Consider the following 51,668-nt stretch of genomic DNA (forward strand, 5'->3'; position numbering starts at 1 on the left):
AAGTGTTTAGGCACATTAAGGCAGAGGTGTCACTCAGGGTGGTGACACCCAGTGCGGTACATACCAATCCTTCCCATGCGCTGAAGATTGCATCATCCATCACTGCTGCATCACTGTTCGGTGACACCAAAATAGCAGAGCAGCCCCTCGGATGGTGTCACCCAGTGCGGCCCACACCCCCCTAGTGATGTTACTAAGGGGGATATTTATAAAACTAATCTTGCAGGAAATCCCACAGAAATGTATCCCTCCCCGGTAATGGGCAATCGCGCATGCATGGTCTGCATAGCAGTCAGCTGCAACAAGTACAGTGATCGCATTGCTGTGCAGCAAACCAAAATACGGGATGATGTGGTGTACCGTTGGTGGTGTACCGTTGGTGGTGTTCCAACTTCTAACAATGTTGCAATAGCACTTTGCGGGTATTGCTGCAACTGAATCGACCCCTAAAGATGTCTCTGAGGTGGGATGAGAGGTTTGGCAAGAAATACTGAACTTAGGGCCTGATTCAGCAAGGATCGCAAGTGCGATTACAGCCGCAATCGGTCGATTGTTACGTTCTGTGTATGTGTATGCATCGCAGTGCGCGAAGCAGCCACTGTGATCGGGACTGCACAGACCCATTGCACAGTGATTGACAGGAATTGCCGTTTTTTAAGAGTTGACGTGGGGTGGTCGGCGAATCGCAATCGTGTGAGGCTGTGATGGTACTCCATGTTACTGATGGTCTCTCAGTCTTGTGTAATCACTGTGTGTGATGAGGTTAGTAATTCCTGAGTAAGGTCAGAGCCTGTGTAAGTGTGTGTGAGGCTGTGATGGTACTCCATGTTACTGAGGGTTTCTCAGTCTTGTGTAATCACTGTGTGTGATGAGGTTAGTAATTCCTGAGTAAGGTCAGAGCCTGTGTAAGTGTGTGTGAGGCTGTGATGGTACTCCATGTTACTGATGGTTTCTCAGTCTTGTGTAATCACTGTGTGTGATGAGGTTAGTAATTCCTGAGTAAGGTCAGAGCCTGTGTAAGTGTGTGAGGCTGCGATGGTATTCCATGTTACTGATGGTTTCTCAGTCTTGTGTAATCACTGCGTATGATGAGGTTAGTAATTCCTGAGTAAGGTCAGAGCCTGTGTAAGTGTGTGTGAGGATGTGATGGTACTCCATGTTACTGATGGTGTCTCAGTCTTGTGTAGTCACTGCGTGTGATGAGGTTAGTAATTCCTGAGTAAGGTCAGAGCCTGTGTAAGTGTGTGTGAGGATGTGATGGTACTCCATGTTACTGATGGTTTCTCAGTCTTGTGTAGTCACTGTGTGTGATGAGGTTAGTAATTCCTGAGTAAGGTCAGAGTCTGTGTAAGTGTGTGTGAGGCTGTGATGGTACTCCATGTTACTGATGGTCTCTCAGTCTTGTGTAGTCACTGTGTGTGATGAGGTTAGTAATTCCTGAGTAAGGTCAGAGTCTGTGTAAGTGTGTGTGAGGCTGTGATGGTACTCCATGTTACTGATGGTCTCTCAGTCTTGTGTAATCACTGTGTGTGATGAGGTTAGTAATCCCTGAGTAAGGTCAGAGCCTGTGTAAGTGTGTGTGAGGCTGTGATGGCACTCCATGTTACTGATGGTTTCTCAGTCTTGTGTAATCACTGTGTGTGATGAGGTTAGTAATTCCTGAGTAAGGTCAGAGCCTGTGTAAGTGTGTGTGAGGCTGTGATGGTACTCCATGTTACTGATGGTTTCTCAGTCTTGTGTAATCACTGTGTGTGATGAGGTTAGTAATTCCTGAGTAAGGTCAGAGCCTGTGTAAGTGTGTGTGAGGCTGTGATGGTACTCCATGTTACTGATGGTATCTCAGTCTTGTGTAGTCACTGCGTGTGATGAGGTTAGTATTTCCTGAGTAAGGTCAGAGCCTGTGTAAGTGTGTGTGAGGCTGTGATGGTACTCCATGTTACTGATGGTTTCTCAGTCTTGTGTAATCACTGTGTGTGATGAGGTTAGTAATTCCTGAGTAAGGTCAGAGCCTGTGTAAGTGTGTGTGAGGCTGTGATGGTACTCCATGTTACTGATGGTATCTCAGTCTTGTGTAGTCACTGCGTGTGATGAGGTTAGTAATTCCTGAGTAAGGTCAGAGCCTGTGTAAGTGTGTGTGAGGCTGTGATGGTACTCCATGTTACCGATGGTATCTCAGTCTTGTGTAGTCACTGCGTGTGATGAGGTTAGTAATTCCTGAGTAAGGTCAGAGCCTGTGTAAGTGTGTGTGAGGCTGTGATGGTACTCCATGTTACCGATGGTATCTCAGTCTTGTGTAGTCACTGCGTGTGATGAGGTTAGTAATTCCTGAGTAAGGTCAGAGCCTGTGTAAGTGTGTGTGAGGCTGTGATGGTACTCCATGTTACTGATGGTTTCTCAGTCTTGTGTAATCACTGCGTGTGATGAGGTTAGTAATTCCTGAGTAAGGTCAGAGCCTGTGTAAGTGTGTGTGAGGCTGTGATGGTACTCCATGTTACTGATGGTGTCTCAGTCTTGTGTAATCACTGCGTGTGATGAGGTTAGTAATTCCTGAGTAAGGTCAGAGCCTGTGTAAGTGTGTGTGAGGCTGTGATGGTACTCCATGTTACCGATGGTATCTCAGTCTTGTGTAGTCACTGCGTGTGATGAGGTTAGTAATTCCTGAGTAAGGTCAGAGCCTGTGTAAGTGTGTGTGAGGCTGTGATGGTACTCCATGTTACTGATGGTTTCTCAGTCTTGTGTAATCACTGTGTGTGATGAGGTTAGTAATTCCTGAGTAAGGTCAGAGCCTGTGTAAGTGTGTGTGAGGCTGTGATGGTACTCCATGTTACCGATGGTATCTCAGTCTTGTGTAGTCACTGCGTGTGATGAGGTTAGTAATTCCTGAGTAAGGTCAGAGCCTGTGTAAGTGTGTGTGAGGATGTGATGGTACTCCATGTTACTGATGGTTTCTCAGTCTTGTGTAGTCACTGTGTGTGATGAGGTTAGTAATTCCTGAGTAAGGTCAGAGCCTGTGTAAGTGTGTGTGAGGCTGTGATGGTACTCCATGTTACTGATAGTATCTCAGTCTTGTGTAATCACTGTGTGTGATGAGGTTAGTAATTCCTGAGTAAGGTCAGAGCCTGTGTAAGTGTGTGTGATGCTGTGATGGTACTCCATGTTACTGATAGTATCTCAGTCTTGTGTAATCACTGTGTGTGATGAGGTTAGTAATTCCTGAATAATGTCAGAGCCTGTGTAAGTGTGTGTGAGGCTGTGATGGTACTCCATGTTACTGATGGTTTCTCAGGCTTGTGTAATCACTGTGTGTGATGAGGATAGTAATTCCTGAGTAAGATCAGAGGCTGTGTAAGTGTGTGTGAGGCTGTGATGGTACTCCATGTTACTGATGGTTTCGTAGTCTTGCTATGGATGTGTGTAAGGTAAAGTGGGCAACCTTATGTTGTGCTGCGACGGCATAGTGACCACAATGGATTAGCATATCATCGCATTGATACTGCGTGCATAATCGGAGCCGCGATCGCAGTTGCGATCTGTAATGAATCAGGCCCTCTGTGCATTATATCATGTGAGGTGATGATGGCAGCTAGTTCTGAAGGGAGGATCAGAAAGCTATACTTTCTCTAGTATTATGTCAGACATAGCTGGGACTTGTAGTCCCACAACAGTTGGAGACTCGCAGGTAGACTACAGCTGAAGTAAACCATATGGCAGGACAGGCTGAAATGACCAACATGGAACTTTACATGAAGAGTACTAAGATATTGATGTGAATGGTAAGCGTCCTGCCTGTAGAGCAGCGCACACTGACTTTTGTTGGTTTAATAGGTTGAACATAACATACTGCAATGGGGTGGTCGGTGCAGTTACACAAAATAAGCAAACGCATAACTCCCAACATTTAATCCATTAAACTTAGGGTAAAATAGCACCAGAAATGGCCCCATTTGGGTGAAATGGCACAGTTGGCGCATTATGTATGTCAGCTGGCTATAGTTCCAGGTCTGCATCTGTGTAAGAACATATAGATTGCCCAGTTACATCTTTGCCGCTTGCGCAGCAAATCACGCCACGCATGGCGCAAGTCACGTGCCCATGAACGGTTACGCGCACAGGCCTGCCAAGAGCTGCGCCGGACCCGTGTAAAAGGGTGTGTGGCCTAAACGTGGCCGGCGTGGCCACGCCCCCTTCGAGGAAAAAAAAACATTTTGCAGCACCTCGAATCGGCGCTGGCGAGGGGGGTGCTCTGAGCCCCCTCAGCCTGGCACATAACCAGTGAGGGGCGCGATCAGCTTGATCGCTCCCCCACAGACATAGGAGACTGGTGTGGCTGCTTCTTACCAGCCATGAGCAGTCTCCCAGTGCAGCCCAGCTGCTGTGATGTAAGGGGGGGGGTGCCAGAGCCGGGCCCCTCCAGCAAGCCCGGGCCCGGGTAATTAGTACCCGCTCCGCCCCCTCTCGGCGCCCATGTACGCGCTCTGCGTTCGCACCTTCGACCCCATAGGATTGCATGGTGCAATAGCAGGGCATGCCATAACGCAGCTGCGGGTAATCGCATGGCGCGATGCGTGCGAGCCTTTGTAGTGCGATCAGCAACAATGTAACAGGACACATCTGTGGAAGTCCAAGAGATATATTTACTAAGAGTCGGGTTTTCAATGCCGCCAATTATTGGAGGCTTTGCTGGTGGGATTTAAAAAGGAAATAATATTAAGTGCAAAACCATGACGTTTTGCATTTAATACTATTCTATTGCCTTATTGACCCCTGCAGATAAAACCGCCAAAAATCAGTGCCTTAGAAATATGCCCGGATGTACCCTCTGAACGACCATTTCACATTTCTGAGGGTGAAACCCCCAAAAATTATAAACTATTCAGGAAATCCTTGGGTCAGATGCTCCACCCTACTCCTCATTGCCAACCAAGCCTGTCTGGGTTTAAAATCATTTATATTTACTGATAATGTACTATGCAGGTCTCACACTGTACTTGCAGTGAAGCAATGATCATTATGAATAACAGACCAATAGAGAAAGATGGCCCTTGATCCTATACTTGCTGGCCAGCCAAAAGATGGCGACAGACCGCCAACGTACAACATCTCGCCAGCCAGAAGATGGCGGCCACCACAGACTGTGTGTAGAGTGACAGTCCCGCCAGCCGCAAGATGGCGTCCACTGGGTGTGACGTTGCTTGAAAGCTGTGCGTGCCCTCTTCCCCTAGCCGTAGTTGCCAAGTCCGCTTATAACAAGCGGAATTGGGCTTTTTTTTTTTTGCAAGTCGCTTCTTTTTTTTGCTTGTTTTTGGGCTTGTTTTTTCTAAGGTCGCTTGTTTTTTTGTGTGCATTGCCGAGGCGCCCCTGGAGGTCAGTAAATGTGTCTGTGTGTGTTTTTTGCACTGGTAGTGACTGAGGGAGGGGGGGGGGAAGGTTATGTCTGGGGAGAGAGCAGTAGCCAGTGGACAGGGTGAAGTTGGAGGGGGCAGGCAAGAGGGAGAGGTAAATAGATGATGGAAATGAGGCAGGTACATGGGGGCGCTCTAAAATTACTGAGGCTGTTATAGAGAGGGGATAATGGAATTAGACAGGTGACAGGAATGAAGGAGGTAAGGAAGAGGGGTGAGAAGAATGGGGAGTCAGGTAAAGAAAAGGTGGGTACACATGAGACGATATGTCACCCGATACTGCTGATGGGCTGACATATCGTCCAGCATGTACCCACTATGCGTGACCCTGCACCCTCCTGCGGGTCGTCCATCGGGGTCGTTCTGTCGGCCTGCATGTAGGGCCGATGGAACGACCCAGGTGCCGACGCTGGCATAGTGGATGGAGCCGATGCCCGATATATCGGACGTTCGGACACCACATCGTGCAGTATGTATCGACCACCCGATATATATTGCGTGGTCGGGTGACGCGTCACTGGGTACACACATCGGCAAGTGTGTGCCCAGCTGAAGACTGGCAAGGGAATGAGGTATGAAAAGAGGGAGGAGGTAGAAATATGGAGGCTGGTGTAGAGGGAGAAAAGCAATATAGGCAGATAATAAGGCTGTGCATACACTAACATATTTAGGTTAGTGAAAGGGGGAATAAAGGAAGTTAGGCAGGTAGAGAGTGAGGACAAATAGACACCCCCATTAATTGGGCTTTTTTATTGGGCTTTTTAGGATTGTTTTGGGCTTGTTTTTTACTTATAGGTTGCTTATTTTCCATTTCAGAGTTGCAACACTTCCTCCAGCAGCAGCAGCAGCAGCAGCAGCCAGTCTGTGACTGTGACTGCTTCAGCTTCCTCCTCCTCCTCCTCCTCCTCCTCCTCCTCCTCCTCCTCCCTGTGTATGAGTGTGAGAGCGGCCTGTCATGGCGCCTCTCACTGCCATCACCAGCTGCCTCCTGCTCCTCTGCCTGCCCCGGGCGCTGCTAGCCAAGAGAGGCGACGTGATAGAGATCACTGACAGCACCTGGAGGGACATCCTGCAGGGGGAATGGATGATCAAATTGTAAGTGTGGCTCCTGCAACTGGGCATGCTGGGACTTGTAGTTCTTGCCAGCTGGAAAAATGCTAGCCTGCCCATGGGCATCATTATCCTCATACATAACTACACCCCCATATGGACTCTTGGCCCAATTAATTCCTAAACTCGCTGCCTTATGTGTTTGGTCACTATAGGTATACTGTATACTTCCTCCATGGGCTCAGAATATATATATATATATATATATATATATATATATATATATATATATACTATGTGTTTTAGTGAGTTGTGACGCTTACTATATATAATAAGCTGTTCTGTAAGCCTGGCTGTACTGATGGGACTGTCTCCGTCAGAGCAGGGACAGGAGTCTTTCTATAACAAATGTAAGGACCCTATTATATATTCCACCCGAGACTTACAATGTAGTATCGGGTTATGTACAGTATGTAAAATTAGAGAATGTTTCCTGCTATTCCAAATCGGAAGCTTGTGGCAGAGGGATCCCAATAATGACACGGCTAAGCTCCCATAGAACATCCTTATGTTTTACTTTTAATGACTGTGCATGATGCTGGCACCTTTGCAATTGATGTAGCTTGTCAGAAAGCGTGTGTGCGGCCAGTGGTTTCCATTATTATTTGTTTTGGAGGCCCAACATCAGACAGTTTCTCCTAACGTTTGTTGCTGCTTATATAATATAACACGTTTCTTATTCCTTCCCAAGTGTATGAGCGCTCAGTGGCACAGGGGCCTGACCCCCTTTATTCCTGCAGGAAAAATAGTTTTCGTAGCGTGACCACGGGAACTAACGTCAGACGGTGTTAGCCCATTCCTCGCTATTGGAAGACGATTATCATGGAGGGTGAAAATTTGAACTAGAAGTTGTGTTGCTCTATCTGCAATGAAATACATAATAATAATAATAATGGGTGAGATATAGAACACATGTGGAGTCATCTGGTGACCAGTGTGAAGGGATTCCTGGTGGGTACAGCTGTGCACCCCAATCTCTTGCCACATATCTGGTAGACTAACAATTGGGGGGTACAGCTGGACCGACAAGTTGGACACTAATTCTACTGTAATCTGTTGGGGGTCTGATCTGACTGCATAACCACCTAGAGAAGAGGGGGGCACCCAGAGAGAAAATGACGTATACGAGGTTCTAGAACATCTTGTTTATCATGTGAGTGGCATTGGTCGATGTGGCAATATGTAATATGTAAGAATAGTCACTCATCTTACAATCAGTGGTAGGAAAAGTGGCAGCATGCCACGCCACCGTATACTGGGCAGTTTACAGCTAATCGCTGAACTGTGAATTCTGTATATATGGTACTAGTAACCAGTACAACTAATACGGGCATATCGGGAAGTTATGGGCAACTATTTTTAACTACCCGGCTTGAAAAGATAACTTTTGAAAAAAAATGTGTTGTGCGATTTTTTTATTTTTATTTTTTTGTGGTACATCCCAAAACGACTAATGTAAAACGTGTGGGTAGCAGACGTTGTATTGGTTAGCGTTACTGACTCACAGCAATCATGGGTTCGATTCCCACTATGGCCCTAGCTGTGTGGAGTTTGTATATTCTCCCTGTGCTTGCATGGGTGTTCTCCGGGTGCTCCGGTTTCCTTCCACACTCCAAATATATACTGGTAGGTTAATTGGCTCCCAACAAAAATTAACCCTAATGTGTGTGAGCATGTGATAGGGAATATAGAGTGTAAGCTCCACTGGGGCAGGGACTGATGCGAATGGACAAATATTCTCTGTAAAGCGCTGTGGAATATGTGTGCGCTGTAGAAATAACTGGTAATAAATAAATGCTCTATACTGTACGTATGGCAGTGATTGACAGCTACATCTTGCTCTCTTTAATGGCCTTGATGGGCCATAATCTCATGTAAGGAGCACTTTTAATGCCTCTGCTCCCATTTTCATCCTTAATTAACCTCGTCAGAAGTGGTGATTGCTTCCTGCACGTATTTTGGACGTATGGGGAAAAGCCACTTTATAGTAAATATTCTCTTGCCCTTCATGGGGCTGTGTCTCTGAGGAGTGTATTTCCAGGCATCTGACCACTGTCGGTTTGATACTTACGAGATTAAAAAAAGTCAACTTGGGTGGACATTCCGACACCGAAACAGGGCGAGAGATTAGATTACAGCTCTAGTAGAACTGTCCCTCTATTCATACTTTATCTATTCTGGCACGAAAATATTCCTTGTTAACCGTGAGCTGTCAGTGCTTTGTGTTTTTATGTGTCCCAGTTATACACCAAGACAGCACCTTCTAACGAGAAACATCATTACCAGTAGTTTAGGATTGCATAATACGTATTTGCTTGTGTAACGTTCTGATTGGTCCACAAGCTGGAAAATGATCAATTGGCACATAACACACTAGAAGTGCTGCCTTTAGCTGTAATGGGGGAATTAATTTTACTGACACTTGTGAATTTCTGAGCACTTTGGGAGGAGGTGGTTGTTCATAATTAGGGGACGGACATGGTGGACGAGAGGTGCCTTGTCTCCCCCATTCTTAAAAAATCTACCCTTGATCCTAGCCTTTCTAACTACCGACCCATCTCTCTCCTCCCTTTTGCCTCCAAACTCATTGAGCGGATTGTCTACAACTGCCTCACCGCTTTTCTTTCCTCCCACTCCCTCCTTGACCCTTTTCAGTCTGGCTTCCGTTCTCTCCACTCCACTGAAACTGCCCTGACGAAAGTCAGCAACGACCTCCTTGCTGCCAAATCCAAAGGCCGCTACTCTCTTCTCATTCTCCTTGATCTCTCTGATGCTTTTGACACTGTGGACCACCCTCTCCTGCTGCATATCCTTCACTCCCTTGGTCTACGTGACACTGCCCTCTCCTGGCTGTCCTCCTACCTCTCTGACCGATCTTTCTCTGTTTCCTCTCACGATGACTCCTCCCCCCCACAGCCTCTTACAGTAGGTGTTCCCCAAGGTTCTGTTCTTGGACCTCTCCTATTCTCTCTCTATACTTCCTCTCTATGTGAACTCATTATCATTTCTATGCTGATGATACGCAAATCAACCTTTCCTCCCCTGATCTCTCCCCCTCTCTTCTGACTCATATCTCCAACTGTCTCTCTGTTATCTCGTCCTGGATGTCCCAGCGATTTCTCAAACTTAATATGTCTAAGACAGAGCTGATCGTCTTCCCACATCACATCACTTCCCACTTCTTTATCAATTGATGGAATAACTACCGTATATACTCGAGTATAAGCCGAGTTTTTCAGCACAAAAAATGTGCTGAAAAAGTACCCCCTCGGCTTATACTCGAGGCAAGTGTAGCGCTGACCGGACGGAGTTCGGTCAGCGCTACACACTGCCAAACACACAGCCGCCGGAGCCGGCAGCTGCGTGTTTGGTGTAATCAGCAGCCGCTGAGAGTCTGTCAGACTCTCAGGCGGCTGCTGCTGCTCCCACTGCGGGAGCCATCTTCCGGCTCCCGCAGTGGGTGATGGGAGAGACGTCGTCATGACGACGTCTCTCCCATGCAAAGCGGCCGGAGGAGCGGACAGCGGCGGGACCAGGAGCGGGAGTTTCAGGTAAGTGTTTATTTTTTTTAATTCTTTTCACGTCTCTCTCTACTAGGGGGGGGGGACTACAGGGGGCACTACCAGGGGGCAATTACTACAGGGGGCACTACCAAGGGGCATTATCAGGGGGCGATTACTACAGGGGGCACTAAAAGGGGGGATTACCACTGGGGGAACTACAAGGGGGGGATTACTACAGGGGGCACTACTAGGGGGGGGATTACTACAGGGGGCACTAAAAGGGGGGATTACCACTGGGGGAACTACCAGGGGAGGATTACTACAGGGGGCACTACCAGTGGGGGATTACTACAGGTGGGATTACTACTGGGGGTACTACCAAGGGGGGATTACCACTGGGGGCACTACCAGGAGGGATTACTGCTGGGGGCACAACCAGGGGGAATTACTACTGGGGGCACTACCAGCTGCTGCCATTTCCCACACTAGGCTTATACTCGAGTCAGTAAGTTTTCCCAGTTTTTTGGGGTAAAAGTAGGTACCTCGGCTTATATTCGAGTCGACTTATACTCGAGTATATACGGTATCTCATCTAGTCCCAAAGTGCGCTGTCTCGGAGTTATCCTGGACTCATCCATCTCCTTCAAACCACATATCCAGAACCTTTCATAGTCCTGTCGTTTCCATCTCAAAAATATTTCTAAGATCAGACCGTATCTCACCCAGGATGCTACTAAAACCCTCATACACTCACTGGTCATCTCCAGATTGGACTACTGTAACCTCCTCCTATCTGGCCTTCCCAAATCCCGTCTCTGTCCCTTCCAGTCTATCCTTAATGCTGCTGCACGGCTTATCTTCCAAATGCTCTACATCTGCCTTCCTCTCCTACAAGCCCTCCACTGGCTCCCCTTCCCTTTTAGAACCCAATGTAAGATTCTCACACTCGCTTACAAAGCCCTCACCCAATCTTCTCCCATATACATCTCTGTTCTCCTCTCCCTTCACTCTCCTCTCCGCTCTCTTCGTTCAACTAATGCACGCCGCCTTTCATCCCAGCTGAATACTTCCTCCCACTCCCGCCTCCAAGATTTTGCCCGCACTGCTCCCCACCTCTGGAACTCTCTCCCTCTCCCCATCAGACTCTCCACCTCTTTGCGATCCTTCAAACGGGCTCTCAAGACCCACTACTTCATCAAAGCCTTCCAGCTATCATTCTAACTCCCTGCTACATGCTCCTTCCTCCCCGTCTACCCCATCTGTGTCACACCTGTTTGTCTTCCCCCACCTTTTAGAATGTAAGTTCTTACGAGCAGGGCCCTCTGCCCTCTTGTGCTTCTCCCTACTTTAGTTTCATCTACTTCTTACTCACCACTAGGGCACCTAACACTTGGTTGCTTATGCTCTGTTTCTTATCTGGGTGATATGGTCGCTAATGTAGCAATATATATTATCCATGTCCTTGTCCTGTATTGTATTGTTCTGTAAGTCGCTTGTCTACAACTTGTTTATGTACTATGTAAGGCGCTGCGGAACACTTGTGGCACCATATAAATAAATGATAATAATAATAGAGGAGCCATACAGGTTGATGTGTCAAGCCGTGAAAAGGGTGAAGTTGCCCCATAGCAATCAGCTTCGAGGAAGCATTTATCAAGTACATTCTATAAAATGATAGGTACAAGCTGCACTGCTTGATGCATCAACACTGTAGAGTCTTTTTTCACACGGTGCGATTAAAATGCACAATATGAACGATAACTATATCGATCATATCATTCATACCGTGCATTTTTCGGTGCCTCCAAACGACCAACGACCTGCGATGCGCGGGCATGTATGGACGATAACGATATCGTCCATCGTCCGTGCATGCAGGTCAACCTGGTCGATATTGACCAGGTTACTATAGGGACCCGCGATCGTTGATTGCGGGTCGTTGCCCATCGTTAGTGGGTAGGTGGTGTGCTGGATGATCGATATCGATCATCCAGCACACCCGGGAGATCGTTCAATTATATCGTTATCGTTGAACGATCGTCCCGTGTGTATGCACCATTAGTTGACAGTTATGCATCAGTGTTTACCAAGTACCTCCCTAATCTCTAAATTATTGAAATTGACCCCCTTTATCTGAGTCCATTTATACCGTTCTATTTATTTTGCATTTGTTTTTAAAAGCCCTCTATCTGATTAGTTTTATATGTTTTATCACGTGCTGGTACCATTTTCCTGTTTTATAGTGAATATGAGGGGGTACACCAATCGCAGCCTAGGTTCTATAGCACCGTATATACTGTATATCTGCATGACCCAGAGGTGTGTGCGTGGTGGTGGGGTTCCTGACATGGCTTTTTACCACGTGTATATAGAGGAGTACATACTGCCAGTAATATTTCATTGCATCTATATATTGCTGCTAAATAGTTGTAACCTTTAGTCCTCTATTTATTGTTGCTGTTCTGCCTCTTGGGCAACGTATAGATCCTGATAATAACGGTGATAATATTCCCCAGCTACGCCCCGTGGTGCCCAGCCTGCCAGACGCTGCAGCCGGAATGGGAAGAGTTTGCAGAATGGGGAGAAGACCTTGATGTGAACATTGCGAAAGTAGATGTAACGGCTCAGCCAGGTAACGGTGGTAATTCTGTCTTCAAAATGCAGAAATGTTTTCTAGGTGTGGAATATCCTATCCAGAAAATAAACAGAAGACCATTTCCACCTCCAGTCACTAGGGGGAGCACTGCTAAACAACTTAATGCAGAGAAAAACACCACTAACTATATTAAGTAACAAGGAACTGTTGTGCTGTATCCACAAATCATCAGGGTCTTGTGATTAGCGAGGGGTCCCCCCTTATAGATCGCCACTAGCTTCTTATCGCTGCTGTCCGCTAATAAGAGTGTGATCCGAGATCTCGCGGAATTCTGATGGGAGTTAACCTTTAAACAGCAAGTGCAACTGTACAAGGTATATTTACAGTGTTCCCGCTAGCTTGTTCTAGCAAGGCGCCGCGCCCGATTTTAAAAAGGCAAAATGAGCACTGCTCTTTTAGCAGTGCCCCACTAAAACAGCATGCCCTCAGCCTTCAACCACACACGGGCCACAGTGTCCCACTGGTGGGATAAGTTGCTGTGACCGATCACCGCTGGGTGAATAGACTCCGTGGGTATGTGCACGGCATCAATTCACCATGAGGGGAAAGCTTGGGGGAAGCCTAGCACCTCTGTAAGTGACAAATTGGAGGCGTGTCTCAAAGACACCCAGCCCCCTGGTTGGCCATGCCCCTTTTTCGAGAGACTCCCAGCCTGCCCACCCAGCGCACTGCCGTTCCCGCAGCCTAGCGGAAAGACTATATTTATGTGCTACAAGCAGTGAGGGACTCACTTTTAAAAAATGAGCGGGTCCTGCAGGACTCGCTGTGTGTGCACTGCATCAGCCAATGGGCGCTGTAGCGTCTCCTCATCCAATTGCTGCCTGAGACCTCCGCCTCCCGGTCACATGATTCCGCCGGGCTCTCTCTCCTATGGATCACTTGAGCGTTCAGCTCCATATTGAAAGGCTGTGATGCCGGGAAATAGCTCCATTTCTACTTCAGGGTCCATAGGGTATCCACAGGATACCTTGGGGTATAGGCGATGGCGGCAGACATCCAGGCACCACAGAGTTAAATTTTCAGCCTCCCAGGATGCACTGGGGTCCCTCTCCTATACCCCGCCCCCGAGCCTCAGGCCACTCAGTTTTCGTAGGTGCCTGGCCGGACCAGTCGCACCGTACAGAGGGGATCTTTTTAAGGCCCCTGAATATTTCTTCGCAGCTGTGGCTGCACAACTAGAGTGCTCCAGCATAGGACAGTCAGTATTGACGTCCATGCTGTCACTCCTACACCCCGCCGGTACCAGAACGCCGGTACCGATCCGGGGATGCTGGTAGGTAGCTGGGGTCACAGCTAGCGGTGATCCCCGGCTACCTGGACTGTGGCCGGATGCACGGGGAACAAGGTAAGCGGCAGGGTCCCGCAGTGGGCACCCGCCGGTAACACAGTCCTGTTTGGTCCCCAGGCAGGGGGCTCCCTGGGGACCGGCTGCGCGTGGGGCCAGGTACTGATCCTGCGCCTTCCACTAGACCACCAGGGACAGCGGGCCGCAGCATGTGCGGTACAGCGCAGCGTCCCAGGGGTTGATAGCACGCCAGGGGAGAACGCCTTCCCTGTCTCACAGCCGGCGTCTCCCCCGTTGCACAGTGCCATTCCACAGCGGTCTGAGCGGGCTGTGTCAGCGCTCCTCCCCCGGGCCCTGCCTTCTCTCTGCTCCTCGGTGGCCATTTTCTCACTACATGTGCTGGGGATGGCAAACGCTGCTGGAAGCTGTTACAGGTGCCATTGCGGTCCGGGTCCCCGGCATACCTCTCCTTCAATTAAGGTCAGTGTATGCAGCACTGTTTCCTACCAGGCTCTGGTCTGTGTAGTTGATCGCAGTGCTTGTAATGCAGGATGTTATCTGTGCATTGAATGTGACTTAAATGCTAGCGCTGTTTGCCTGTACTTTCATTTCTGACTGTCAGCCTTTTCCTATCCCTGTTCTTCTGCTACAGCCCTTGCGGTGCGGTGTCGCAGGGTGTTTATTACCTCACAGTAAACGTGGTTTTTCTGTGTGGGAGGTCACATACGCTCCGTTCACACTCCTCATGTCGGAAAGTGAACGAGGATATCCTCTTCCAGCTATAATGTACTGATATGTGCAGTTAGCGGAGGGATATGTAGACGCTGAGGGTTTATGGAGGGCATGTTGTATTATATATCACGCCCCATTTCTGTCACTGTGCCTGCACAAAAAATGGGGACCGCCCTCGGCTGGCTAAGATGCTTACAGCCTTTGTGGGCAACGCCCCCTGCGTTTCCCCATAGGGGTTATCGCAGCCTGTGGTGGTCTCATCACATGCAGGGGTCCCTGGACAGTTGATGGTACCCCAGTGTATCCTGCTTTTCGCCCCCCCAGGTCTCGCAGGAGCCTGTGTGGGTGAATTTATTGTCCAAATGGTATAGCACCTGATGGACGTTTTACAGGGGGAGTCACCATTTCGGCCTTCTAAACGGCCTTTCGGGTCTTAGACGGGTAAAGACATGACGTCTGATGACTGTGACATTATTGACTTTTTCAGACACGAGCCCCTTAGTGCAAAGGAGGCGTAGTCTGGGTCTAAAGTCTATATACCTGGCCTTCTACGGGCAGTCCGTGCGGCTTTGGTTGTTACATATCCCCCGTGGCTAAATCCAAATATGCCTTCTTTAAGGATAAGGGTGTTGCCACTGTAATTCCTCTATCTGGTCAGGTGGATCATTTAGAGGAGGCGTGGAAATTCCGGGTAAGTGGTTCCAGCCTCAAAAACGGTTGACCTTTTGCATACCCTTTTTGCGGATAATTACATTTCCGAATGGGAGTTACCTTTACGGGTAGATTCTCATGTTACACGCCTAGTGAGGAGTGCTACGTTGCCCATGCCCTCCAGGTCCTCTTTGAAAGAGGTTCCAGATTGCAAGGTGCAAATATATCTAAAATCCAATATTCCCTTGCTGGAGGGGCTTCCAGGCCGGCTATGGCCGTGTGCTGGGGGGCCAGAGCCATGGAACAATGAGTAGGTAACTGGATCTCTGCACACTGACTCTCCAGCAGAGCAGGTGGATAGTGGCAAATTCTCAGAGACTTTACCACGTTCATAATGAGACGGTCTTACATATAGCCTACTCCTTTCCAGAATCTCCTCGGCAGCAGTAGCGGCTTGCCGCTCCCTGTGGTTGCGCTCTTGGAAAGCGGACGCAGATTCCATTTGGAATGCTTTGCCTCTCAGTTTGGCCCTCGTCTGGACGCAATTGTGGCCCTGCAGGCAGCAGCTACGTCTGCGTGTCTGCCATCGGCTACAGTCCCATCAGGGTCTGGGACTTTGTCTTTTCGGCCCTGTGAGGCCAGGGTAAGTCTAAAATACAGCTTTCCAAGACAGTCAGTAGCCAGGAAATCTGCTCAGCCATAAGAACAGGCTTAGAGTACAAGACGTCCTACTCCCAAGTTGGACTATAAGCCTTCAGCCTCACGGGACGGGCCTCCTCTCGGGAGCCCCCAGAGTTGGAGGCCGGCTTCTCCAGTTCGCCCAGTGCTGGTGTCTGACCACCACGGACACTGGGGTAAGAGAAGTATTTTCTTGAAGGTATGTCCTCTCTTCCCGGTAAAAGCCTCCCAGACGGTTTTTCGTTACAGGTCTTCTGTCAATTCAGGACAAGGCCCTGTAATTGTTGAGGGTGTTACACTCTATGCTCCAGGCAGGAGTTATAGTACCTATTCCGTTGCCCCAAAGGGGAATGGGGTATTACTCCATCCTCTTTCTGGTACAGACACACAATGGGGCTTACCAGGACATTCCCAACCTCGAATCCTTCAACAAATTCTTAAGGGTTCCTCGGTTCGGGAGAGGGACCCTGCATTCCATCATTCAATGGAGCCTGGGAATTTTGTGGTGTTGTTGGATATATTCAGGGTGACTACCTGAATATCCCTCTTATCTTAGCACACCAGTGTTTTCCTCAGGTTTGCAGTGGTCGATAAGCGTTTCCAGTTTCTGGCATTGCCCCTTGGTCTGGCCTCCGCGCCTCACGGTTTACCAGGGTCATGGTAGTTATGGCAGCCCACCTGCGGATGCAGGGGGTCCGCTTGTTACCCTATCCGAGTGACCTCCTGTTGTTACCACGGTCTCCAGAGATACTTCAGTGCCATATGCAACGGACAATATCTGTGTTGCTACGTTAGGGCTGACTGATAAACTGGAAATGGTCCTCTCTGATTCTTCACAGAGGATGCTCCATATCCCAACATCTGAGGATCTTTGTGATTGAGGAAAAGATCTCTGCAGGCAACTGCGTACCTTTGCCTGTAATGCAGAGTCGCCGAGTGTCTATTCACTTGGCAATGTGGTTCCTGAGTTCCAGGATGTCGCTGTTCGACATGCTTCACTCTAAAGAACTTGATCCTCTCCGGATGGGATGGGTTGCCCCATAAGATAAAGTCAATAGGCTTTCCCCGGAGGTTTGTCTCTCTCTGGCCTGGTGGCTGCAGAAAGCTCACCTAAACAAGGGGCACCCCCTTTGGGATTGCGGACAGGGTCCTTCTGACGACGGACGCCAGTATCCGTGGCTGGGAAGCAGTGACGGGTCCACACTTGTTCCAGGGCAGGTGGACACCAGTAGTTTTTGCGCTTCCCATAAACATCTGAGAACTCTGAGCAGTATTCAAGGTTCTCCAGCATGCAGGACAGGTCCTCCACGGAAATACCGTGCAGGTACAGTCTGACAACGCCATCATGATGGGCCTTGAACAAGTGGAGCCTTTCAGAGATGAGACTCTTCTGATAGACGTAGGTAGGTCCAGTGGACCTTCCAAGTTGTGTACCTCGTCCCTCCGTTATCCCTTCTTCCTCCAGTAAAAGCAAGAAGGAGGCACGCTCCTGCTGATAGCTCCAGCGTAGGCCAGATGGCACTATTACTCAGATCTTCGGAGCCTCTCAGTTAACACTCCGAAGCTGTTGCCTCTACGCCCGGACCTGTTGTCTCAGGATCCTGGCTGATACCCAGACCTGGGTTGTCTGTCCTTGGCGGTAGAGACTGCCCTCTTAAGGTCTAGGAGTTTTTCCAGCTCTATAGTTAACAGGGGCTCTGTCCATGCTAAGAGCTCGGAAGTTTTTATCTGCAAGAATTTACCATTAGGTATGGTATACTTTCTTTCAGGTGTCGCCCTAGAGGCTAGGCTCCTCGGGTATTCCGGATATCCACAGGTTGGCTTTCCTACAGGTTGGCTTAGATAACGGTCTTCGCCTTGCTTACCTGAAGGTGCAGGTTTCTGCCCTGTTAGTATGGTTTCAGTGTAGGATTGCTACTCTTCCTGATGTCCGCACCTTTGTGCAGGGTGTACGTTATATTCAGCATCCCTTTGTTCCACCTGTGGCTCCTTGGGATTTGGCTGTGGTCCTTAGGGCTCTCTGAGGATCGCCATTTGATCCACTGGGCTCAGTGGATTTCAAATGGCTTACGGCTAGGACTGTATTCCTTCTGGCTCTTAATTTGGCCAGTAGGATCTCAGAATGGGAGGCTCTGTCATGTAGACCTCCCTTTTTCTCATCTTTCCTAGGAACAGGGCAGTGCTTGCCTTTACTTCCCCAGTCCTGTCTGCTGGTGAGGCCTATTTGGCTGTGGTACGGGCGCTAAGAATTTAAGTTGACCGTACCAGTCCATTTAGGAAATCAGACTCTCGGTTTTGTCCTTTCTGATTTCCATAAAAAGGGTTGGCCTGCCACTACGCTAACTTTGGCAGGATGGATTCACAGGTCTTCCTGTTCCATCCTCTATTAAAGCTCTTCCACTAGGTCTGTGGGTCCTTCGTGGGCAGCTCGACGTGGCGCCTCAGCGGTGATTGGCAGCCACGTGGTCATCTGTCCATATTTTTGCAAGGTATTATGCTTTTGATACCTTCGCCTCTCAGGATGCTTCCTTTCGGCGGCGGATTCTCCTTACAGCACAGGAGCGTCCCCACCCTTAAAGGATACTGCTTTGGGACATCCCCAAGGTATCCTGTGGATACCCTATGGACCCTGAAGTAGAAAATATGAGATATGGTAAGAACTTACCCTTGTTATCTCTATTTCTACGAAGTCCATAGGGTTCCACAGGACTCCCGCCCTGTCGCACCTGTACTACAGATGGGCTTTGATCTGGTCACCGGTTTCTCCGTCTCCTTCTGGTGAGAATGTGATTCTTGTGTGTTCCAGACTGTCTTCTCTCTCTTTTTTGCTCCTGCTCCGGCCTATGGCTTGTTACGAAACTGAGTGGCCTGAGGCTCGGGGGCGGGGTATAGGAGAGGAACCCCAGTGCATCCTGGGAGGCTGAAAATTTAACTCTGTGGTGCCTGGATGTCTGCCGCCATCGCCTATACCCCAAGGTATCCTGTGGAACCCTGTGGACTTCGTAGAAATAGAGATAACAAGGGTAAGTTCTTACCATATCTCATATTATTGAGAGGCTGTGACCCTGTGCTGACAACTTTTGGACCATTAATAACCTGGCGTCCTGGCGTCTGTAGAGAGCCTGTAGAGCCATCTAAATGGACTGAATTAGCGCCATATCTCTTCCCCTCTGACACCCTGATGGCGAATGCTCTGCTGCAGTGCTAACCCCCTCGCTGCCAGAGCTCTGCCCAATGCGCGCGCACAAAATAAAACCGACAAGAAAGAACTGTGCTTTCTTCTGCACCTCAGAGTATTGCAGAGTACGATCGAGATATAGTAAATATATATATATATATATATATATAAAAAAAATTAAATTACACCCAATATATTATTGCCGCTGTCTAAAAAAAAATCAGAGGACACCTAAAGGTAGAAAACAACAAGGATAAAAATGAGACATCACAAACTATTGTGTGTGAGGAATTGAATATATAAAAATATATTGCACCAAGGTTAGATATGTAAAAAAAACCCATCAGATTTATTCGCATGCTAATATTCAACATAAATCTAACAATAAAAGTACAATTGTATAAATGTAAATATAAAATCAAACAAATAGACAAGTTTTGCGAACAGAAATCTCGGAGTTATATGAAAATGAAGTTGGATCCGGCATTAGATAAAACATTTTATATAGAATTATGCAGAAATCACAGGGAAAATGGACACTGCAGCCGTTTCCCCGGTGATTTGCGCAAGAGCAGTAGAGATGTCCTTGGACGGCAGCGCGGGGAGGTTGCCCAATCGGAGCCTGCACACAACTCCTCTCTTAACGCGCCTTTGCATTCATTCAAGTATGTGAACTGTTTCTATAGCACCTTTTATACAGCAAATGTACAAGGAATAATCTTTCTGTACACACTTCAGACACGGGACGATAAAACTGGGAGTCCCGACCCTCACGCAGAGTTTTCAAAAATTCCAGAAGGAACGGTTTACCGTAGTGGCATTTTGTCTGGTGTCTATTTTCTACCAACAAAGTATTTAAGACTTGGACACCAGATAAACAAAAATTGTGGTATAGAAACCGTTCACGTACTCGAATGCATGTAAATGTCCCGTGCGTCACGCAGAGAGTCGCTCTATTAAGAAAACTCTGTTCCTTCAGAAAATATTAGTTTTGTTACGACAGGTGATATGATTAATAAAAATCCTCTAACGTAAAATTTTGCCCCACCGAGTAATGCTTTGTGTCTCTGCGTCCCTCTTTGGAGAGCGATGGTTTTTGTCCCAAGGCTCTACCACTTCTCAGCCCAAAGATATTTGCATTTGCGCAAACGCCTACAAGCATGAAAATCGCTGTCACGCAAACCTGTGTTGGACTGAACGATTCCTTCCATGCTTTGTGTAGTGGTGTTAGAATACATTGTATCAGGAGCCGCTCCAGTGCATTTTCCGATTGAACAATAAAATAATAAACAAAAATTCTCGCACATCACAATCGTAAAACATATCCATCACAAATACAAAACACAGAGCATAGCAGAGAAAAAGAAAACAAATACAGCATATATAAACATATTATATTAGTATACAGAAAAGAAAAGCGAATAATACTCGGGGGCCTGATTCATTAAAGATCGCGATTGCAACAGCGCTCGCAGTTGGCAGATTGTTGCGTACTGCACATGCATCGCAGTGCGTGAAGGGACCACTGCGATCGCTCTGCGATCAAGTGTGCTTGACAGGCAGTGAGTGTTTCGGGGGGGGGAGGGGGGGTGACGTGGTGATTTGGGAAACGCAGCCGTATCTGTCCGTTTGAACGCTGTTGCGTGTCTGTGCATAGATTAGCCATTGCGATTGCATACGCAGCTTGAGTACTCACTGCGTGGGACGAGATTAGCAATTTCTAAGTAAAGTCAGGGCTGCTGTAATTCTGCGTGATTGATGGGGCGATGTTACTCAATGTTACCGATGCTTTTGTAGCAAAAACCCTCAAAATCATCTAGTACAGAATATACAATATATTTTACGCTCGAGCATTTACACTTAAATGTTAGGGCACATAATGTAGAAACCTCCAGTACCAATATACATTAGATAATCATATATAAACAGCAACCATAGTCTGACTCCTAATCACTAAACATAATCTAAAATTTAGAGTCTAGGTAAAGTATATCTGCTCCTAATTATTAATGATTGTCCTTCATGTCCGGGTTATGGTAGCCTCTAATCACCACTACCCACCTCTGACACATAAGTCATCCTTTTCTCCCAACGCATTGTCTTCCTGCCAACCTGGCTGGTAGTATAGTCAGCGACTGAGTCCGACCAGCTCAATTTATACGGGATCTCAAGTTTGATCGATTGTCATTGCTTAATTTACTCAGAAACCACAATTGTGTGGAAGCTCCCGCTCTCAGTATAGTTGTGTCCCTCATTTAGACACATTTTTCATTCATTTGTGTATTTATTACAAGCGGACATCCTTGGTAAATAAAACGTATGCTATACAGCTAGAGACTAGACGTTTCCAGTTAGCGAATTATTGCCTGTGCAGCGATAGGTTTTATTTCCGGTAGAAGAGGGAGGATTCTGTGAATGAGCCGTCCACTCTTGGTTGGATCGCTGACCACATGTAGACTCATCATGCATTGTGCATAATTACCAATTGCTCCCCCCCCCCATGTAGGAATGAGATAAGAAGATGTCCTTCCTGTGTATAAGCTTAGAAGATGACACAGCAGGATGTAGTATTGGGTAGTCACTCTGTCGCTATGTACCACGCCCCCTGCTGTTCAGTAAATTGTCTCCTCTTGTCTTACAGGTCTGAGTGGACGCTTCATCATTACAGCACTGCCGACAATATACCAGTAAGTGTCAGTTTGCAGAGAGCACCTCAAAATCACTATAACCTCTTTTATATGCCTCTTATACGGACACCTAAAATATCAAAGCTGTTATATTGCTCGACTTATCCCATGTAATGATATCACCCATCCTCTCTGTGTAGGGACCCAGCAATAAGTTCTGTTGGGAAACTGACAGTATCACAAGTGATTTTTATTTCTGGGAAATAGCCACTATTAAGCGGTTTTAAAGGATTGTCGTAGTTGATTAGAGCTATATAGTTTTTATTTATTTATTACCAGTTATTTATATAGCGCACACATATTCCGCAGCACTTTACAGAGAATATTTGTCCATTCACATCAGTCCCTGTCCCAGTGGAGCTTACACTCTATGTTCCCTATCACATGCGCACACACATACACACTAGGGTTAATTTGTGTTTGGAGCCATTTAACCTACCAGTATATTTTTGGAGTGTGGGAGGAAACCGGAGTACCCAGAGGAAACCCACGCAAGCACAGGGAGAATATACAAACTCCACACAGTTAGGGCCGTCGTGGGAATTGAACCCACGACCTCAGTGCTACCATTACACCGTCTGTGCTGCCCAAGTCCATGAGAGACAGGTCTCGCTATCCCATCAGTCGCGCAAGTTAATCCGTTTTAACTACCAATTCTGAATTTAATGCGGGTTTTTCATTGCAGCCCCTTGCAGGTGAAAATCCTTATTTTACAGTGAAACTATAGGGAGTTGGTTCAGAAGCCCTTCAGAAGCCCCCTAATGATTAATTAGGCACTTAATAGTTTTTCATTAGCTTAATTTGGCCAATAATGACAGGTATAGGGGGACGTATGGATGGCACAGGTGTTTTTAAACTTGCAGTTGGGAGTTACAGGGGGGTTTTCACCAATTTTTAAAAGTGACTTAAATTGAGACAAAAATTAAGTCTGTTTTTATGCAACCAAATTAATCTCCAGCATTACACTCGCTTTGTATCATTTTTTTTTCACTGTTCTAAAAAAAATGCACAAATAAGCCTTTTGACCCATTTTAAGAGACCCAAATACTTTGCTTTTGGCCACTAATAGATTTTTATACTGTTATCCGATATTTATTTGCACTTTTTTGGGGGGTACAGGCTGATTTCCCCGTTTCTCACCACACATCACGGCGATATTACCGTGTGAACGCAGGGATAAGACTTTTCCAACTGATTTGTGCGTTAAACGGGAGCACGCATACTCACGGTAATGTCAGTGGGGCCGGCCCCAAATGGAGGCGTTCACATGGGAACGCCTCCATTTGGGCAGCCCCTCCCCGGCCCGCCCACCAAAGGGGGCGTGCTGTCACTCAACATCGACAGCACGCCCGATTTGGTACGAGACCCGGAGCGACGACTTGCCTGTCGCTATCCGGGTCTCGTGAACGCGCACGACGGAGCTGGCTCTGACGTGCGCATGCGCTCTGTGCCACCATCGACCCGGTTGCGAGCGATCAGCGCTTGCGACCGGGACTGAATCAGGCCCATAGTACGCATCGCGGGATGCAGACAGTCAAACTACCGGCGCCAAAATCCTGACTGCATCGGGATCCCAGCTTCAGTATCCCGTCCTCCAGCATCACGAAGGTAAGTATCAGGGATTAGGGGTAGGTTATGGTTAGACACTAAGCGGGAGGTTAGGTTCAGGCACAATGGGGTGAGGCTTGGGTTAGGCACCAAAGAGTTAGGGATAAGGGTTAGTATCGGGATTCTGACTGTCTGAATGACACTGTCTGTATTCTGACCTGGGGCATCACACCGCCGGGGTCCCATACCCTAGCCATCCATCATATATAATCATCCTTTACTGTAATTTCCTTCTTGCTCCAGTCTCCTCACAGGGCATTATACGTACATGGGTGTCTTCATAGTAAACCAACACAAATCAAATTCTACACCTGTCACAACCCGTGCAGTTCCTCTTTCCTGCCTGGGGTGTCACTCTGCTCTGGTGCTTCTAGCGCACTCTGCTGATACACCACCCTTCTGGTATACTGGTCTGTGCTAGAAGCACCAGAGCAGAGAGCAAACACCCCAGGCAGGAAAGAGGAACTGCTCGGGTTGTGAGAGGTGCAGAGTGCTAGAATGAACACTATATTATGATGTGTACCCAGCCTTAGATTAGCAGTGTCCCTTAAACTTTTTAATTGTAACTTTTGTGTTCTTACAGTTAAATCCATTTCTCTCAAACCATTTGGGAGACGCTGCGTTCCCTATTTTTTTTTCGCTGTACTTCTGTTTGAGAGTTATTGTTTGACTAACATTTTACCTTTTAACTTGGCAGCTGTTGTGTAAATACAATAAAATCCAATGCGGCAGCTGCACGTCTCTGTATGCCGTCTCATTGTCTTACTGTCTTTATTTCAGCTGTAAAGATGGAATTTTCCGCAAATACCAGGGTTCTAGGGGACACAAGGAGTTCATCAGCTTCATCAACGAGAAGGAGTGGGAAGATCTGGAACCCGTATCCTCTTGGTTTAGTCCGGACTCCCTATTGTGAGTGAATGGAATGTTCTGCTTTTATTTATAACCATCAGAGTTTGTGCTATTGAGGTGCAAAAATTTACGCTGACCCTAAGCGGCCGGTCAGACGCCTGCTTTCATTCTCTAACGTTCGCTGGACAGGTAAAAGCTGTTTGCTGATTGGTTGCTGTGATCCCGTGTGAATTCTGCAGTGTTGGTAAATGAGCGCCTTATTGTGGTGAGGAAAAAATTACTTCTTGCCGGGAAGTTTAGATAACGATTCATCTCAGTGTGGAGAGACACCTGGGCATATAGATCAGAGCAGGGCTTGGCGACCACTTCTCAGGCTGAGCAACTGGTTGGCTTCTGTTCTGATTGTCGTTTGGGTCCACTCCTGGCAATATTGGGCCAATTCATGACTATGGCTGTGATATCGCAGTGTATGTGGCCAGGTAGTCTCCTTACTGACCTGAGGGTCCGCTTACATCTGAGTACTGGTGCGACTGTTAAAACTTGGAGATCCAGTCAAAATCTAGACAGTCGGGATGCCAGCGCTAGAATGTCTGTATCCTAACCCTGTCGGCATGCCGGCATTGGGATTATGGCTCCCGGGATCCCGAGCGCAGGCTTCCTGTACCCAACCCATTAAAAGGGCCTATAAAATGCTGTTGCTTTATAGATCATTCAATCAGGCAACATTTGATACTGCTCCTTTAGTGCATGGTACAAAGTGTACATTATACATTCTTCTCACTCTACTCCAGAGTGTCACATGGACATGGGCGCTGTTTGCGTAGTGGATAGTGCTGGTTACAGGCTTCCGGGAAGCTGATGGTCGTTCCTTGTATCCTTGAATTAGCGTCTCTACTGATAAATGCTGTCAAATCCGTAAAAGGAAGTGTATGGTTGGCTGTTCTCTATATTTCTTTATTACAAAGTTCTGTTGCCGGGTGACCAGTTTATTAATTCTCTCACCCAGTCTGTGGGGCTTGGTTCTGTCTCGCGCTCAGTGGCTGCAGTTGCGGTCACCCGTGGAAACCTGTTTTATTACTTTATGCTAATTATAGATACAGTCAACTGTGGGGGTTTGTGCATGTGCAAGCGGAATCCGGTGCCGGCTATTGGCTAAACGCCGACCGCCGAAACTGTCATCATTGGTATTGGCAGGTGCTCCACTGCCATGCTAGGCGCAAGAGATCTGTCGGAAGCCGGCAATTTGGAATCGCGCAGAGCATTAGATATACGTCCACGACATTCTCACAACTCAGGACAGTTATGGGTGATCACTTTGGCACCGCCCAATTCGCACCACACAACGCCCTATTTTGTGAAAAGAAAGACCCGGTCAAATTTTATCGGACATACGCAAAAATGCGTAAATTTGCATCTGCGCATTATGCGTAAGCTCGCCATTTGTGCCGGGTAAGAGAATTGGCCCCTGTGCTCCAACATGTGTCTCCCATTCCACTAATATATTTTCCTTCATTACAGAATGAGTGGCATGTCCGCCCTGTTCCAGCTGTCGATGTGGATTCGGGTACGTGGATCTGTATTCCTATAGCGCACAACGGGCCTGATTCAGCAAGGAACGCACGGATGCAGACGCACCCAATCGGTCGATGGTTTTGGTCTGCACATGCGTCGCAGTGCGCGTGCTTGTAATGGCCAGTGCGATGGAGTATGTGTACGCAGGGGGTCCGCAGCGCCAGGGACAAGTGTTTGGCAGGAAGTGCCGTTTGTGGGTGGTGACGGGGGAGTAGTCGGGCAAACGCAGGCGTGCCTGTGCGCTTGGATGGCGTTTCAGGGCCTTTGTGGACGCAGCCTGAGGTCTAGTTGCACACACAGGAATTCTCGCTATGTCTGCGGGTGGGTCAGGTCAACCACTATTCGATGTTTCTGCAGTTTTGCCAGGTATAGAGGACGTAAGTAAAGGGAAGTGGGTGGTATTATGTAGTGCTGGGCGTCTGTTTATTCTGCTGCGATTGCCATGCGTATGCATTCATTAGCATATTCTCGCAGCGTCCGGGTGCATACGTCCGCATCCGTGCGTTCCTTGCTGAATCAGACCCACAGTCCTGTGGAACTCTAATGGCACTCACATATGTAACCTATATGTTTGCAGCATATAGAAATTCCACATATCCTGATAAAATGGAGGACAGGCGTTTCACCTCCAGTGTCCTACGCTGCTTTTTGTATGGTCTTTTCAACTAATGTTATTTTAATATATTAATACATATATTAAATAATTGTATACTTTATTAATGTGGCTATATATTCTTTCGACATAGTCTCTATAGCCTGGGAGTTCTCATAGCATCAGTAAGAGCCTGTGCACTGTATTATACAGTAGTTACTATTACAGACCTTAAGGCACCACTGACTGCCATGAAATAAGGAATGAAGCTGTACAGCACAATACAGGCAGAGTTGTCTTACTGGTGTAACCTGTGGGGAGATTTCCTGTTCTGTACATTTGTCAAATATCTAAAGTGTAAACCCTACGGGCTGTAAAGTAGCGAGCAGGACCCCCCTACCCCATTGTTACTACCCATGGCCAGTATTCTGATTTTCATTCCAATTGCAAAACAAAGTGGAGTATGGTAGTACTATATACAAGTGTAATAATAATAAGGTACTGTGTAGAGTGTATATGTATGAAATAGTTATTTATCAGGATATTCCCTTTTAGTACTTGATTCCTCCTTACTAACGTATACATGGGATATACACTACCGGTCTAAAGTTTTAGAATACCCCCAATGTTTCTAGTTGTTATTGAAATGTAAGCAATTCTAGTCCATTGAATAACCTGAAATAGTAAATGGGTCAGCGGTAACTGCTGGAGGGTAAAAAAAAAAGTCAGCAAAACATGAAGAATGTAATTTTCAGAGTTCTAAAAAAAAAAAAAAAAAAACATTTTTCAGGCAACACGTGATGATAATAACAATGAGACAGAGGCTTGCCTGGGCCATAAAGCACCGATAGTGGGCTACGGAGTACTGAGAGACGGTCTTCTGGGTCCAATGAATCAAAATGTGAAATCATTGGTTCATCACGCAGAAGTTTTGTATGCCGTTGAGTAGGCGAAAGGAAGGTTCCTCCAGTGTGTTGGGTTTTATTTGCAAAAGCCACTGCTTCCCGGCGTGTTTAAGTCCAACGTTTAAAAGGGCAACACTTTTTTAATAGCAAAGCACTTCATGTTTTGTTATCAAAAGAATTGCCCTTTTTAAATTTCGGACTTCAACGAACCGGGAAGCACCACCGATGAGTTGATGAACCCTGTGACACCGACTGGAGGTGGGACCATTGTGGTCTGCGGATTTTGTGCTGGATCCTGAGTCGGTGACTTGCACAGGGTGACTGGTGTCCTGAACCAAAAAGGCTACCACAATATTTTGCAGCACCATACAATACCCTCAGGTCTACGTTTAGTTGGTCAAGGGTTTATCCTACAGCCAGATAATAACCCATTACACTTCCAGGCTAGGTCAGATCTACCTTTGAGAAAAAGAACAAGACGTTAGGCTACAAATCACGGAGCGGTTTAACCAAAGTACAATGTAACCTGCTCTTTTTTGCTTTGCTCCAAACTCAGAATGTAGCCCTTAGTAAGTACAATATTAAGTACACCTTTCTAGTACTCAGCAAGGACCCCCAACCTCCCCCCCTCTCCCCCTTTGTGCCATGAAGAATTCAGGTGGTTCTGGGACAGATACAACAAGGTGCTGGGAACGTTCCTTAGAGATTCTGGTCCATGGTGACATGATGGCATCACTCAGTTGCTGCACATTAATTTTTACGCATTGAGGTGCAGCCATGTGAGTAGCTGATTCTATATTTGCATTGATAAGCCGGTGTAACTAATAAAGTGGCCTTTGAGTTGTCAATTCATTAAAGCCACAAGACACAAAAATGGTAATATTCCGTTATGATGGTAGAATACGCTGTTCAGCGTTACCCTGGCACTCCACTGCAGTTTAGTTGATCCATTAGACAGCTGAGGCTCCTCCCGCATGTAAGAATGTATCATGGTGGGATATCGTACTGGGCAATATGAGAAGCTCCCATGTAGCTTATTTCCTACCATATTTGGTTACTGTGCGTTGATAGTAAGAAATGAATTCGGGATCTGGTTGCATGTATCCTATATTTTATTATTTGATCTGTATCTTATGTTAGACACCTGTGCTGCACACAGCAGGCCCATCGGTGGTCACGCAGCATTGTGTCTTACCTGACCTGTGTGTGTGTCTTTGCAGTACTGTCACAATTATTTTGTCGAGGACATCGGTCTGCCGGTCTGGGGGTCCTACATCATATTTGGATTGCTGACTCTGCTCTTAGGGCTGGTTTTGGGGCTGGTAAGTTGACCATATATACCCTATTTTGTAAATATGTGAAATGTAGCATTATTAGAGCTTTTTTTGCTCATGTATTATGGGGCTTTTCCCCATAGAAAAAAAGGGCAAATTGCATGGAACACAACTGGGCTTATTTCAATGTTAGAATATGTACAATTGTGCTGTTATACCCCCCAGTAACTCAACACTTCTAATTTTTTTTACCCTGCATTAGGGCCTTATGTAGGTTTTGGCTCAATCTGTACAATAGCGAACACAAAATGTGACCCGAAATTTTTTTTTAGTGCGCGATTGTGAGATGCGATCAACTGTGCATAAGTAGCTTAGTTTTTGGGACGCATTTTATAGAGCTGCACAGACTGCAGCAGTATACTATATAGAAACTATAATAATAATGAATAAAAATAATAAATAATTACATTTAGGCTTTGACAACCAGGGCTGGCGGCTCTATAGCAGAAAACCACCACACCGCCAAACCAGCCCTAGGCTAGTCAGCATGGGGCTCTATTCCCTAGGGCACGAGTGGCCAATAAGCGTCTCTCCAGCTGTTGTTAAACTACAATTACCAGCATGCTTTGCAACAGTTTTAGCCTGGCCATCTAGCAAAACTTTGGCAAGGCATGCTGGAATGTGTAGTTTGTTTATTGCCCACCCCTACCCTAGGGAGATTGGGCCTGCAAAAATACCCCCATCTTTAGGAAAAACCAGCCCCTTGTTGTTAGCACTTGGGCTCTTCACACATCTGTGGAGCCATTGGGGTGGTAATCGGTGTTTATATGTGTTTGGTTTTTCTATTTAGTTTTTTTGCTGGCACACTGCAAGCCCCAGCAAGCCCTGTCATGCCTAAATGTCATGTTATGGATGCCGATGCCGGTGCTATCTGGAACCTGTGGTCCCTATATTAAATACATAAATAGTATAGAAAATAAAAATGACACACCGCTCAGAGAGATTACATTCTTGTATTCCATCTGCCAACACGATAGTTTGTGCATTGGCTTTTAATGAAAGATATTTGTGGGCGGAGTCCTAAGCGGGAATTGGTCACAATCTATTGGATGTAGAGGTTTGAATTTAAAAATTATAATGGCTGTTTTTTTGTCAGTAAGGCAAGCTGGTAACGGTGCACCTACAGTATACAGGGGGGACGGACGTGTTACCTAACTGTACAGAGACCTGATTGCTGGGCTCCATCTGCTCATGTGATCATCACAAAATGCTGACTGGTGAGAATTCCCTGTGACAGCATTATACAAAGTGGTTTAGGCTTTGCCGCTCTACAAAATACTGCAAAACAAACGATGCATCCCAATTTCCCTTACTTAATGGATAAAGGCCCTCATTCAGAGCCGGACGCTCTGAGCAGAGCGCTCTCTCTGAATGAGGGCCGGCCTCCATAAAAATGGAGCGTCCTCCTGGACGCTCGTATAGCTGTGGGTCACCACCCACAGCTCATACGAGCGTGCAGGATGATGGTCGCGATGGTCTTGACCATCACGACCATCGCCAGTGCGACCAGAAGCCTGTGGTCGAGGTTTTCGACCACAAGCCCTGGAGTGATTTTGGCTCTATCAGAGCCAAAATCACTCCCACTGACATCACTAGTGATGTCAGTGGGGCCGGCTCCTGACGGTAGGCGTTCCCTTGGGAACGCCCCCATCTGGGAGGCACGCCCACCAAAGGGGGCGTGCTGTCAATCAACATCGACAGCACGCCCCCTTTGATCAGACACAACGAGCGAAGGAAAGTCCTTTGCTCGTCGCGTCTGGCGCATTCGCACGACGGAGCTGCCTCCGTCGTGCGCATGCGCAGTGCACACCATCGACCCACTTGCGAGCGGACAGCCGCTTGCGAGTGGGTCTGAATCAGGCCCAAAGAGAGAACGGGATATCTAAGTGTAGTTAGTGTGATAGAAAACCAATAAAATCCAGTCCCGCAGCCTGCTCTAATCCATGTATCCTTGGTGTAACTTCTGCCTTCTGTAGGTAATAGTCATTATTATTGGTGATAACTCCATGCATGTGTCTTGCATTGCAGAACACCAAGCACATAGCCGTCTCTGCTGCAAGGGTTTATCTAGGCAAGCTATAGGTAGATGCATTAAACGCCTGCGCTCATCATTACTGTGTATTCTTTATTGCAGGTACTGGTGTTTGTGGCAGATTACCTTTGTCCGACTAAGCGACAGCGGCCGCAGGGATTCATGTACCCCAGTGAGTGCTCATTTGTGCCTCATTTCATTCTGCTGGTGGTTCCGTCAGTGAGAGGAGGAATTGTCGGCCATCTTATCTGGCAGATTAACTTTGATTATACAAACCAAACCTTTGGCCAGCGCAGCCTTTTACTATTGTCACCATGGCTGTAATGAGAAGCGGCAGTCTAACACATATACATATACATATATATTTTATTTATTTATATCATTTTATCTATATCTAATACGGGGGAAGATTAACACAATAAGCTGCTTTTGTAATAGTAAGTGCAGTTTACATGACAACTAGGGTCTCAAATCATATTTGCTATTTCCTCATTAAATGTAAAACGTTTTAATGAGCTACATTGAATGGAAGAGACTAATGTTTCCACAAACTCGGTCCTTACTCCCCCAAACAGTCCAGATTTTAAGGATATCCATGCTTGAGCACAGGTGACTTAATTAGAATGCAAGTCATTTTGATTTACCTATCTGTACTCAAATATGGATAGCATAAAAACTTGGACAGGAGGGGGTCTGAGTTTTGGGAGCACTGGCATAGACTGTTTATATAATAGATGTTTAAAAGTGAATACCATTCCTTCAGCTAAGCATATAAGCAAAATTGAGGTTTTTGTAGACCCTATTTTCTCCACAAAGTAATTTCAGACTTAATATTGCTCCTGGTTTTGGCTCCGTCATTCATGATGAATAGATTCTCTTTATGCTCTGACCGCTGTTTAAATTTGTTTCAGAAAAACTGTCCCCGGAAGCAGCCAAATTACTAAAAGAGCTGGAGGTAAAGCAGAAGAAAGAGGAAGATTCGGACGATGATGAAGGTGATGAAACGCCGGATGTCGACGCCCCGAAGGACAATTTACGGAAACGTGTTGTGAAATCCTAAATTTTACCTCATTATTAACAGGGTAATTTTTCTTACATTTAAGATTCAAATGTTTCAACATTAAGGGCCATATTCAATTACCGGCGATAATATCAGCCGATTTCGCCAGCGAAGTCTGGCATTTATCGCATGCGCGCTCCCGTTTTCGGCAATAAACAGGCCAAAACGGATAGGTGCGATAAAAAAACAGGCGAAAATTGGCAAAAAAAGTCTCGACATGCAGGAAATTGCGTCTGTAGCCGAAAAAATGGCTGACTTACATCGGAAATTAATTTAGAAGTGTGTTATTGGCTGTAATAAAAGTATTTAGGGTACTTAAGTTGCGTCAGTTGGCGGTAATTTGCGTATTTAAAATAAAAAAAATAAAAAATTAGCTATTTTTTTCCAGGAAATTACAATTCCACGTAAATTGGGGGTAAGTTTATACTTGCACCCATTTTTTTTTTTTTTTTTGTGTAGTTAAGGCGCACTCTTAAAAACCGTTAAAGAAAAACACCTGCTGCAGCCACGTGCAATGTTTAAAACACTTGACGCATCCATATAGTCCCCCGAAATACCAGACCCAATACGTTAAACCCGTTTTCATTTTTTATTTTTTTTTCTTAATCCAAAATTTGACCGGTCGCTTTTTGCCAAATTATGAAAAACTTTTGGGGTAATTTATCATTGGGTGGGGGAAGGGGGGTGTCTAAAGAGTTCTGAAAGAAATCCCCACATTTTTAGGCAAAAATAGGAATTTTGCATTTTTTTCACCTGGTCTGAGATGATAACTTTTCGCCTGTTTCTCACTATTCGATTATTGTGGGTGCGAAAACGATATTTTCTCCTTCATCCACTAGGGGATACTGGAGGACTTCAAGACAGTGGGGTATAGACATGGCTGAGTGGAGCTTAGGCACTTTAAATTTAAATGAAGTGTGACTAGCTCCTCCCCTCTATATCCCCCTATAGGCCAGGATTAGTTTGTGTCTGAGATGGAGCTGGTCACAGAAAAAGACTTCTCCTACTCTAAGGGCTAGGATAGTTTAATAAAGAAGAATTCCTATTTGATAACTTAGGACAGACAGGCAGTAGCTGCATCTGCCTGTCTGCTACGTGGGACGCTGCTGGAGGGGACCCACTCGCAAGTGCATGCACTTAGCCTGGAGTCCCCGACACCTGAGACCTCAATCCAAAACGGCGCTAGAATGCAGGTGGTGTAGCCTACCTCAGACTTCCTTCTCCTGCCTCACATCAGCCCCAGCGTTTCACTGCATGCAGACTGTTAGCGGCAATTACAGGGAGAGGCAGCGCTGAACAGCCTGCACGGACCTGTATATATCACAGCAGGGGTTTGGGCTGATGTAGAGCGTTTTGGAGCATAATAATTCATTCTTAGCCTGGCGTTCTGGCACTGCTAGGAGTGCTGTTTTGGGCCAAGTGTGACCGTCTCCAAACTCTCTGTACCCCAGTATATTCTGTTTTTTTCTTACCCTGTCACTTAACCTCTTGTGGTTTGTGTGGGGTTTGTATGTAGCATGACTGGCAGGTCTAAGGCTTTGCAAAAATTATTTACTTGCAAAAAGTGTCAAGTGAGATTTACACAGGGACAGTCATCTACCTCCAGATTGTGTGACGGTTGTTATCAGGATCACCAATCTGCAGAGATGTCAGAACCACCGTCTTGGATGCAGGTTACACCTATTATGTCCTCTCTCTAGGCTAAACTGGAGGTTTCTCACAGAGAAAGAGAGGCTTACAGGTCAGCTGCTACAGTGGAACCAGCTTGGGCGAGATCCCTAGCTGTTTCTAAGGAGGGGATTTCCAAAGCCATGACACTTGCGTCCGCTCCGCAGGTCTCTAAAAAGAGACTGTTACCCTCAGTCCTCCATGGGGATGACCCAGAGGAAGAGGATATGCCAGAATTAGAGGAGGGTGAGTATGCCCCAGATTCGCCTAAAGAGCCTCTGGAGTCTGATCCTGAACCAGTATCAGAGGGAATAGAAGCCTTGTTTGCTGCAATACGTTTGGTATTGCAAATACAGGAAGAAGACTCAGGTCCTGCAAAACAGTCTTTCTTTCTTGAGAAACAAAGACAAGCTACGGCTTTCCCAATATCGGAAGAGTTGGATTCCCTTCTAACGACAGCCTGGGAACATCCAGATAAAAAGTTTCAGATGTCCCGTCGTTTATTATCTTTTTACCCCTTTCCAGCAGATAATAGAAAGGCTTGTGAAACTCCCCCTACAGTAGATTCATCTGTATTGCGACTGTCAAAAAAGACTACGCTCCCTGTCCCTGGAGTCACGTCTTTAAAGGACATGTCCGATCGGAGACTGGAGAGCACTCTTAAGTCCATTTATACCACTACAGGGGTGACTCTTCGTCCAGCGATAGTTAGCTGCTGGGCTAACTAGGCTATCGAAATTTGGGCTAAGCAATTGGCGGACGGAATGAAAGATCAGCTGCCAATGGAGGAACTTATTCCATTAACAGAACATATAGGTGAAGCGGCAGCTTACCTTGGAGAAGCGTCTAAGGATGATTGTTCTATTGCCTCCAGAACTTCAGCTCTGGCAATTTCAGCATGGCGGGCGCTGTGGCTCAAAACTTGGCAGGCTGACGCAGAATCCAAAAAGGCTGTGATAGCACTCCCTTTCACTGTAAATGTTCTATTTGGGGCAGAACTAGATAAGTGGATATCTCAGGCTACTGGAGGTAAATCCACTTTTCTACCGACTGCAGCTCCTCCACCTAGACGATCTTACTCGGGACCTTCGTTTTGGTCCTTTCGGGCCCCGGGTTCACGTGGTCATTTCAGAGGAGGATCATCAACTTCCTGTGGTACCAGAGGTCGGGGTAGAACCGCAGCCACCACAGGCTCGAGTCTACAGGAGGTTAAGTTCACGTCTAAATCCAGTGCGTGATTGGCTTCCCTCTCACCTGGGGGACCCCAGAGTGGGAGCGCGTCTTCGGGAGTTCAGCGAGGTCTGGACGGAAACCTGTTCGGATGCTTGGGTCCGAGATCTAATAATTTGGGGCTACAACCCTAATTTCCAACTTCAACCCCCGAATCGTTTTTTTTACCACAGGTTTGCCAGTTTCCAACGACAGAGGTGTGGTCTTACAGAAAGCAATAGACAGGCTCCTGTCCATGAAAGTGGTAATCCAAGTCCCCAGTCATCAGAAGGGAAAAGGATTTTACTCCAGTCTTTTTGTCGTTCCGAAGCTGGACGGCTCGGTCAGACCCATTCTAAACTTAAAGGATCTCAATCCATATTTACGGATTTTTAAGATCAAGATGGAGTCTCTTCAGTCGGTAATTGCAGGCATGGAGGAGGGCGAGTTCATGGTATCTCTAGATATCAAGGACGCCTACCTGCACATTTGGCCACCTCACCAGGCTTTCCTGAGATTCACAGTTCGGAATTCACATTTCCAGTTTCAGGCCTTGCCCTTCGGCTTATCTTCGACCCCACGGGTATTCACAAAGGTTATGGCTGTGATGATGAGTATCCTTTGGAAACAAGGGATCACTATTATTCCATACCTGGATGACCTACTGATGAAGGCAAATTCCAAGGATCAACTATTACAGGACATCACTGTGACGCACAACCTCCTCATTCATCACGGATGGATCCTGAATGTTCCCAAGTCGCATCTGCAACCGACACAGAGATTGCAATTTCTAGGAATGATCATGGACACAGTGTCTCAACGTGTGTCCTTCCCCAGGACAAGATAACTTCCATTCAGGAGATGGTGAGGTTGGTCCGTCGACATCAGCAGGTTTCGGTTCATGCCTGTATCCGACTTCTGGGGAAGATGGTGGCAGCCTTCGTGGCTGTTCGTATGGTCGTTTTCACTCCAGACCTTTTCAGCTAGATCTCCTATCACAATGGTCGGGATCCCACCTGTTTCTTCACCAAAGAGTCAGGTTACAACCCAACACTCTGATATCCCTACTGTGGTGGTTAAACTCTGTTCACCTTACGGAGGGAAAGAGATTCGGAGAGTGGGATTGGACGCTTCTTACCACGGATGCAAGTCTAAGAGGCTGGGGGGCAGTAATTCTAGAGCATCACTTCCAGGGACACTGGACAGCACAGGAATCGAGTCTTCCAATCAACATATTGCAATTAAGAGCAGTTTTCTACGCGATACAGACAGCAGGTCACCTTCTGAGGGACCGAGCAGTCAGGGTCCAGTCCGTCAACACCACAGCAGTGGCCTGCATAAACAACCAAGGAGGCACCAGAAGTCGAGCGGCCATGAAGGAAGTCAGACGGATTCTTATCTGGATGGAAAGCTACGCAAGGTCGATTTCAGCAATCTTCATACCGGGCGTCGAAAATTGGGAGACAGATTACCTCAGTCGTCAGGATGTACATCCAGGAGAGTGGGCTCTACATCCACAGGTGTTTCAGCAGCTGGTCCAACGGTGGGGTCTTCCGCAGGTCGACCTCATGGCATCCAGGCAGAACCATCAACTGCCCCTTTACTGCTCTCGAACAAGGGATCCACAAGCGGTGGCGGTGGATGCACTGTCAACATCATGGTGGTTCCACTTCACTTATCTGTTTCCTCCATTTCCCCTTCTCCCTCGAATCCTCAACGCATCAAGAGAGAACAAGCCAAGGTCCTGCTGATAGCTCTGGACTGGCCTCGCAGAGCTTGGTACTCCAACATTCAACTCCTGTTGGTAGGCAATCTGTGGCCCTTACCACTCAGAGAGGATCTACTCCTACAGGGTCCTTTAGTCTATCCAAACTTAAAGCAGCTATGTTTGATGGCGTGGTTGTTGAAAGGGCCATCTTAAGATGTAAAGGGATACCTTCCAAGGTGATTCCTACGATGCTTAGAGCCAGGAAGGAAGTTACTTCTAAGCATTACCATCCTATTTGGAAAGCTTGTGTATCTTGGTGTGAACGTAGAGTTTTGCCTTCTATGGAGTTCAGTCTTCCCAGATTTCTGCTTTTTCTGCAAGCAGGTCTCTCAGCGGGCCTTCGGTTGGGATCTCTGAATGTACAAATTTCAGCACTCTGTTTTCTTCCAAAAGAAATTGGCCTTATTACTGGATGTGCAGACTTTTCTGCAAGGTGTGGTTAGATTACAACCACCCTTTGTTCCTCCTACAGCTCCATAGGACTTGGACTTCGTCCTGTTTTTCTTACAGTCTACTCTGTTCGAACTTTTGGAGTCTGTGGAATTGAAATATCTTTCATGGAAGGTGATACTTCTGCTGGCTCTGGCTTCCGCCGGGAGGGTGTCGGAGCTGGGAGCTATATCATGTCATCCACCATATTTTGGTATTTCATGAGGATAGAGCTGAGCTACGCACCAGAATGGATTTTCGGCCTAAGGTGGTTTCGGCCTTCCGCATCAATCAACCTATTGTAGTTCCAGTTCTTCCACAGGATTCTCCTTCTGCTAGATCCTCGGATGTGGTTAGTGTTATTCGCATATATGTAGACAGGACATCAGCCGTTCGCAAGACGGACACTCTTTGTTTTGTATGATGCTGCTCATCCGGGTTGGCCAGCTTCCAAACAGACACTGGCTCGATGGATTCGTCTGACCATCTGACAGGCGTATATTTCCTCGTCTAGAGCACCTCCATTTTCCATTACCGCACATTCCACTCGCTCAGTGGGTGCCTCGTGGTGGCTGCTCGAGGCGTTTCTATGGAATCTCTAAGCTGAGCAGCTACTTGGTCGGGCCGGCATACTTTTGTTTGGTTTTACAGATTTTACACCTTTTGCGACCTCTGCAGCGCAATATGGTCGGTCTGTCTTGCAGGGTTCTCAGTGCTTTCCCACCCGTGATGGGAGCTCTGGGACGTCCCCACTGTCTTGAAGTCCTCCAGTGTCCTAGTGGATGAAGGAGAAAACAGGACTTTGGTACTTACCGATAAATCCCTTTCTCCGATTCGACACTGGACGCCCACCCGGCGCTGTTCTTCCTGCCACACTCGTTATGCCTGTTGGCAACATGTTTCTTGTCTAGGGTGATGTTATGAATGTTAGAGACATATTTGTCGTCTCTTGTTACATTCTATTTTCCTTTTTGTTTTCAACTTTTCAGTTGTTTTGTGTACTTTCGTCTCCTCTTCTGTCAATCTTTTTTTTTTTTTTTCTCCGCTCCCCTCTGGCACGGTTCATTAATAACTTGCACAGGCTGGGATAAATAAATGCACATTACTAGGGGACACGTGAAAGGGACCTCCGTGCGCCTGTTTTTGAATAGGGGAGTATTGGCTAAAACTTTAAAAAGACTTTAATGGACCATACAAAACAAAATTACTAAAATACAATTTAACTTGTATAAAATAGAAAATAATACAAATATATTTTAAAGTGTAATGAGCATTTACAAACATAAGATATTTCAGATTACCCCCTCACAAAGTCATAGGGCCCTATGGCTTTGTGGTATTGTGCACAGGTAAGTAGGGACGAGGTGAAGTCCTGCGTGTTTCAATTGCATCTATACTTACAGCTGAAGAGGGCTCACTGAGTGGTAATCTCACATAGGCAAAGTCTGAGGACATGCCAACAGACCTGCGGGCCGTGCAGATCTGGATGTACGTATGGCTATGCCTGTTTCCTGGCTGGTGTAAGTGCTCATTGATTATAATGACCAGTAACCACTCAATCATATGGATAGGGGCTGGGCGCACCACAAGGAGTCCCCTCTCGTCTCATTTTCACATCTGGGATATGGAGTCTTCACTGTGAGTTTACTTGTCTCCTGGATAGATGTGATATAGGGGCCTAGTCATCCAAAACCATATTTTAGTTACCGGGCCATTCATCCTCAGGGGTCCGAGGGTTCTGATATTCAGCAAACTCTGAAAACTGAAAGTTTTCGGAGTTTGCTACCGAGAACAAGCGCCATCTTCAGACAGCGTTTGCTCTCGTAGCCCCTCTCCTTCCTATGGGAAGGAGTTCCGGAAATGTGAAGAAGGATCCAAGCGGATCCCTCCGGCGCCTTCTCACGGTCTCCCCGGCGGCTGTGCGCATGCGTAGCCGTGCCGACGGGGAGGAGATAAGTAACGCGGCTACTTTTGTAGCAGATATACTAACAGAGGGGACAGCTGATTTTTTGGAGCCGCTGTCCCCGCACTGAAGCAATGTTGAATTGCTCCGGTGTAAAGTTTTCCCCCACACTGCGAGTTGGATACGTAAGTATCCCTCGCAGCGAGATCAATACTGATGAATAGGCCCCATAGTGTTTAAAGCCCAGTCCACAATAACAAGCAATTATCCATTGATCCAAACCAAGATTTCATGTATAGAGTACGACTACAAATCTTATGAAATTCCGCTATACAGATGTCGGTGATAGAAGCTGGTGCTGAAAAGAGGGGAACTAAAGAAAATGATTCCTAATTTTTTTGTCAGTATCATATCTAATAATGACCATAAGTGTGTTTAACAATTAAGCCAGCAAAGTACCTGAGAGCGACAGCAGCAGTATAGCTGCTACCTCTGCAGATTACAGGTACACCCGTTGCAGTAATTGGATAGGGACGTCTGTAAATTATAACTAACGTATCACTGTGTCAATGGCTGTTTTTGTTTTTGCTTCTCAGGCAGGAAAGGACGAGACGTAGGTCCTGTGGTTCAACTATTTTAGTACCAAAGTGACTCCTCTGCCCCGTTACCCAGACACGTTCCTCTGCTCCCATGTCCTGTCCAGTTCCTGCGGACTATCCGTATTCCGAGCCGAGTTCCTGGTTTGAGTCGCCATTCTTCCGGTGTATCCCTGACTTGCTCCATCTTCCTGGCTGATGAGTACATCTTTTTACTGCCATCAGAAGAAGAGATTGGCCTGTTCCATTGCAACTTCTATTCGTTTTCTATTCGGCAGACTCTAGTATCTGTGAAATACAGGGAGACAGCTTTGTATGTATGCTACAATACTTCAGTGATTACTGTGCATGGGATGGATGGATTCCCTGGCGGACAATAATGTGTCTGTGGGATTTCCAGTCTCCAGAATTCAACACTAGCAAGTTCCTATCCGTATAAGTGACATACATCAATACTCCACCCCTAGTGGGCTACGGGGTTCACATTCGGCAACATGTAGCCTGAACTTGAAATAATGTGAGAATATATTTTATTATATAATCTGTTTACCATGATTTCTTTGGGTGTGTCTCAAGGTTTCGTCCCGCGGGATAACAGTACCTTCTTGTGTATTAGCGCACCCATAACAAAATGAATATTAATGAAAATGCATAAAGCACTAACTGTACAAACCCAAAGCAACCAATCCTTTTACTGCTCAGAAAACACTCAAGAAAACTCACTTCTGATTGGGTGTTTGTCTTTTGTACACTTGTGTTTGCATCGGTTTCCAGGAATGGGCCCCATACTGTGGTCATCAGAACAGCAGGTTTTAGTGGAGCAATTTCTACTATAGAGTACTATGAAGATATAGCAAATAGATGATTAAGTAACATTTAGACCCGTCTCGATGGAGCACAGAACCCCTGAGGGATCCAGCATTGTCTATAACGAGTCTCATCAGTGATGACGAAGGGTTTATACTAGGGATGTGCAGGCTCGGTTCTACTCTGTTCCGTTCGGTTTTTTTTACCGAATCTTATTGACTATCCAAAACTCATGACAGCTGATACCCAATAAGATTCGGTAAAAAAAAACGAACGGAACCGAGTAGAACCGAGCCTGCACATCCCTAGTTTATACGTGTTTACATCTCAAAATATACTTTTTTCTTTTCCCTTTTTTTTTTTATATAATAATTTTGGTGGCATTGGGGTATCATGGTGTTAAGTAGTTAAAGAAGACATGTATTTATGTTGTCAGTGCCATCTAACACCCACATTGGTTGAATAATTGATAAGACAACGGTGGAATTTATATATTTTTTTTTACGTTTTGCTTTTCTTATTTTATTAAAAAAGTATTGTGTAATATTGTAGACACATGGCCACTGCGGACCCTGTTATGTGAACTAAATACCCAGGAAGATCCGGACTGTTTGTCTCAGAGTAAATGGAAAGTTTGTGCGATTTGTCAACAAAAATGTACACACTGTGTAAGATCGTTTTACTGAAAACCTATTTTGTATTTTTGTAACAGGCTGGAATGCAATTAATAAACTTTTTTTTTTTTTTTTGCTTTTATGGGACTTGTTTGTTTTGTAAAGCAATAATAAAAAAAAATGCATAGTGAAACGCATCGCGCCAATCACAGCTGGCAATTATAAAGCACATAAGTGGCCCTTCCCACGCTTATTTGTATGAATAAAGAAAACGAAGGACATCTCACCACGAAAATCATTTTGGTCCATGTACATGAAAAATAAAGGTAAAATCTACAAAAACAACTGTGGGGATACCATAAAATATAATTTTTCTATCTAGTGCTCTAAAGGTACAATTATTTATTCCCATGGATCCCTTTGGAAAGACTGGGGGAAAGAGGCAACTACGTCCATGCTTTGTCCTTTATCGCTTGGAGGTGAGTGCAACTACTAATTTGACAAATGTATATTTCTACTACGATACAGCCAGGGTGACCATACATGAGCAACCACCTTCTGCATGGTGTGACTACATGAATCAATGCTTGGAGTTTGTCAGAATTCGTGGGTTTATGTTTGTCCACCCACCTTGAGGATTGACCACAAGTTCTCAACGGGATTAAGGTTTGGTGGAGTTTCCTGGCCATGGGCTCAAAATTTCGATGTTTTGATCCCCGAGTCACTTATTTCACTTTTGCCTTATGGCAAGGTGCTACATCATGCTGGAAAAGGCATTGTTCCTCACCAAACTGTTCTTGGGTGGTTGGGAGAAGTTGCTCTTGGAGATTGTTTTGATACCATTCTTTATTCATGGCTGTGTTCTTATGCAAAATTGTGAGTGAGCCCACGCCCCTGGCTGAGAAGCAACCCCACACATGAATGGTCTAAGGATGCTTTACTGTTGGCATGACACAGGACTGATGGTCGCGCTCACCTTTCCATTTCTGGACAAGCGTTTTCCAGATGCCCCAAACAATCTGAAAGGGGATTCATCAGGGAAAATAACTTTACCCCAGTCCTCGGCAGTCCAATTCCTGTACCTTTTGCAGAATAGCAGTCTGTCCCTGATGTTTTACCTGGAAAGAAGTGGCTTCTTTACTGCCCTTCTTGACACCAGGCAATCCTCCAAAAGTCTTCACCTCACTGCGCGTGAAGATGCACTCATACCTTCCTGCTGCCATTCCTGAGCAAGCTCTGCACTGGTGGTGATCGATCCCGCAGCTGAATCAACTTTAGGATGGTCCTGGCGCTTGCTGGACGTTCTTGGGTACCCTGAAGCCTTCTTCACAACTATTGAACCTCTCCTTGAAGTTCTTGATGATCCGATAAATGGTTTAGGTGCAATCTTACTAGCAGCAATATGCTTGCATGTGAAGCCCTTTTTGTGCAAAGCAATGATGACTGGTTTCCTTGAAAGTAACCATGGTTAACAGAGAAAGAACAATGATTTCAAACTCCACCCTCTTTTTAAAGCTTCCAGTCTGTTATTCTAACTCAATCCACATGACAGAGTGATCTCCAGCCTTGTCCTCGTCAACACTCACCTGTGTTAATGAGAGAATCACTGACATGATGTCAGCTGGTCCTTTTGGGGCAGGGCTGAAATGCAGTGGAAACGTTGTTTTTGCAATTAAGTTCATTGTCATGGCAAAGAGGGACATTGCAATTAATCTGATCATATATACTACACCCCCAGACCACCTTTCCTTCTCTATCTCTGATGTATATACTACACCCCCAGACCACCTTTCCTTCGCTATCTGATGTATATACTACACCCCATTCCACCTCCCCTTCTCTCTGATATTTATACTACACCCCAGACCACCTTTCCTTCTCTATCTGATGTATATACTACACCCCCAGACCACCTTTCGTTCTCTATCTCTGATGTATATATTGCAGCCATATACTGCCTGCTTTCTATAACTGACTTTGTATACTGCACCCCTAGACCACATTTCCTTTTATATCTTTAACCTATATACTACACTCATGGACCACCTTTTTCTTCTATATCTCTAACTTATAATATGTGCGCGTCATTCGTTAAGCTCAGGCTTGCACGTCACGCTTTACACAGGTGAGGAGGTCCTGTGACATTAAGGTCTCACAAAAGATGGAGGTGGGCTGGGCTTGGGCAGCGTGCATTTCAGCACAAGTGGCGCTGCCCCAATCACTTATGCTGCATACACACCTAAAGATTTTCTGTCCAACCATCCAACTAGTTGATTGGTTGGAATGAAAATCTGGTAACGTATGGGAGTAACTGATGATCAGCAATTTGGTCCCAAATGCTGGAAAATGGACAAAAACTGTTGTTTGAACAAATTGTTTAGATCAAACATTTAACAAACTTGTCTGACGACTATTTTCATCTATTTTCTGGCATTTAGGAGCAAATTGCTGATAATCAGTTACTCCCATACGTTACCAGATTTTCATTCCAACCCATCAACTAGTTGGATGGTTGGACAGAAAATCTTTACGTGTGTACCCAGCCTTGCATCAGCCGTATCTTGTCACTGCATCCCATTGGACACCCTGATTAAACAACACCTGTTTGTGATCTTGCCACAGTGTCGGTTACCTGTGGCAACAAACGCAGCCTGAAGAGGGCACTGCTCTTCCTAGGGACTGCTGTCAAAATCATATACACATCCAGTTATTTTGATTTGTTGAGTAGAAGGAGGAAGTTGTGGGGACTTGGGGGAGAGCCAGGTAACTGGTAGTAGGAGAGAGAATAATGGGGAGATGGGAGAAATAGAGGGATAGAGATGTGAAGGTCTGGAAAGAGAAGAAAAATTAACCTACACAATAGCTAGCGATCAGGCAAATAACGCGCAGAGCCCTAGCGGGGTGGCAAGGTCGCTGCCTCACGATCCCGGCATCTGGCTAGCAGGGTGACGCAGCCAGATCGCTGCTGCAGTACCATCCGGAGCGCACTGTGGACACAGCAGCCCGAATCATTCTCTGGGTGCTCGCAGAACTGCTGTTGTTCCGTGCGCTGGTGGCCTCGGCATGACGTCATGCGTTCGGAGGGTGCCATAACACTGCTGCCCACACTAGCATATATGCCTAACACACCAACCCAAAATTAAAGTATCAGCAACCATCGGTATGTAATTGTGGATTGCACCACTAGATGGCAGTCATGTCTTCTACAGGTTAAGCTATAATTATGACCTCGTCAGTAGTAAAAAAAAAAAAAAAAAATCTGATGGGAAGCTTTGGTGTGTGTGTACATGTGTACATATACAGGTCATAATTACTACTAACCAGTATCATTGTGACTATTACAAAATGTCAAGAATAATCCCGCACCAGGCTATCATTAGTACATTCCCTTATACAAAATAGGGGCAAATCTTTAAGCTACCCCTATGGATTAAAGTGTATAATTGAACCATAGGTGCTTATTGCGTATAGGTGCTACCCATTGATTCAAAATTAGGTATACTTATATCAAAAAGAAAAGGAATCAATTTAAATAAGGGTGCACTCAAACCCCTTCTAATACATAAAATATATAGGAGGCTATGTATTGCAATACGGTACATAGCCTCCTTTATTACATACTTATTAGCCAGAGTATTGGAAACAACCTTTTAAAGCATATCCAATAAAAATGTATATATTTTATGTATTAGAAGGGGTTTGAGTGCACCCTTATTTAAATTGATTCATTTTCTTTCTTTTTTTATATCAGTATCATTGTGGGCAAGTTGTGTATAATCAGCTACAAGCTTATTGTGACTGTTTTATAGCCAGCTACAAAGTATAATGAGGTTATATTTTATATATTGAGCCCAAAACTATTCTCTAGTCCAAAAAAATCAGGTAAAATTGGGAGGCATTTTGCATAGACCTGAGGTGCGTCCTGCCACCCATTACCCACATCCCTCTATGTGGGCAGTGACCAGGCCTGGGTGCATCCTGCCACCTATTACCCACATCCCTCTATGTGGGCAGTGACCAGGCCTGGGGTGCGTCCTGTCACCTATTACCCACATCTCTCTAGGTGGGCAGTGACCAGGCCTGGGGTGCGTCCTGTCACCTATTACCCACATCTCTCTATGTGGGCAGTGACCAGGCCTGGGCGCATCCTGCCACCTATTACCCACATTCCTCTAGGTGGGCAGTGACCAGGCCTGGGGCGCATCCTGTCACCTCTTACCCACATCCCTCTATGTGGGCAGTGACCAGGGCTGGGCGCGTCCTGCCACCTCTTACCCACATCCCTCTATGTGGGCAGTGACCAGTCCTGAGGTGCGTCCTGCCACCCATTACCCACATCTCTCTATGTGGGCAGTGACCACGCCTGGGGTGCATCCTGTCACCTATTACCCACATCTCTCTATGTGGGCAGTGACCAGGCCTGGGGTGCGTCCTGTCACCTATTACCCTCATCCCTCTATGTGGGCAGTGACCAGTCCTGGGGCGCGTCCTGCCACCTATTACCCACATCCCTCTATGTGGGCAGTGACCAGTCCTGGGGTGCGTCCTGTCGCCTATTACCCACATCCCTCTATGTGGGCAGTGACCACGCCTGGGGCTTGTCCTGCCACCTATTACCCACATCCCTCTATGTGGGCAGTGACCAGGCCTGGGCGCGTCCTGCCACCTATTACCCACATCCCTCTGTGGGCAATGACCAGTCCTGAGGTGTGTCCTGTCACCTATTACCCACATCTCTCTAGGTGGGCAGTGACCAGTCCTGGGGTGCGTCCTGTCACCTATTACCCACATCTCTCTAGGTGGGCAGTGACCAGTCCTGGGGTGCGTCCTGTCACCTATTACCCTCATCCCTCTATGTGGGCAGTGACCAGGCCTGGGGTGCGTCCTGTCACCTATTACCCACATCCCTCTATGTGGGCAGTGACCAGGCCTGGGGTGCGTCCTGTCACCTATTACCCACATCTCTCTAGGTGGGCAGTGACCAGTCCTGGGGTGCGTCCTGTCACCTATTACCCTCATCCCTCTAGGTGGGCAGTGACCAGGCCTGGGGTGCGTCCTGTCACCTATTACCCACATCCCTCTAGGTGGGCAGTGACCAGGCCTGGGCGCGTCCTGCCACCTCTTACCCACATCCCTCTATGTGGGCAGTGACCAGGGCTGGGCGCGTCCTGCCACCTCTTACCCACATCCCTCTATGTGGGCAGTGACCAGTCCTGAGGTGCGTCCTGCCACCCATTACCCACATCTCTCTATGTGGGCAGTGACCACGCCTGGGGTGCATCCTGTCACCTATTACCCACATCTCTCTATGTGGGCAGTGACCAGGCCTGGGGTGCGTCCTGTCACCTATTACCCTCATCCCTCTATGTGGGCAGTGACCAGTCCTGGGGCGCGTCCTGCCACCTATTACCCACATCCCTCTATGTGGGCAGTGACCAGTCCTGGGGTGCGTCCTGTCGCCTATTACCCACATCTCTCTAGGTGGGCAGTGACCAGTCCTGGGGTGCGTCCTGTCACCTATTACCCACATCTCTCTAATTGGGCAGTGACCAGTCCTGGGGTGCGTCCTGTCACCTATTACCCTCATCCCTCTATGTGGGCAGTGACCAGGCCTGGGGTGCGTCCTGTCACCTATTACCCACATCCCTCTATGTGGGCAGTGACCAGGCCTGGGGTGCGTCCTGTCACCTATTACCCACATCTCTCTAGGTGGGCAGTGACCAGTCCTGGGGTGCGTCCTGTCACCTATTACCCTCATCCCTCTAGGTGGGCAGTGACCAGGCCTGGGGTGCGTCCTGTCACCTATTACCCACATCCCTCTAGGTGGGCAGTGACCAGGCCTGGGTGCGTCCTGCCACCTATTACCCACATCCCTCTATGTGGGCAGTGACCAGGCCTGGGGTGCGTCCTGCCACCTATTACCCACATCCCTCTATGTGGGCAGTGACCAGGCCTGGGGTGCGTCCTGCCACCTATTACCCTCATCCCTCTATGTGGGCAGTGACCAGGCCTGGGGTGCGTCCTGCCACCTATTACCCTCATCCCTCTATGTGGGCAGTGACCAGGCCTGGTGTCACAAGCCGCCGTCGTAGGTTCCGGCAGTCTGCAGTCATTACTTCCTGTGCCCAACTTGGCAGTTTTGCAAGGGTTAAGTGCTGCTGATAGCCTCTGTGCTGCTTTCACTTACTCTGTGTAGGCGTCTCCCCCTACCGGCTTCTGGGACTATCAATTTTAGTACCCTAGCAATTCTAGGTAGATAATATGTATGATTGGCTTTTTAAGAAACCAAATTATGCACCAGGGGCTTGCAGCAAAGTCATTCAAAGTGTAACCCGAATGATAGAGGTTCAGCTGCGGTAACTATCATAATGTATCACTGCATATTGCAGAGATACATAACGATTCACCATTGCAATTTACCCAGTGCGAGGATTCACTCTGTCACCAGCTGCCGAATGCTGGCAGCGAAGGGTTAACGTCCGGACATGCGCAGGTCTGATTGATCCACCGAAGCCTCTCTCCGGCTTTTTGGGATATTTCCATTTCATAGACCTCTGTAATTCTTTCGCAATACTGTCGAAAATGTAAAAATATTAAATGCAAAATCTATCTGTTGATTTTTCCTCCATGTTCGGCGCTGCTGAACCCCTGTGGCGCTCTATAAATAAATAATTACAATCATCAAGGCACGAACACATCGGGAGGAGGGGGGGGGGACCTAACATAATTGTCTCCAGAGATGTAAGCGGTACATGGGATTGTCAGGCACATTAAGCACTAGTGACATGGTTGGTTAAGTGACTATAAAGCAGTTACGAGTAGACAAGTATCGCAGACCCGAGACACGGACAGGTAAAAAGATACAGGCTATTATATTATTACATTAAGTAGGGGGGAGGGAGCAGGGGATTTTCTGGAGACACATAACAGGGCGATATTCCTGACACTGTAAGTATCAGGAAGTTGTGACCGACAGAGAGATGAAACGGGATGGGGTGAGCTTGGCAAGATCAAAGGTTTTTATTTCATACCTTGTGGATGACAGGTTAAGTCACTAAATTAGAGGGTTAGAAAGTAAAAAGAGAAAAACTGAAGAGGGATTGAAGAATAAAAAAGTAACCGGTTCCATTATGGCACGATGTGCACACATTTTAGGCAATTGCGTTACATCATGGCTTGGCTTGCAGCATGATGTATCTCGCAGATAAGACCCTGCGCTTAATGGAATGTCCGCCATGCACTGGCCAAAGTATTGTGGTGCACGTAGGATACACGGCTTCACAAAAGTGTAACGACTGAATCTGTCACACAGAGGAGCAACTTTTATTCCACTCCGCAGTAACAGTTATGGGGTCATGGCAGATACATTTATTTCTTTGTCCCCGAGCCCATTTCTCACCTCATCCATACTTAGAAACCTATAAATCTTCCAGCTTATTATTGGGGGAAGGGGGGCAAGGCCGGGCACTTGTCATACTACAGCAAAATGTGGGAACGTGAAAAGTAGACAGGGCGCAGATGATGCTATTCTCTGAGAATCGCCTCATCGTGGCGTCCCCCTCCCCATTTGACTAGGAAGTGGGAGGAATGCGGGAGCGGGATGTTCTGGGGGAGTAGGCAAGTGTTAAGCTGCATACACACACAACGATTTTGTTACCAACGATTTTCTGAACGATTTTCTGTCAGATTTTTTAAAGTGCAATGAACGATTTTTTTGAACTACAGACGATTTTTGCATATTCCCTTAATGAAAATCATTCAGTTGGTCAGTCTGACTGAACTACAATCGTTAACGATAATCGTTCAAAAAAATTGTTGTGTGTGTATGCACCTTAAGTCCTTACCTACCCTGGGGGGGAATTCAATTAGGTGTGAGTAAGTGCGGCTATAGGCCACAATTAAGTTACCTCCGGACTCAGAGATTTTTGTTTGCAGCCCCGTAAGTGAGATTCCAAACCGCGAGGGGTGCGAGTTCCGTTGCCATTGCTCATCCACTCAACTCATCCACCCTCATGTACTGGTGCGAGATAATTAAATTCCCCCTGCAAGGAACAGTATGTCTCTGGGTTCTGTTTTATGCTTGTTCTGCTGTCCCTGGTGCTGGGGAATATTATAGCGCCCCACATGTAAATGTTAATAATATTAATCACTCTGACAGACTTTCCTTACACTAGTAGTAGAGATTATTGGGCTGCTTAGCTGCTGAGTTGATAGGTTCATGGTTCACTCCTACACCAAGTAACATAGAGAGTGAGGAATGTATGTACCTATCTTGGATTTGCATATGAAAACACAGATTCCATTCGGTTATCTGTGTCATCCCTCAGGAAGTGACTGCAGCTGATAACATGGGGAATCTCTGAGCAAGTCAAGCTGTTATGTGAATGCTCATTGTAACTGAGCCATGTCTGATCATCCAGGATATAACTATACTATATATACACTATACACTATGCAATGCAAGATTGGGCTTGAGTCTTGTTTATCATACATCTGAAATGCAGCAGAGATGTGAGAACATCAGTACAATTAGCATGCAATCCACCTTTACCACTGACAAGGGCTTATTTAAAAGTAAATTTCCTTCTTGCTGCATATTGCTGCTGGGGACCCTGCTCATTCCACTATATAACTCTCAGTCTGTGGCTTCCTGCTGCCTTCATTCCTCTTACATCATGTCACTGCCCCTGTCACATACAGCCTTGTTCTCACTAACACATCATTCATATCCTTATATACTCTGTGCTGCTGTGAGACCCTGCTCCTCCCACTATATAACTCTCAGTCTGTGGCTTCCTGCTGCCTCCATTGCCCTTCTCACATCATGACATCAAGCTGGTTGACTCCTTGGAATTGCCACTACCTTTGGCACTAGTGCTAGAAGCACTTTGGGGAGAAGCCACGTCTGGGTCTTTTCTCTAACTATTTTTTATTTGTTGTGAACAGAAAGACAGTATTTAAACACATCACTCATATCCTGATATACTCTGTGCTGCTAGGGACCCTGCACCTTCCACTATACAACTTACATTGCTCTGCTCACAGCTCTGAAAGGGACAACCCTGCAGCCGCAGCCACTTCCTTCATGTGAATCCGCCTCCCAAGTCCTGTCAACTTCAAGACCCGCATCTATTGGGACGGGAGAGACTTCATGACATCTCTCCGCTGATAACACAGGAATATGTGGTCGTACATATTCCTTCAGCAATTCACGAATATATGCATATTTATGTTCCTTTATTTGTCCCTATATTGCAATGTAGAATATACAGAAATGTTTAAGATGAGATTCAGTACTAGTATAGTTGTGTGAGGTGCAGCTGGGTCGCATTTGTTGAATGGTCTCAGGCCTGGAGAGGATCGAGGCCTCCCCTCCCCTCTCCAAAGTAAATAGATGGGTACTTCTTGCATTAGTCATTTTGTTTAATGTTTGATCTTAAATGATGTATTAATAAGTATATAGAGATTAGTGTTTATTTCTATGCAGGTGTGATTAACTGCGGAGATCTGTACAAGTTAGAACTAATAAAGCAGCCATCTTATTTAATGGTTCAGCAGTAGAGGTGCTTGTGGGTTTAAAATCTATGTCAGTTTTCAGCGTGTGCAGAACCTGCAGACAACAAGTCTCAGATTTAGTAAATAAAGAAGGCTAAACAAGATAGCCTTGGCCTACAAGAAGCAAAAACTAGAAGCTACAGGGGAACCGAACAGCAAGATAACATTATATTATGGTTAGGACGTATAACCAATTAGTGCCTAGCACGTATGAATATTAAATAAATTAATATTCGCCATTTTGGATGTATTAGAGATATGAACGAGTTATAGTATAAAACTCCCCAGAAAGAGAGAGGGAGAGGGGGGGAGCAGTCGGAGGACGAGGGAGAGAGAGCACATCGAGGGTCTGAGGGGGTGCTGGGTGCAGTTGCCGTATGTATGTATGAAATTAGCTGATTGTTATGCTACACTGGGTGTCATGGATTTATTTTACAAGTATTCCTACTGCTGGTAAAATAACCTAAGTGTTAGGTTTTTGTTGTAACTCTGCACTGGCAAAATACATGTATAATTATGCTGTCTTTAAGTAAAAGCATTGTCATTTATTTTAGAATCTGTATTGGTGTGAATTATTTCATTATCCTTTATAGCAAGTAAGGTTTATAAATAAATCTAGAACACATCACGTTATCACCGCCCAAGGCTCCCACAGTTCCTAGGTGAGGTCTGTGTGAGAAGCTGTAGGGTGGGCAGGCGGGGAGCAGTTCGCTACGCAGTAAGTGGCGCGGTGCTGTGTGGATGACTGTGTACTGTCACTGTGACTGTCCAGCAAAACCAGCCAGATGAGGTCCAGTGAGTGAGTGACAGCGGCAGGGCGGCGGTAATCAGCAGTGGCCATTGACACTCCCAGTTAGTGAGTCACTGACATGGTGGTCCTGTCATTTAGAACTTTAAAGTAAATACAGCCAGCTACTCTAAAGTAAGATTAAAATTGGGTTGAAAATACAGTTACAATCATACTACTGTCTAATTGCAAAATATAGCTGTTTGATTATGTGCCAGAAAAACACTAAGCTTTTGTTTTTCCCAAATACATATATCACTTTCATTCCCACATTATTACCCGGTACATGTATACTGAAAGAGCAGGTGGTTAAAGTCATAAAGTGCGTATTGTTTTGCTTGCTAATCTCTTTGCTCCTGGAGAGGTTATACATTGTATTGCTGGTCTCAAACAAGCCGACAGGAAAGTAGCTACTGATGTTAGAGGGTCCTATTGTGTGGCGTAACGTATATAAGGGGCACTACTGTGCAGTGTAACGTATATAAGGGGCACTAC

The 51,668-nt window shown here is 46.4% G+C and overlaps 1 protein-coding gene across 1 annotated transcript; it reads left to right on the plus strand.

The window, feature by feature from the left end:
* Nucleotides 1-6,307: 6,307 nt before the first annotated feature.
* Nucleotides 6,308-40,475, plus strand: TMX1 (thioredoxin related transmembrane protein 1). The gene is made up of 9 exons (XM_088444161.1): nucleotides 6,308-6,497; nucleotides 12,532-12,647; nucleotides 21,837-21,882; nucleotides 24,271-24,399; nucleotides 25,858-25,903; nucleotides 28,629-28,730; nucleotides 30,877-30,946; nucleotides 31,686-31,856; nucleotides 39,411-40,475. The coding sequence occupies exons 1-8, from the start codon at nucleotides 6,358-6,360 to the stop codon at nucleotides 31,832-31,834; spliced, it is 798 nt and encodes a 265-aa protein (XP_088300287.1). The 5' UTR covers nucleotides 6,308-6,357; the 3' UTR covers nucleotides 31,835-31,856; nucleotides 39,411-40,475.
* Nucleotides 40,476-51,668: the final 11,193 nt, after the last annotated feature.

Source organism: Taudactylus pleione, unplaced genomic scaffold, assembly GCF_031769625.1.
Source record: "Taudactylus pleione unplaced genomic scaffold, aTauple2 ptg000350l, whole genome shotgun sequence".
Lineage (NCBI taxonomy): Eukaryota > Metazoa > Chordata > Amphibia > Anura > Myobatrachidae > Taudactylus > Taudactylus pleione.

Bases quoted from the DNA above. Each gene is read 5' to 3' on its own strand.
- TMX1 (XM_088444161.1), top strand. From the start codon at position 6,358: ATGGCGCCTCTCACTGCCATCACCAGCTGCCTCCTGCTCCTCTGCCTG. The intron at 6,498-12,531 runs GTAAGTGTGGCT...AATATTCCCCAG, and splicing joins GGGGAATGGATGATCAAATT to CTACGCCCCGTGGTGCCCAG. The intron at 30,947-31,685 runs GTGAGTGCTCAT...AATTTGTTTCAG, and splicing joins GCAGGGATTCATGTACCCCA to AAAAACTGTCCCCGGAAGCA.